This window comes from Zootoca vivipara, chromosome 2, assembly GCF_963506605.1.
Source record: "Zootoca vivipara chromosome 2, rZooViv1.1, whole genome shotgun sequence".
NCBI classification, from domain to species: domain Eukaryota; kingdom Metazoa; phylum Chordata; class Lepidosauria; order Squamata; family Lacertidae; genus Zootoca; species Zootoca vivipara.
Genome location: NC_083277.1, coordinates 102,001,709 through 102,062,656, shown reverse-complemented (window position 1 = coordinate 102,062,656; position 60,948 = coordinate 102,001,709). Strand labels below are relative to the sequence as shown.

Here is a 60,948-nt window from a genome sequence, read left to right as displayed (position 1 = left end):
TGTCCACAGCAACTCAAGAGTGTGGCTGCCACCGCTCTGTGGAATAGCATTCCTGCTGAGATACGGCAAGCATAACTATCAGCACTTTGTAGAAGCACCTGGTTTTTGTTTCCACAAGGTTTTCCAGCTGGAGGAGCAGGTCTCTCTGCCTTGGGTGTTCATTTTGTTTGCTTTGCATTTAAAAGCCAACTTTGATTATTTATTGGTATTGTTTTCAAAAATATTTTTTACCTGTTTCTAAAAGGTGATTCATAAATTAATAATAATGCAGATTATATGGCATGCTCGGGTTCTCTGCTTGCTGTCATCTTTGGGAAAGAGCTGCAGGAACAGTTGGAGAATTAGCAAGGGCATGTGCAGAATGTAGCAAGTGCACATTTTACAGCCAGTCCTTGTAATGCCATCTGTGCATACCTTTGGACTAAAACCTTAAGCCAGTTTTAACTGTCATGGATTGTCCATGGGAACGAGACAATTATGATTAAACTAGTGTCATTGAGCCCGTTAAATAAATGGACGCTAGAACATATGTTGTCAAACATTTGTAAAAACCCTTGTGAGCGGAGCCGCGCACGCGCCTGTCGCTTGCTGGCTTGCGCGGGAGGGGGTGGACGCATGCGCGCGTTCCCTCCCCGAAGCCCCAGCCTCTCTTCATCCCCTCACTGGCTTTTAACACACCCACCACAGGCAACCCGCCCCCACCCCCTAACCCACCCGCCAGCGCCGCAGCTTCCCTCTTTCTCACCTCTCCTCAGCGGCAGCAGCAGCGCTGCCTGCGCCCATAGAGTCCTCGCTCTCACTCAGCAGCCACCCCCCCCCAGTACATTCCAGAGAGAGCAGGTGAGGTGGACGGGACCCTCCATCCAACACCGACCGACCAACTGGCCAGAGCAGACCGTCCCGTCCTGCTCCGCCGCCGCCGCCAACGAACAACACATGACTCTCAAGCACTGACGGACTGATTGACTGAACTGAGGGAGGGAGGGAGCCGAATGCCTCGTGTCTCTGTGCTCCAAGTCCCAACGGCTGCCCATGGGGCACATGCGCAGTAGCGCAAACCCACGGACACAGGGACTGGACGCAGAGACACTTGGACTTTATTATATAGGATGTTTCCCGATGAAAAGGTTTTGTTAGATTGCGGAAAATCTTGGACCAAAAGAGCGCTTGCCCACCTAACTAGAAACCCTTTAGGGCAAATCTGTTTCGGGCTGTCCTAAGAATGAGATGTAGACAATATCAAGCTTCTTCACAAGTTAAATTGCTTTTAATTTTTCCCAAGTCTGTAATTCAAAAATATAACACATTAGTTAGCATTTATATCCTTAACCCCCCACCCTACTCTCTTCTGTTTTGTATCCGTCCTGGACAACATTCACAAGTGCCAAATTCAGACTAAAAGGTGCACCCCTAGAGAAACACCCTTGCTTTACCCTGGTAGCTCATGCAACAGATTAAAATGGTTTCACTTTTGCCCACCAAAGAGGCCCACGGCACTTTCTTTAATTGAACATTTAGATTCCCCCCCCCTCCACTGGTGATTCGATATATAAAAAGATTATTTCCCTGCAATGTTCATGTACCAAAGAAGTGCTTGGCTTCAGAATGTCTGAACCTTTGTGGTCTGTACCAGATACCGAGACCAGAACATTAGGGCATGCTTTGGAGGAATCCATGTCAGCAGCCTTAAAAAGTTATTAAAACTTTCCCCACTTTAGTGATGCAGATGCAATTACAGCAGGAACCGAGGGAAGACGGCAACCTGAAGTCTTCTTGTTTTCAGAGAGGCGAGATCTCGAAGGGTTAACCAAGGGGGGCAGCTTAGCCTTTTTGGTTTGATCCGGGGGTTTCTTCCTGTCACTCGCCTTGGGCTCTTCTGCAGACACTTCATCCAGCTCTGGGAATGTCAGCTGCATGGACTGCAAGTCAGACTCTGAGGTGCAAACGAGTCCCTTGCTCACCATCCGTGCCGTCATGGGTAAGTTGCTGGGCAAGGTGAAAGTCTCCATCTCCTACAAAGGATCACAGAGGCCATATCTGAAGGGAGGATCATAGAGTGCAAATCCCTATTCTGAACTGCTTTACAGCCAGCCGGAGTAGACATGCAGCTAGGCACACTTGCTTTGCTAATAGCCTAACATGCAAAGCACCAAAGATTCATGAGACTAATCATATGATAACATGATGCTAGGAGTTTTGACCTGCTCAGGTTAACAAACTGTAATGGTTATGTATGTAATGAAATTCACATGTCAACTCAAGAGCCAGCTGTAAACGGCCAGCAAAGGATTGGAGGCAAGCCAGTCAGAAAAGCAGGTAAGCGAAGGGGCTCTACAAGCTCTAGAAGCATGTGCTACATACCGTAGTTGCTAGTGCATGGAAAGGTGAACAGCCTGCCCCAAACCGGTTGACTTTGTGGGGATTGATTTCTCCAAACAGTTGCCGGCGGACTGTCCTCCTAGCTATTCTTTGCAGGAATTCTTCTTCCAGATTGTGTTTGAAAAAGCTCTAGTGTCAAAATCGGACAAGTAAAGAAAGAAAGAAACAAAGAGCTGTCATATCTGTCAGCCAAAGCAGGCAGAGTGAGGCCTGCTTCACAAATATAGCAGAAGGAGCAGGCAGAGTCCCGAGGATTGTATCGCTTCAGGTGGCGCCATTTCTGAATGCTCACTCCATGTTAAAAAAACCAAACACACCAGAACAAGCTGCACACCAGCAAGAATGGTTCTAGCTTTTCTGTGCTCATATTCTTCTTAAGGGGAGATGTTTGGTTGTTCTTGTTTTTTTAAAAAACAAAAACAACACAAATCATGGGGGGCAGGGCAGGGCTGGGCAAGAGGTGTGCCTGCCCCCTTGGAATCCTAAATGCATTTATTTGTTTTAATGTACACACACACACACACACACACACACAACCCTAGCTGGTCAAAAAGAGATTTAGAGTGAGCCTTGAGATCACCCCCACTGACATTATCTGCATTGTTCTGGATCAGTAGGCAGATATGAATGCTGCTGGTTCTGATCTAGTGAGAATCTCAATCCCATAACCCCAAAACCACTCCTCAATCCCATAACCACAGCACCTATCTCTCCGAGATTCTGCAGGTTACTTACCTAAGGACAAGTCTAGGCTTTTAGCCCATTTTCATACAAATGCCCCCCCCATGTGTGGGGTGGGGAGAGTGAAACTACTTGCAGAAAAACCATTGACTCCTTTTGTACAGCTCCCCGCCCCCACACCTATCTGTCAGAAATTTGGCAGGCTTCACCTCCTCAGAAAGGGCTATATGCCTGCAAGATTCACCCACTGCTATCAAAAAGTAAAAATGAGATACTATTTATTTATCTCCCTGTGTTAGTTAATGGGGGAGAGGGACATACAAAAACCTCACATTTCCAAAGTGAGGTTCTGCTTTTTTTGACCCAAGCTGAAGACACCCAAAGCAATATGAGATGAAGTGGTCTAGTTTTTGAAGTGCTGAAGCAGACTCTGCTTCATCCCTGTATACCGTATTATGTACAGCAACGCCATATCACAATTGGCTTTTGAGGTTTCTTTCACTTTCAAAAGAGGATTCAGGAGAGGGGTTGGCACTCAAGAAACACAAACCCCAAACCTCACTTTGGCACATGGAATGAGTTGTGCAGTTCTCTGGATCAAGGCTGGCTTACTCTCAGTAAAATTTCACTATCACGTGGAGCCCCTTTGATTAACCAGTGCTTACATTAGAAGCCCTTAACCTTGACCCGAATTCTAACCTACACTGGGGGAGGAGGGTGTGTGTGTGAGCCAGATCATGCAGGAAGTGCAAATGCTATCGTCAATGCTGTTACCTCATGCTTCCTTTGCCCTAGGATGCTGCTTAGCGGGGGTGTTTTCAGCCGGCTTTGCGCCGTGTCCTCTGAAGGAGCCTGATTGGGAGACGCTTGTAGAGGACGGTCAATTCTGGGTAACTGAGGCTCTGAGGAAAGAAAGCAGCCTGGGATGTAGTAGGAGGCACACAAATATATTTTGCTACTAATGTGCCATCAAGCTTTGATGAGCGAGTTTGTTTATGGACATCGGTTTATTGTAAATGGCTTACAGGTTTTTATTATAGTAAGTGGTATATAAATTTTATTAAAATCAATCAGGCAAGCAAGCAGCTTGGGGGAGGAGGGAAGTCCTGTACCAAGCAACTCATGGCTGCCTTCTTTACCCTTCAAGTCTCTAAGCCTGTACAGTGGTGCCTCGCTAGACGAATTTAATTCGTTCCACGGGTCTATTCTTATAACGAAAAATTTGTCTAGCGAATCCCATAGGAATGCATTGAATTTTTTTTGATATTTTTTTTTGCCCATAGGAACGCATTAATTGAATTTCAATGCATTCCTATGGGAAACCGTGACTCACTAGACTAATTTTTCATAAAACGAATTTGTCTAGCGAGGCAACCTCCACTCGAAAAATCCTTTCTTTAAGCGAAAATTTTGTCTTATGGGGCGTTTGTTAAGCGAGGCACCACTGTACTTGCAACTGCCCCTCGCTCTCCTCCTGAGTTAGTGGCAGAGGTGGGATCTCAGTGTGCTTAGTTATGGTGCCTGCTCATCACACTCTGATGCTCTTACTGCCTGGGTTTGGATAAAGTGTCTTTCCCCCAGCCTCTGTGCTTGGGCTCCTTGTAATATTGGTGTGTGTGTGTGCATGCGTGCACGGGCATGGAAAAAGAACACCTCCAATTTGGCGAGAAAATCAGGAATGTCGGAGCTAGTTAGAAAAAGGCAAGGATGCTCATGTTGGTGGTGAGGGACTTGTAGGACCTGCACACCTACTTGCGTCCCACCTTCTCCACCTAAATAAGTCAGAAGTGTCCAGCAGAAAGATTTGCCCAGCGTCCTCACAAAGATATTGACCACATATCTTGGGGTAGGGCCATAGCTGAATGGGAGAGCATCAGCCTTGTCTGCAGAAGGTCACTGGTTCATTACCCAGGAACTCCAGATAGGGCTGAGAGAGAACACCATCTGAAATCCTGCCAATGTTGACAAGACTGAGCTAGAGGGGCAATGGTCTGATTCAGTAGAGGGCAGCTGCCTGTCTTTTTATATTGTTGCCCTGAAGTTGGTGGACATGGGATGCATAAAGCACTAAAGCAGAAAGGCCCAGAGACTTTAGTTCCTCAAGGCGGACGAAGCTCTGAGCAACATTACCTGGCTGGCACTAAACAGTGGAATGCAGCTCACAGCAGCACATTCTGTGGCTTATGAAGAAACACACACACACACACACACACACACACACACACACACACACACACACCACCTCTTATTATATTGATTAATCTTTCTGACCGCTGTGAAACATTCCTCATGCCAGTTGTCATGTTGACTTTGGGGACATCATTATATTTGCTGCAGGTGGGAAATTATTCGCCAGTCTCTGCATGTGTTAATATTGATTCAAGCTGTTACCAGCCTAATTAAGGAAAGAAAATATCATCTGTGTCCAGCATTTGGAGATGTTCAGCTTGGCAAATTCAAGATCCTCCTTTTTGTGTATTCACTGCAAATGCTGGGCACTCTCTCTTGTGTCTACTGTCCATCATCTGTATATTGCCCTTCACTTCTGTTAACTGGCATTAACTTACAGTTGAGTGAAGGGATCTTTTTTCTTCACCTTGTCCTTTACCCCCAATTTGTCCTCCTAATTAGAGCCTGAGAAATGTCCTATTCAGGTGTTCTTGTGCTGCATCCTGGATCTATAAAGCTAAGCAGTGGCACTGAAACTTATTTTGGAGAGTGATTTGAGATATTAATTCCAGTAACTCAACACTCCTGTGAGCTGATACTGAATCAAATCTTAATTTTAGGTGAGCCTGGTAGGGCATTGCTTTAATCTAAAGATCTGGTGAGGTTTTGCCATTGCTGCCTTTCCCCTGACTTACACTTACTAGTCAGTGGTGGGTACTTGCCATACCTGCCAAGTCCGGGTCGTAAATATCCGGGATCGGCAGCGCGCGCATGACCGGAAGTTGCGTGACGCAACTTCCGGTGGTGCTTCGCCCTTCTATGGGCACCAGAAAATGGCAGCGGCAGCGCCGGAAGTCGCTTCCGCGCATGACCGGAAACACGTAAAGCGACTTCCGGCGCCGGTGCCGCCATTTTCTGGTGCCCATCGAAGGGCAAGCGGCACCAGAAAAATGGCCGGGTAACAATTGCATTCTCCTCCACAGTCATAGCTGCCAAGTATCCCGATTTAAGGGAAAATACCGGGATTTTCCGCTAAACGGGAGACCGCCGGGAAACGGTAAGAAAAAAGGGGTTTTCCCGGCGGATACGGGATACTTGGCAGCTATGGTACTTGCATCAGGACTCTTCAGTAGGAGTCAATTCGTCCCCTTGATTCTCAGTAGCTCTTTGCAGCACATAGAGTCTAGCAGAGGCTCCAACTGTGAGCCCCTCAATGCAGCTAGACAAAGATGGTTCAGAAAAAGGGAGAGGGTGTTGTTGGCAGAGGATTTGGTGTGGGGAGCTTTATCGATCCCATGATGCTTCAGATAACACCATCAGGAACATGGTGGACCTGAACTTCAGCCTGGGACATCATTTGATCTACTCGCCCATGACTGCTTGACAGCAAAGGAGCTGACACACCCCACATGCTTTCAAGGGATACAAGCAGAATGCCTGTGAGACAATGAAAGCAAATAGTCTACCAACAATAGCTTCAAACTCATGCATAATTCCCCTAATTTTCTCGACTTGTTCCAGGCATACCAATTAGTTGAGAAATAAGATAGCGTGCCTGGCTGAGTTATTGACAAGGTCACGAAGATCTCAGCCCAGGCGATCTGAAGATGCTGCAGGTAATATATATCCATGTTTACTTCCATCAGTGCCTGGTGGCAGTAATTGGCGGGATGAGGAGTATAAGCCAATAAACTGAAGTTGAATCCCGACGAGATGGCGGTGCTGTTGGTGGGCTATTCTTGAGTCTGGAAATTGTGGGGAGACAACCTGTTCTGGAAGGACTCACACCGCCCCTGAAGGAGCAGGTATGTAGCTTGGGTATGCAGTCCTGGATCCAGCTTTGCCACCTGTGACCGGTGCCAGATCTACAAATTTAGCGTCCCCCTGACTGTGAGCTTCAAGTGACAAATTTTATCGAATGTTATGCAATAAATTCCATTACAAATCATGAAGAGGGGCAGACTCAAGGCCTGCCCATCACTTTTCTTTAAAACACACACACACACAACAAAAGGTGCTTGGGGTGTGTGTGCGCTAGAGAACAAATCCTCTCCTCCTCCCTCAAGCAACAAATCCCTCTGCCGGTGACTCTGTACAACAGCAGATGGTGCTGCAGTAATTTTAAAAATCCAGACTCACCCCCCTTGACGCTTAGCAAGGTAAGTGCAGCATGGGGAAGGAGGGGAGAATTCTTCTGCACCATGGGAGCATCCCCCCCGCCCCTCCTCTGAAGCAAGTACCCCGTTTTCCCCAGGAAAACCCTGTATTTTCTTACCGTTTCCCACAGGTGTCCCGAATGGCAAAATACCCCGTATTCCCCCGGATTACGGAGCTCCTGCTGGCGGCCATGTTCTTCTGGTGTCGCTTCTTGTGACAAACCCAAGGACTTTGCCACCAATTAATATGCGACAAACCCAGGCCCGGCGTTGTCACTAAACTTTCAAGGATCCGCTGCCACCAATTATATGACGAAATGTCCTCCCTCTCTATTACTAAAAATGCGACACAGGAATCTAGGGGTGATACCACCCTCCCTCTTTTCCTGCCGCCTTAAGATAAACCCCTTTTACTTGTGGGTTTCTTAGTAAAGAGAGTCTTCCAGCTTAAGTGGCCTGGTATCTTAAGAAACTCTAGACTGTTTGACGGAATAACCTCCTGCCTACAGTAAAGGGTCTCACTCAGTTTGATTCCCCACTGCAGAAGTTTGCCCTTTCCACTCTGGCAACTTTGTAGCACCCCAGGTTATCCTCCTAAGCCTCCTCAGTGTAACTCTAGGACACAAACTGTCGCCTCTATTCCCGAGGTAAGTTTTGTCCTCTATTGAGCCACCACTTCAGTGAGTTTTGATACCCAGCTGGAATAACTAGGCACACCCACTTTTTAATATAACATTCAAGAAAGCTTTATTCAAACTAGAGGTCTTTTAAACGCGTAATGGTTTCACGTGTACAGGCTCTTAGATCATATTCTTAGTTTCCTTTGACAATGGCTAGATAATATAATTCAAATAAACTCCTCAGAACACTTTAAGATCTCCTACTCCTACCCACACGCTCCCTCACTCCCACAACCCTCTCCACCGAATTAACTGCCTCCCATTCCTTTTAAACTCCTGGCAGTCCCGCCCCTCAGGAATGGAATGCGTCATTTATCCAGGAGGTTGGGGTTTAACTCTTTGCACCCTGGAGTTCTTTTGCCCACCAGGCCAATCCGTCACACTTCTACGCACTTCCGGACATGTGTAGAAGCGACTTCCGATGCCACTGTGCCCATTTCCAAAATGTCTGCAGTGCCAGAAGTCGCTTCTATGCACTTCTGGACATGCGTAGAAGTGACTTCTGATGCCACTGTGCCCATTTCCAAAATGTCCACACACAGCACCAGAAGTCGCTTCTACGCATGTACGGAAGTGCGTAGAAGCGACTTCCGGTACCGCGGCACTGCTGATCCCAGATTTTTCAATCCGGAACTTGGCACCTATGCTTTGAAGTTACACTGGATTTCCAAGACTTCCCATGTGTTGCAAAGCACACCCAGTGGTGATCCTTTCACCTTCTGGATCAGAGATGGAAAGGATCAGCACCAGGCAGGCTTTGCAAGACATGGGCACCCTTGGAATTCCAGCAGAGCTTCAAAGGACGGGGAGCAGAGATGCTCTTGTAAAACTCACCCGGTGCTGATTCCCTTCAACACAGATCAGCACAGGGTGGGTTTTCCAGGCCTCCTTGCACCTCTTGTACATGTACATACAGTACTTCTTTCACAGGTTTGCTGCATACAGCAGGTCTGAATCTTGATATGGTCACCAAGATTTTCATGCAGTTGTTTACTTGTTGGTTATACTTCCATACCGCCGCTTATACTTTCAAAAAGCTTTTGATAAAGGGCATTCATTATGAGTAAGCTTAGCAGACATGGGATAAGAAGACAAGTCCTCTTATGGATCAGAAACCAGTGAAGGAACAGGAAGCAGAGAGGAGGGATAAAGGGACAGTTTTCACCACGGAGGGGTATAAGATGTAGGGTCCGCTAGGGAACTGTTTTGGGTTTTAACTCATTGTTAGGAGCAGTATGTATGTGTGTGTAGGGGGTGGGTAATCTGGATCATACCCTGTGCCCCTTCTAATCCTGTGACATGGCAGAGGGAACCAGCCAAAGCAGTTCATTTGTGAAGGTGATGACTTTGGCTGCCAAGTTAAGTACCGCAGTTTACATATCCAAAGAAGTTGCTCTGTGCCATAGAGCAAATGGGTGTCCATTCCTCTCCACCCCCCTCACCCTGCTGCCACATAGGAGAACAAAAGGCAGAGTTGTGTGTGAGTGATCTGGAAGCAGGCTGGAAACTGGGGACAAAGAGACATGTTTGCTCTGTGCAGTTTGCAATGGCTTATCGGGAAACAAATATTGGAGTCTTGGTGCATAGCGTGATTAAACTGTCGATCCAGTGTGTGGCTGCTTTGGAAAAGCCAGATTCCATGCTAGGGAATATTAGGGAAAGGGGATTGAAATTAAAACTGCAGATGCAACCACACTTGGAATACTGTGTGCAGTTGTGGCCACTGCATAATAGTAGTAGTAGTAATAATAATAATAATAATAATAATAATAATAATAATAATATCGCAGTTGTAGGAAAGGGCAACTGAAATAATCCAGGGATCGGAGCAGCTCTCCTGTGAAGAAAGGTTGCATTATATGAGGCTTTTTTTTTTTACTTCAGAAGAAAGCAAGTACAGTAAGATGAAAATGCTACAGTTGATAATTACGGTATGCATGCTGTGTACAAAAACGCTCTCTCATAACAATAGAATCTGGGGCCATCCAACAAAGATGAATGTTGAAAGATCCAGGACAGTTCTTTAAACTTAAACATTAAATTTCCTAGTAAAATTATGGGATTCTCTAGCAGAAGATGTAATTACTGATACCCACCAGCTTGGATGGCTTTAAAATGGCATTAGACAAATTTATGCTATCTGTGATGCTAATCATGATGATTATGTACTTATCAGAAGTGGTATGTCTCTCTGTAGCAGTTGATAGAGATCAAGAGGGGGGTAGAATCCTGTTGTGTTCATGTAGTACTTGCAGGCTTCCTGCAGGCACCTGGTTGGCCACTGTGAGAATAGGATGCTGGACTAGATGGGCCTGTGGTCTGACAACACCTTCCTTGTCCCTGCCATAATGGGCCAATGACTATTCAAGGATGCTCAGCAAATATATTCTGTTCCAAGAGGACTGAGCATTTTTACAACATTCAGGTTGTTTTCTCAGAGAAAAGCAGATGAAGGTGATTGACGGCAAAAGATAGACTGAGTGTCAATAGATTAATCATGTTATGATTTGTGTGAAAGACAGGCAGCGGCTGATCTCCAAGGCGATGTTTGAAGATGGGATTTTGAAAGAGAAAATTATGCACTGTATCTGTTTGAACAAGGGAATTAGATATCCCCCCTTTTCATTTCTCATTTCAGATGCTTCTGATATGAAATGAGTTTGAAACAATGGGCTATGCAGAGGTAACACCCCCCTCACCCGTCTAGACTTCATAAACCAACAGTTCACAACACTCTTCATTTAATATCTGCCATGATATTTTTCACTGTTTCCTCTGAATAGCAGTTGAGAATGCCTGCTTTTTGCTAAAGTTTCAATTGAGATAACATTGTCCTAGCTCCTGTCATGGTTGGCAGATTGTTTTGTTAAGCCATTGAACTTACAAGCAGTAAGTAACATTCACTTGCAAAACTACATACCATCATATTTTACAGCTGGGGGGAAGAGATCGTAGGCTTTCACTTGCAGTTTTAAACAAAACACAGTTGCTAGTGGGGGAACTGTAGTTTGTGGAGTTGAGCAAACCACTGTTCTCTGAGCTTGGACAACACAGGAAACTGTGTCTTGTTTAAAACTGGAAGTACAAACTTTTACTCCCCTCATCACAGCTGCTCCTGCAGGCCAGATTAAGAAGTGCTGCATAGCTGTTGCAGTCAAGGTCGTTTTGTTGGTGTCTCATTACACAATTAGATCAACTACCGTGTTTCCCCTTTTTTAATACGTAGCCATAAAGTAAGCCATGGCAGCATTTTTTAGGAGTTGCTATATCTAAGACACCCCCTGAAAATAAGACATACCTCTCATACCGTGTACAGCGAGACCGCCGAGCGCCCCAGCCAACCAGCGGGGTCTGGAACCAGCTGCTGCAGCGGCAAGCCACCTGCCGGAACAGGCGGCTGCAGAGTGGAGCGCTCCGCAGCGCCGAGCACTCAGAGCACACAGCAGCGCCGGGCGGAGCGCCCAGCCACCCGCCTGGCCTCTTCCTGGCCCGGCCGAGGAGGCCTGCCGCCCCGCCGCCGTAACAGGCGGCTGCAGAGTGGAGCGTTCCGCAGCGCCGAGCGCTCGGAACGTCCAGCAGCACCGGGCGGAGTGCCGAGCCAGAGCGGCGAGGCAGAGCGCATGGCCCAAGGCAGAGCGGCGGTGGGAGCCCCGCTGGCCCTGCCAGGGTGACAGGCGGCGGTGGGAGCCCTGCTGGCCCCTTCCGCACCGCCGGAACGTTGTGGGCTGCATGGCCCAAGGCAGAGCGGCGGCGGGAGCCCCGCTGGCCCTGCTAGGGTGACGGGCGGCGGCGGGAGCCCTGCTGGCCCCTTCCGCACCGCCGGAATGTTGTGGGCTGCATGGCCCAAGGCAGAGTGGCGGCGGGAGCCCCGCTGGCCCTGCTAGGGTGACGGGCGGCGGCGGGAGCCCTGCTGGCCCCTTCCGCGCCGCCGGAACGTTGTGGGCCGCATGGCCCAAGGCAGAGTGGCGGCGGGAGCCCCGCTGGCCCTGCTAGGGTGACGGGCGGCGGCGGGAGCCCTGCTGGCCCCTTCCGCGCCGCCGGAACGTTGTGGGCCGCATGGCCCAAGGCAGAGCGGCGGCGGGAGGCCCGCGGGTAATTCCGCGGCGCCAGGGCACGGACGGCAGCAGAAGCGCTGCTGGCCCCTTCCGCCCCGCCAGAGTGGCGTGGGCTGCATGGCCCGCCGCCGGAATTTTGTGGGCAGGGAAGCGGGAGGCAGGCAGGCAGGCTGGGCGATGGGCCCGTGGCTGCGCTCGGCGGGGCCGGTAGTGAGCTCAACGCTGGCCTGCGCCGGCCTGCGCCAGGGGCTCCGGCTCAGTCCGTTGCCGGCGCATGGCGCCTCGTCGTGGCCAGGATCTGGGTCATGGTTAGGTGAGTGCCCTCCCCTCCCATAGCGGCACCCGGGACGAGGCTGCCTCTGAGCATGCACAGAGAGACACCCCCTTCACATCCCCCCCGCCAGTCCAGTGCCGGGGAAAAGGCGTCTTGGAAAGCCGGGGTGGGTTTATAGCTGGGGATGGGGTGGTCTCTAAGCATGCACAAAGTGCCTCCCTCACCGCTGCCTTTGCTCTTTTTCCTTGTCTCTTTTTAAAAGAAGTTGCTCCCCAGGGTGGGTCCATAATAAAAATCGTAATAAAAAATTAAGACATCCCCTGAAAATAAGACACCTTTTGTTTTTTTGAGGAAAAAAAGTTATAAGACGGTGTCTTAAAAAGGGGGAAACACGGTAGCTTTCTAGCTTGTGGCCAAGCAACATTCTTATCACACTATTGGCTCCAATGAGCAGGGGAAGCACTCTTAAGGGTGTACTTTCTCTCAGTTGTGAGATGCAGCTATTGAGTTTGCCTTGGCAAGTGGGGGAAGGTGGAAGAAGAGCCAACAGGCAGCTGGGGTTCTAACTGCAAAGTGAAGACTGGGAGGGGGGGACATAGACCCATTACATGGGAGTGGGCGGCCTTGTCTGACTAAATTTCATAGAGAGACAAGATAGCTGCTGGAGAGCCATCACAGGCTCCCCTTTCAAGCCTGACAAACAAGAACAGGCAGTTTTCTTGAATTGTATTTCTCCATCCTCAGGTTCCCTGCCGAGTGAGGAGCCTCTGTCCTTCAGTTTATAATGTGAGAGACTCACATGCCCTATGCAATTGTTTCAAGTTACAAAACAGTAATGTTTAATTACTTATTTGCATCTATTTTTATAAGTATTTACCGGTATATTCTGCCCTCATAAGGTATCAGGGCAGAGCTGTTGCAACCCTCCATTCACTACAACCTGGTAAACAACAAACATCTCAGCTGGTTTATCACAACAAAAAACCTTGAGGTTACACATTTCATAAATTACCCACTGCCTGCCACTTATATATCTTTTCCAGTTTCTTAAGTATATGTTAAGGGATTCTTGACTTTGCTAAGCTGTTTATATACTTAAGTGAGTCTGGATTTCCGCATGCACCGAGGCCAGTTGTTTTGGGCTGAGTTCCTTCTCTTAATTGTTATCCTTTCACCACAGTGGGTTTTGCATTGATGGCCACAAAGTAAAATGCTTAAGCTTCCCCACCCTAACTGGTCCAGCCCCAGGACAGAGAGCTTACAGCAGGCGGCCTGCAAAATGATCTAAATAGCTGCATGAAATAAAGTTAGGGCTGACAGACTGAATGGAGTAGTGAGGGGAAACTTGGATTTGATCAAATCTTACATACCTTAATGTTCAATTTCCTTGTGCACATCCAAAGCTTAAGGTCAAACAAGAATTGACACCAGATATGTGTGACTAGAATCTTTCACAGGCCAACTTCTGCTAGTACAACTACTAGTACAACTACCGCCCTGTGGAACGCCCTCCCAGCAGATGTCAAGGCAATAAGCAACTACAGTGGTGCCTCGCTAGACGAAATTAATTCGTTCCACGGGTCTTTTCTTATAGCGAAAAATTCGTCTAGCGAATCCCATAGGAATGCATTGAATTTTTATTTTGCCCATAGGAATGCATTAATTGAATTTCAATGCATTCCTATGGAAAACCGCGATTCGCTAGACGAATTTTTCGCAAAACACATTCGTCTAGCGAGGTAACCTCCGCTCGAAAAATCCTTTCGTTAAGCGGAAATTTCGTTAAGCAGGGCATTTGTTAAGCGAGGCACCACTGTATTTTACTTTTAGAAGACAACTGAAGGCGGCCCTGTTTAGGGAAGTTTTTAATGTTTGATGCTGTACTGTTTTTAATATTCGGTTTGAAGCCGCCCAGAGTGGCTGGGGAAACACAGCCAGATGGGTGGGGTATAAATAATAAATTATTATTATTATTATTTGTGAGGGACAGGGGATATCGCGAAGTCCCTCCCCTCCTGAGTTCAAGCCAATCACCGAGCACAGGGGAAAGCAGAGAGAGTTCCGATTCCAGTGGGGAAGCAGGAAGTCGTGTCCGAGACTCAGGCAAGGTAGAGGAGCCAGGGTCCCAGGTGGGACAGGAAGGGGCGAATAAGGGGGGGAGACCCATCCCCCCAACGCCAGAACTACGCAGAAAGAGGAGGGGAAAGAGGATGGGTCTGCCAAAGCTTTTGTGTTGGAGAAAGACGCGCCAAAAGCCATTAGGAGGTTCTGAAACCGACTGATCACATCACTCCGTGTAAATAGCATGACTTCAGCACTGTAAATACGCAGCACCAATAAAAGAATAAAATGCAGAGCTGCGTAGCGTCGTTACTCTGAAGTAGTCCACTCCGGCCACTGTGACAGCAACCTCCTAATCCTTTTTGGGCTACTTTGGAGTTGCCGGGATGAGCGTGTCAGAGGCGGAGAGATGGCGGCAGATCGCGGAGCAAGCCCAGCAAGAACTGCAGCAGCTGTCGCTGCAGGCGCAGGGGGAATTGAAGGCAGCTAAAGAAGAGACTAAGAAGGTCCAGGACGACCGGCTACAACTTGCGGAACAGGTGAGAGCGCTACAGGAAAGAGAGCAGGAATTAAGGGCGGTGGCGGTAGACCTCCAAAACAAGCTGGATGCAGAGAAAAACAAGGCGGGAGGGGCACCCCAAGTCCAAGTGCTGCCAGGAAGGAGAGCCGGGACGCTAGTAAGCAAGTTCAATGGAGACCCGAGGGAATATCAGGGCTTTGAGACTGAGATTGTGTATGCTCTTGAGCTGCACCACGCTGAGTTCCCTGATGATGAGCACAGGGTAGCGTTTATTGTGGAGCACCTTACCGGGGCAGCCAGGGAGTGGCTAAGACCGTTAATCGCAACAAAGAATCCTTGCATGAAGAATGTCAAACTATTTCTAGAAGGTTTGAAAACGATGTATTCGTCCGATAGTCATATGGACCAGACTAAGGAGGAACTTCATAATTTACGCCAAGGAAATATGACAGTTCGCGCGTATTGGGCGAAATTCACCATGCTGGTGCACAGATTGGGGTGGGAACTAGAGTCACCCCCAATGCAAGCAGCGTTCTACTTGGGGTTGCATGAGGAGGTGAAGGATGAGCTCTCGAGAGGTCCAAAGCCCAGTAATATGGATCAGCTGAGCAAAGCGGCTCTGGCGGTGGGGGTGAGACAGGAATCCCGGTGGAGCGACAAGCAAGCAACGCGCGCAAAGCGGGCTTGGTTCCCACGGTCGCAGGAGAAGCCACTCCCCCAACAACCCTTTCAAGCCACGCCTGGGGCCAGTCAGGACCAGGAACCCATGCAGATTGATAGCGCGCGCGCGCGGGCTTTTCAAACCCCAGCGGCGCCAAGACGCAAGGAGGGAAGGGGTGGGAATTGCTTTCTCTGCAACTCCCCCCAGCATCTCGTCAGAGACTGCCCACATCGCAGGGAGTGGCAAGGAAAGGCGGGAAAGGTTGTGCCCTCCCCCACTGACGCAGCACCACAACAGGGAAACGGGAAAGCCTGGCTGCAGGAGACAAGGGGCAGCAGCCAGGCACAGTCAGCAGACATCAGCCCCAGCCCACCCACCCGCACAGAGAGGAGCAGAGCCAGCCCACCCCTCCCAGAGCAGGAGTGGTTCTAGAAGTGACGCTCACGCTCCCAAATGGCTATCCCCTGACGGTCCTCGCCCTAATTGACAGTGGTGCCTCAGCCAACTTCTTCTCGAGAAACTTTGCAGAAGAGCACCAGATCCAGCTTCTGCAGCTGGATTTTCCCCTGCACGTGGCAACCATTGACGGCAGAGAGCTGCTGGGAGGGGCCATCACTCATCAAACCCCCCCCATGAGAATGACGGTGGGAAGGCACTCAGAGACACTGGCATTCAACGTCACAACCATCTCAGACCCCCCCCCATCGTCTTGGGCATGAGCTGGCTGGCGCGCCACGACCCCTCCATCAGTTGGCACCAGAGATGCATCACGTTTGGATCGGACTTTTGCCTGGAACATTGCATGCAGCACCAACCAGGGGAGGGGCCTCCGATAGCCACGGTGGCCACCATGCACATCAAAGGGGGTGAGGCGATACCCAAGCCGTACTGGGACCTGCAGGAGGTCTTCAGCGAAGCGGAGTCCGACCACCTACCCCCACACAGGCCTTTTGACTGCCAGATCAACCTGGTGCCAGGGGCAACTATACCCCCAGCCAAGCTGTACGCCATGTCAGACCAGGAACTGGAGGATCTGCGCGCTTTCATCGACAAGAACCTCAAGCGGGGGTTCATCAGAGAAAGCAAGGCAGCAGGGGGCAGCCCAGTCTTCTGGGTGGACAAGAAAGACACGCAACAGCGCCGTCTTGTGGTGGATTTTAGACGGCTGAATTCAGTAACAGAGCCAGTGGCTTTCCCCATGCCCAGAGTGGATGATCTCCTGACAGCGGCACGCAGGGGCAAGATTTTCACCAAGCTAGACCTGAGGGGGGCGTACAACTTGATCAGGATCCGGGAAGGCGATGAATGGAAAACCACGATGTTCACGCCTCTGGGCTCTTTTGAATATCTGGTGATGCCCTTCGGGTTGCAAGGGGGCTCAGCATGCTTCCAGGCCTTCATGCACCACGTCCTGGGGTCCCTCCTCTTCAGGAAATGCTTGGTCTTCCTGGATGACATCCTTATCTATTCCGATGACCCAGTGCAGCATGTGAAAGATGTCAGGGAGGTGTTGCAGCGCCTGAAGGAGAACCACCTGTATGTGAAGCTGGAGAAGTGCAAGTTTCACACCAAGGAGGTGGACTTCCTGGGCTACAAGCTGTCAGACAAGGGGCTGGCGATGGACAAGGACAAGGTGCAGGCCATCCTGGACTGGCACAGCCCCAGGACGCGCAAAGATGCCCAACGCCTACTAGGCTTCGCCAACTTCTACAGGAAGTTCATCAAAAACTTCTCTCGCGTTACGGCTCCCATCACTGACTGCCTGAGAGGCAAGCAGAAGTTCAGGTGGACGCCAGAGGCGCAAGCAGCGTTCGAAAGCCTCAAGAGGGTGTTCGCCTCAGACCAGAACCTGTTCCACGTGGTTCAGGACGCGCCCCTACGCGTGGAGACAGATGCTTCTGATAAAGCTGTGGGCGCCATTTTGTTGCAACTGGATGCCAACAGAGAGTGGAGACCCTGTGCCTTCTTCTCCAGGAAGTTGACCCAGCCAGAGCGAAACTACACGGTGTTTGATCGGGAACTTCTTGCGATCCACGCTGCGTTCCAGCACTGGAGACACTTCCTGGTGGGCGCCAAGCACCCCATCCAGGTGTGCACAGACCACAAGAACCTGGAGTTCTGGAGAACTGCCAGGGTGCTCAACCAGCGGCAGATACGGTGGGCAGAGTTCTTCTCGAACTTCAACTTCTCCATACACTACATCCCGGGAGAGCAGAATGTCAGGGCGGATGCCCTCTCCCGCAAGCCAGAGTACATGGAGGAGGAGGCGCCACCGGCACCCAGGCACATTTCCCCCCCGTCAGCATGGTCCTGCGGAGCAGCAGTGGTGAGCGTGGCGGAACTCACAGCACTGACGGCAGCGGATGAATTTGCCAACCGCATCTTCAGAGAACTGAGAAGGGGGGGGGAGCAGGCAAAAGACTTTGCAGAACGCAGGGGGCTGCTTTTCTACAAGGGTGCACTGTACCTGCCCACCACCCAGCTTAGACGTACGGTCCTCAAGCAGATGCACGACAACCCAACGGCGGGTCATTTTGGGAGGGACAAAACCGCTCACCTAGTCATGAGACACTTCTGGTGGCCAGGGGTGCGGGAGGATGTGAGGGATTATGTAAGGGGCTGTGACACCTGCCAGCGGGCAAAGGTGGTCAGAGCGCCACCAGCAGGTTTGCTGGAGCCCTTAGCCACACCGCACAGGCCGTGGGAAGTAGTGTCCATGGACTTCATCACAGACCTGCCGTCGTCCAGGGGCAAGACCGCAGTGTTGGTGGTGGTGGACCTCATGTCCAAAATGTGCCACTTTATACCGTGTGCCAGGGCGGTCTCTGCAGAAGAGACAGCCAAACTGTTTGTGGATCACGTATTCAGACTGCATGGATTACCTTTAAGGGTTATTTCGGATCGTGGCCGCCAATTTGTCTCCAGGTTCTGGCGGCGGCTCATGAACCTCCTGCAGGTGGAGGTCAGCTTGTCGACGGCTAGACACCCGCAGACCAATGGACAGGCGGAGAGGGTCAACGCCATTCTGCAGCAGTACCTGAGATGCTACGTCAGCCAGCGGCAAACGGACTGGGTGGATCGCCTGCCACTGGCAGAATTTGCCTACAACAATGCGGTGCACGTCTCCACAGGGGTGTCGCCCTTTAAGGCCAATTACGGGCGTGACCTCAGATCTTTCCCAGAGAGGGAGGGGGAGGAGGAGGAGGAGGGCCCACAGGCTGAGGATTGGGCAGAGGAACTGGAGACGGTGCACCAGCAGCTTAGAGAACACTTGGAGAGAGCCAAGGAAGCGTACAAGAAGGGGGCAGATCGCCACAGGCGACAAGGGGAGGTCATTAGGGTGGGGGACAAAGTTTGGTTGTCCTCGGAGGGCCTTCCCATCAGAGGGCGATGCAAAAAGCTGGCGCCCAGAAGGTTGGGCCCCTTCACGGTCACGCAACAGGTCAACCCGGTGGCATACAGGCTGGCACTGCCAGAGGACATGAGGGTGCACCCTGTGTTTCATAGATCGCTGCTGTCGCCGTACAGGGAAAGCAGCAGGCTCCGAGACAGCGAACAAACCCCTGAGGGAGGGGGGGAGAGGGAAGGCAGGGAGCAACTCAATGAGGCCACGGCCATCCTGGATTCAAGGTGGGGGGTGGGGGGACTGGAGTACCTCATGGCATGGGAGGATGCTCCACCGTCCCAGAATGAATGGGTCCCAGCCACTCAGATACAGGAGGAATTCCTGGTAGAAGAATTTCACGCCCTCTTTCCCCATAGACCCAAGCCCTGGCACATGGAAAGGGAGGGGGAGGGGGAGGGAGCACGGGAGAGCAGTTCACCATGGCGCTGGGAAGCGGAGTTTGAGGAACCAGAGGATGAGGTATGGGTGTCACCGAGATCCACCCAGTCAGAGGAAGGAGCAGATTGGCAGAACATTTTTACCCCCACCAGCTCTGACGCCACGGACTTTTTGGGATTCCAATCCTCCCAGGCGGAAGGGGGGGCGTGCAGGACTGGGGGGAGGTGTTCACACCAACGGGCTCGGAAAGCACTGAGTTCTTAGGCTTCCAGTCGTCACCGACACCTGGGGGGGACCTGGGGAGGGGTGAAGGAGAGCTTGGGAGGGGGGTGGATGTGAGGGACAGGGGATATCGCGAAGTCCCTCCCCTCCTGAGTTCAAGCCAATCACCGAGCACAGGGGAAAGCAGAGAGAGTTCCGATTCCAGTGGGGAAGCAGGAAGTCGTGTCCGAGGCTCAGGCAAGGTAGAGGAGCCAGGGTCCCAGGTGGGACAGGAAGGGGCGAATAAGGGGGGGAGACCCATCCCCCCAACGCCAGAACTACGCAGAAAGAGGAGGGGAAAGAGGATGGGTCTGCCAAAGCTTTTGTGTTGGAGAAAGACGCGCCAAAAGCCATTAGGAGGTTCTGAAACCGACTGATCACATCACTCCGTGTAAATAGCATGACTTCAGCACTGTAAATACGCAGCACCAATAAAAGAATAAAATGCAGAGCTGCGTAGCGTCGTTACTCTGAAGTAGTCCACTCCGGCCACTGTGACATTATTATTATTATTATTATTACTAATTAGCAGCCTGTCAGAGATGCTGATGCGGCTACTCTAGAGTAACGACTCCTCACAGCATAGTCCTTTTAGGCTTTTATTAAGTGCTGATTATTTACAGTGCTCAGAGCGATCTATATACATGTTGTCAGTCAGGTGTCAGTACCTCCGAATGGAGGTTGGCGCGTTTTCCTCCAGCAAAGAAGCTTGGGGAGACCCAACCTCTTCCCACGACGTTTCTTGCGCAATTCCGGGGTCGGCGGGATCGGCCTTCCCCCCTTCCCCCCCCCTTCCTGTCCCACCTTGGGCCGGGGCTCCGCTACCTTGCCTGAGCCTCGGACACCCCTTCCTGATTCTCCGCTTGAGGCGGAACTCTCCCTGCTTTCCCCAGCGCTTGGGGATGGGCTGGAGCTTAAGATGGGAGGGGCCTCCCGGTATCCCCTGTCCCTCACACAGCCCCACATGGCTGCCTTGAAGATGGCACAGAGAGAGAGCAAGCCTTTCCTCTTTCGCCCTTTAAAAGATCTGAATAGCCTTCCTGCAGAAACTGCATCTTAATTGCAGAGCAGAAAAAGTAGAGAAAATCTCCTCCCCTTGATGCTAGTAATAGCAGTATGGGCCGCCTGCATGATGTTTTATTTGGCCCCAATTATTAGTTTTACCAGTACGATATTTGTATAAAAGTAAAATAATCCAACAGATATAAGAAAGTCCTCTCCCAACACTTTCTCCCACTGATAGTTCTCTTCGGAAAAACACAAACCCAGGCTTAAAAGCTAGCCGCTTTTTTGTTTTCATGAAAGTAGGAAGAAATGTCCGACCAACTCTAACATTCAGGAACACGAAGCATTGCAAAAATAACAAGGAATATTTTTGTCTGAATGCTTTGAAATCATTTCCTTTGCAAAGAAAAAAAATCCCTAAATGTTGATGAGCAGCAGCCTTTCTTCCCAATTTTCCAGTAACAGCCTCTGCACTTGAATTAAGTGTAATTGCCCAGGATTACAGCCTCCCTTGGCATGGGCGTAGGCAAGGGGGGGCAGGAGGGGGCAGCTGCCCCCCCCTAGAAGCAAAAAATTATTGTATTTTACAGACCATAACCAGCACTTTTCCCCTCCAAAAACTGAAGTGGAAAGGGCTTTGCTTTAGCGAGAGCAGCTCTCCACTTGCTGGGGGGGGGGCGGGAACACAGCTGTAACAAAAACACATCAAATAAATAAAGCAAAGTGGCTACCGGTACTTAAGCAGTTAAGACAATGGAGCAGAAAATCTCTTCAGGCAAGGTTTGATAGCTGACCAATTCACCCTATTGTTCTTCAGTGGTAGTTGTTAATGAGCATTCAGGGATCACATTAAGAGTTCTATTGGCGATTTAATGAGGGTGCATTGACTAAGGTGGCTCTGCAAGGCTAAAAGGAAATGAATAAGAAAAGGGGGGGGGTCTGTAGCTTTTGATAGACGCAGTGATGTTTATAAAAAGCAGAGGTGTTCCAGTCTGCCCCTCCTCCTGCATCTGTATACTGTAAATCAGGGGTGGCCACCTCCCAAGAGACTCTGATCTACTCACAGAGTTAAAAACTGGGAGTGATCTACCCCCTTTTGGGGGGTTCAGGTCAAAGCTGTTGAGTTTTTTTAAGGAAGGGAAGCCCTGTTTTTTTTAGTTTAGGTCAAACTTGTTGAGCTTCTTTTAGGAGGAAGGGAGGCCCATTTTTGTTTAGGGCTTCAGGTCATAGTTCAGCTTTTTTTAGGGAGGAGGAAAATTTTGGGTGAGCTTTTTTTAGGGGTGCCAGTGATCTAGCAGTGATCTACCACAGACATCCAGTGATCTACTGGTAGATCACAATCTACCTGTTGGACGTGCCTGCTGTAAATCAAGCAGAGAGAAAGCTGCTTGCAAGGCTCCTGTACAGGCGTACCAGTATCTTTCTCTTGCTGCAGAGCTCCAGCATCACAGCGTCACCCAGAGGCACCCACAAATGTGAGTTATCCCTCTCTCTATTTCTTCCTTCCTTCCCTCCCTCTTCCGTCCTTAATAAAATACGGGGGGGGCAGATAAGCCCCACATAGAAAGCCCATCAACATGGGGGGAGGTGACTCTTTAAAATACAGTATTTACCAGTAATTGGGGGGGGGGGCGGCACCTAGGCCTCTAGGAGTTGGCTGCTATGTCTAGGACAATTCAAGAAAGCAGATTGATGCATATGCTATGGTAATATATCAATAGAATCATGGAATTGTAGTCGGAAGGGACCACAAGGGTCATCTAGTCCAACCCCCTGCAATGCAGGATCTTTTTCCCAAGGTGGGGCTTGAACCCACGACATGGTTGAAATATTATGCTGATATGCAGCAACACCTCGGAGCTGTCGTGACTGCGGCCGTGCCTTCCCTCGCCCTCGTCCGCCCTGCCACCCCCTCTCGCCTGCCCAACCCTCCCGTCCTCTTACTGCAGAGTTCCAGCATCACAGCATCACCCAGAGGCACCCACAAATATGAGTTATCCCTCTCTCTATTTCTTCCTTCCTTCCCTCTTCCATCCTTAATAAAATACGGGGGGGGCAGAAAAGCCCCACATAGAAAGCCCATCAACATGGGGGGGGTGGCTCTTTAAAATACAGTACAGTTGTACCTCGGGTTGCGAACACCTCGGGTTACGAACAACCCGGGTTACGAACTTCGCAAACCAGGAAGTATTTTCGCCGTGCGTGCGTGCGCAGAAGCGCCGCACGCCTTTGCGCATGCGCAAAGCGCAAAAATAGCGGAAATAGCGCTTTGCGCATGCGCAAAGCGGCGGTTCGGGCCCTTTTCGGGTTACGAACTTTTCAGGTTACGAACTGCGACCCGGAACAGATCGCGTTCGTAAACCGAGGTACCACTGTATTTACCAGTAATTGGGGGGGGGGAGATGCACCTAGGCCTCTAGGAGTTGGCTGCTATGCCTAGGAGTAGGACAATTCAAGAAAGCAGAATGATGCATATGCTATGGCTATATATCAATAGAATCATAGAATTGTAGTCGGAAGGGACCACAAGGGTCATCTAGTCCAACCCCCTGCAATGCAGGAATTTTTTCCTAAGGTGGGGCTTGAACCCACAACATGGTTGAAATATTATGCTGATATGCAGCAACGCCTTGGAGCCGTCGTGTCTGCGGCCGTGCCTTGCCTCGCCCTCGCCCGCCCTGCCACCCCCTCTCGCCTGCCCAACCCTCCCGTCCTCTTACTGCAGAGTTCCAGCATCACAGCATCACCCAGAGGCACCCACAAATATGAGTTATCCCTCTCTCTATTTCTTCCTTCCTTCCCTCTTCCATCCTTAATAAAATACGGGGGGGCAGAAAAGCCCCACATAGAAAGCCCATCAACATGGGGGGGGTGGCTCTTTAAAATACAGTACAGTTGTACCTCGGGTTGCGAACACCTCGGGTTACGAACAACCCGGGTTACGAACTTCGCAAACCCGGAAGTATTTTCGCCGTGCGTGCGTGCGCAGAAGCGCCGCACGCCTTTGCGCATGCGCAAAGCGCAAAAATAGCGGAAATAGCGCTTTGCGCATGCGCAAAGCGGCGGTTCGGGCCCTTTTCGGGTTACGAACTTTTCAGGTTACGAACTGCGACCCGGAACAGATCGCGTTCGTAAACCGAGGTACCACTGTATTTACCAGTAATTGGGGGGGGGGGGAGATGCACCTAGGCCTCTAGGAGTTGGCTGCTATGCCTAGGAGTAGGACAATTCAAGAAAGCAGAATGATGCATATGCTATGGCTATATATCAATAGAATCATAGAATTGTAGTCGGAAGGGACCACAAGGGTCATCTAGTCCAACCCCCTGCAATGCAGGAATTTTTTCCTAAGGTGGGGCTTGAACCCACAACATGGTTGAAATATTATGCTGATATGCAGCAACGCCTTGGAGCCGTCGTGTCTGCGGCCGTGCCTTGCCTCGCCCTCGCCCGCCCTGTCACCCCCTCTCGCCTGCCCGACCCTCCCGTCCTCTCCAGCCAAGCAGGGTAGCCGCCGATGCTGCCTGCCCCAGAAGCACAAGGTGGCCGCTGCCGCTGCCGCCGCCACGATATCATCAGGCCAGCTGGCCCTGTAGCCCCGCCCACGTTCCCACTTCGGGGCCCCGCCCCTGAACGACCATGGCTTGCCCCCCCCCTAGTTTTGATCCTGGCTACGCCCCTGTCCCTTGGCTCAGAAGACAGAAGAATCTCCAGGTAACAGTCTCCTGAAGTGCACAGTGCAAAGGAGGGGCGTTGCATAGCTTTCCCTCCCTGTTAAACAGCTGTCACAGACTTTGCCTTTCACTGTTGAGATAAGGCCTGCTATATATCCATCCAAATAGCCGTGTGGATGCAGCACTCATCTTGTGTTTTAACACACACATTCACAAAGGTTGTGTTTTTGGCCAGCCCACTAAATATAGGATAAAGTCAGGTGACTCATAGACCTAGAAAGCAGTATTTAAGGCAATCTGTGCCAATGTTTCACTAGGCGGGAAGTGGATAGAGGAACTTTGGTTCTGCTTTTATGTAAAGGTATGGAAATTGGTTTGTTTGTTTTTTAAAGGCTTTTCTCTCCATTGCCTAGCACTTAGATGGTGCTTAAAAATGCTTGGGATGCCAGGTAAGCGGTGACTTTAAGACTGGCCAATAGCAGGAGTCTCATAAGGAGGGAATGTTTTGGCCTAGCGGGCCCCCGCAAACTCTTTATTTGTATTTACAATGGCAGTTTCTCCCCATGTACTACAATCGTTTCGCTTACAAGTTTAAAGCTGCTGCATTGCCTCTTGGGAATGGGGGGAAGCATACTTCCACATTTATCAAGTGCGCACCCCTATTTGAGCTGCTCAATCCATATCAATCATCCGTGGCAACCGTCCTTCCTTACTCTTCCCTACTCTCACCAAGATCTCTCTGAACTCAGTTCCCCTCACACTAAGAACTCCACCTGTTCACAGTGAGCACTGGCTATACTAGTAGCAAGAACATTATGACCTTGTGAGAGCATTTTCAGAATGCGCTCGGCACTGTTCACGGCCCTCATTATGGCCCCATCAGCACCATACATTCAAAGAATTTCATACTGCTTTTTAAACAGCTGTGGCTTCACACTAAGAATCACAGGAACTATAGTTTCTTAAGGGTGCTAAAAGTTGTTTAGAGACCCCCATTCCCTTTGCGGAGCTACAATTCCCGGAGTAGTTGAATAGTCAATCCCTCTTGCATGTTCAGACCTTTTAACCTCCCCCTTAAATAAATTCAGACAAGACTCAAATTTTAGTTTGGTTTTTGGCAGAATTTAGGCCACCACTTTATTGATTACAGCAAGTGAGTGGTTGCATAGGCTCTGGTTCGACTAGCTCCCTGCACTGCTGCAGGTAGCACTGACCCAGAGCTCCATCGTAGGTCAGCCAAGGGTGAACACCTGGAATGGGCGAAAGCTGGGGACATGCTATGTCCACCACCCAGATGTCCCCCTGGACTCAGGCATGGGCACAACCACTCGCAGGGTTGACCAAACCATTGAGTCCCTGGATTCCTTTAATGGAATACCCCTTCACATAGGGATGGCGAGAGCGTTCCCCCATCCCTTTCACCTGAACCAGAGCCTATCTGCAACCTTACAAGTTGTGATGATTTGCTACGCGGCATGCAAAACCCAAATGGCACCAGCCAATCAGCCAAGTGGGGGAAATACCTGTCGTGCCCCTGTCCCAACAACAGGCGACACATGACAGCATAGCAAGGTCAAGTGCGCAAGCCCTAAATATAGGGAGAGGTGGGTGGGTGTTCCGATGCACTGACTAAGAGAGAAAGCTCAGGGTCACGTGCATTGGCATATATAGGTCCCTTATTTGGCTAGCGTCCCATTGGTCAGATTAAACCCAGCATCAAGGGACCTACCAACCGGGTGTTGTGGCTATCCAATCATACCCACTAACAACACAAGGGTTTGGTTCATAGCTGCCAAGTTATCCCTTATTTTAAGGGATTTTCTCTTATGCTGAATAGGCTTCCTCGCGAGAAAAGGGAAAACTTGGCAGCTATGGTTTGGTAGGCAGGTCTCACTGCAACACTTGCCCTCTTTGAGGGAGGACACGATTTCCCAGAGAAGTCTGGGAAGTGTAGCTCTCTGCAGCCTGAACAAATCAGGGCTCTTTGTGGAGGGCGGACCACAAACTGTTTAAAGTGGTATGATACTGCTTTAAATGTACAGTGCAAATGTGGCCTTATTAGTTATAATTTGTGGGAGCACCAAGAAAGGCAAGCTGTGTGATAAGGAGGCAGATGAGATACTAGTTAGGACTAAAGAAGAGGAAATGCATGTTATGGCCAGAGCCTACTGCCTGTAACAATTCTTAATTAAGAAAAATAATAAGTATTTTTTAAAGATTTCATACAGTCAGCATCCTCTCCATTAGCCCATTAAATGATTAAGAATAGGATGCAGGGAGTGGTGAGTTTCCTAGGACAACTACAAACACTAACATGTGTTTATGCAAATCCATGTAACTAATTTACACATTCTCTCAGGAGGGGGCTTGCAAGCATTTGAGAATTGCAGAGCTCCTTGTCTGGCTAATGGCTAGGAGCTGAGTTTAATGCAAGTATGTGTATATCCTTCCTCTGCATTCCCCAGGTAAGAATTTCACCAGGCAGTGTTCCTTTATTCCTTGGTATGTATTTAATTAGATTGCTTGTATGTGCCCAGAGGACTTTGGCAGCACGCATAAAGGAGAAAAATCATGTGTGTGTGTATTATTTATGATGAATATTAGCGGGATTCTTCATACTGCTTGGCCATGGAGGCTAATATGAAATTCATATTGTACAAAACGCATTGTACAAAATGAACCCAAACCTCCCTTTCTACAGCTGTGCATTCCTCGCATGAAAAGGGCAGTGTGGTCCCTGTCTGCTTCTTAGCAATATGTCAGGCCTTTGCAATCTATTGAATAGCTTGGCAGTTGCAGGAGGCTGTCTGCCTGTTAGAACCATCTGTTGCTAACTCCATCCTGGTGTGAAATCCTACCGTTTCATATGTCTAATATTTCAGATATTTGCCTGCTGGCTGCCACGAGAGTTCTGAATGAACAAGGACTTGAGATCTGGACAGAGACTCTACATTCCTTTCTCTCAAAGGCTTTGGGAACCGTGACTTCCTGGGTTGCTGTTGTTCTTAAAAAAACAACCATGCCGGCAGACTGTACTCTGGTGGAACGAACTGAACAACCCACTGGGTGTTGGCTGGTGTGTGTGTGTGCCTAAGACAATTTTCTTTCTGGAATTTGATTAGCTTGGCTGCATGTCGTGGAGACTGTGTGTTACGGAGAGTTACCGCTGAAAGCAGCAGCTCCTTTACAGTCTTGTCTCCCCTTTGTTTGTAATGCCCCATGTCATTGGCTACAGCTTACCGAGGACAGGGAGACTCAAGGCATGATGATGGCATGGTGCATGTTTTGTAGTGCTACATGGGAAATGTGAACTGAGGGCTCACCCACACTTACATTTGCCCCGCATTTCTAGGTGCCAGTCCATAGAATCATAGAATTGTAGAGTTGGAAGGGACTACGAGGAAAATCTAGTCCAGGGTTCCCCAAACTTGGGTCTCCAGCTGTTTTTGGACTACAATCCCCCTCATCCCTGACCACTAGTCCTGCTAGCTAGGGATGATAGAAATTGTAGTTTAAAATCAGCTAGAGACCCAAGTTTGGGAAACCCTGATCTGGTCCAACCCCCTGCAATGCAGGAATCCTTTTGCCCAATGTGGGACTTGAACCCACAACCCTGAGATTAAGACTCTCATGCTCTACCAATTGTCTGGGTGCTTTTTCTTTTTTTGCCCAGGCACTTTCCCTGTGAAAACCTGCTCTTTACAGCTGGGTCGGAACAAATGACAATCTTGCAAAAACCCAAATTGCCATTTGTTCCGATTCAGCGTTAAAGAGTGGGTTTTGCCGAAGGAAACCCTGTTGGGGTAGGGGGGCGGGCTGCACATCTCTCCATGCAATGGCCAACAGAGGAGGAAACTTTCATACCTGATAATAAAAGTATGGAGGTTGGGTATGAGTGATCCCCCTTTCCTCTCATAGAATTATAGAGTTAGAAGGGACCTTGCCTTTCTGCACATTACTATAACAGCTGCAAGCAGAGCTCCTGTTGCTCTGTCCCAGCTCCTGCCAACCTAGCAGTTGCCAGTGCAAGTAGATAAATAGGTACCACTGCGTCAGGAAGCTAAACAGCATTTCTGTGTGCTCTGGCACTTATCACAGTGTTCTGTGCGCCAGAAGCGGTTTAGTCATGCTGGCCACATGACCCAGAAAGCTGTCTGTGGACAAACGCCGGCTCCCTCAGCCAGAAAAGCGAGATGAGCACCACAACCCCATAGTCGCCTTTGACTGGACTTAACCATACAGGGGTCATTTACTATTCTCCTACAGTAGCTATATAGGGACACGGGTGGAGCTGTGGGTTAAACCACTGAGCCTAGGGCTTGCCGATCAGAAGGTCCGAGGTTCGAATCCCCGTGACGGGGTGAGCTCCCGTTGCTCGGTCTCAGCTCCTGCCAACCTAGCAATTCGAAAGCACGTCAAGTGCAAGTAGACAAATAGGTACTGCGGCAGTGGGAAGGTAAACGGCGTTTCCATGTGATGCTCTGGTTCGCCAGAAGCGGCTTAGTCATGCTGGCCACATGACCCGGAAGCTGTACGCCGGCTCCCTCGGCCAATAACGCGAGTTGAGCGCCGCAACCCCAGAGTCGGTCATGACTGGACCTAATGGTCAGGGGTCCCTTTACCTTTACAGTAGCTATACATGCCAGTTCTGTGAGGAAGTTTCTAGGCACAACAAACTCTTGCTTACCTGGCTCCTGCTGCCCCTTGGCCTCCAGCTTGCTGTCCTTTGCCGCATCCCTGCCGCTGCTCCCATGCTGTGCTGGCTCAACGGTCTCTTGCTCTGTACTTTTGAGAGGCTCGTTTACACTGAAGAGTTGTCCCTCCTCAAGGATCGGCAGCGTGGCAAAAGCCCTTTTCTTTTTATTCTCTTTTCTCTCACCTCGGATGTGACTCCATGGGTTTCTAATCCAAAGGGGGTGGGGATTTAATGTGTTTTATATAATAATAATAATAATTATTATTATTATTATTATTATTATTATTATTATTATTATTATTATTTATACCCCGCCCTCCCCAGTCAGAACCGGGCTCAGGACGGCTCACACCAATAAAATTACAATAAAGCATAAAAAGCAATTAATTAAAATACAGATTAAAATACAGTATTAAAATTTAAAATGCAGCCTCATTTTGAGTAGTCAAATTCAAGCCATGAGGGAGGAAAAACGCAGGGGTCAGACTAAGTCCAACCCAAAGGCCAGGCGGAACAGCTCTGTCTTGCAGGCCCTGCGGAAAGATGACAAATCCCGCAGGGCCCTGGTCGCCTGTGAAAGAGCGTTCCATCAAGTTGGGGCCAATACTGAAAAAGCCCTGGCCCTAGTAGAGGCCAATCTAGCCACCTTATGGCTCGGGATCTCCAGAATATTGTTGTTTGTGGACCTTAAGGTCCTCCGCGGGGCATACCAGGAGAGGCGGTCCCGTAGGTACGAGGGTCCCAAGCCGCATAGGGCTTTAAAGGTCAAAACCAGCACCTTAAACCTGATCCTGTACTCCACCGGGAGCCAGTGCAGCTGGTAAAGCACTGGGTGAATGTGATCCCGCGGCCGGGACCCCGTTAGGAGCCCCGCCGCGGCATTCTGCACCCGCTGGAGTTTCTGGGTCAGCTTCAAGGGCAGCCCCGCGTAGAGCGAGTTACAATAATCAAGCCTGGAGGTGAACGTCGCATGGATCACTGTGGCCAGATCAGGGCGAGAGAGGTATGTACACACACACACACACACACACACACACACACACACACACACTCCTCTCTCTCTCTCTCTCTCTCTCTCTCTCTCTCTCTCTCTCTCTCTCTCTCTTATGCTTATATCCCGTTTCATGCAAACAAACAAAATATTGTTTACTTTAACATCTACATATTGTAGACTCTTGTTTTGCCATTTACAAAGAACACATCTCATACAGTCATTCAAAAGATTAACGAAAGCCAACGTGGAACACAAGCTGAGAGACCGTTTAACCGAAATATAAATAAAATAAGCAATTTAAAAATAACTGCACGTTAAAAAAAAGTACAGTATGTGTAAATGTGCACAACTGTACGACTCACTTGCAAGTAGTATTGTCAGGTACCCTTGTAGGGATTCTGTACAAGTATTATACCTGGTGTTCCTTAACGAAGAGATGCTTAATGGTGGCCAGTTATTCACCAGGCAGACGGTTGGGCTGTGTTTTATGCCCCTGTCCCTGCCTTGCGGAGCCACAAGGGCTAAGTGGGTATGCTATAGTGCAGGCATCCCCAAACTGCAGCCCTCCAGATGGGAAAAGAATGACTATTAAAGTAGTTTACGCCTGTATGGCTGAACTGCAAGGGTAGGTCCCTCAGAGGGTCTCCTTCTCCCTTGCTGCACTGCTTAGAGCAGGCACCCCCAACCTGCGGCCCTCCAGATGTTTTGGCCTACAACTCCCATGATCCCTAGCTAACAGGACCAGTGGTCGGGGAAGATGGGAACTGTGGTCCAAAACATCTGGAGGGCCGAAGTTTGGGGGTGCCTGCTATAGTGCATTCACAGGGTATCATAGAGGTGGAGGTCCATGCATGGAAGCCCAGATCTGGAGGGCATAAGCAGAGCCCTGCTGGACCAGAACAAAGGCCTGTCTGGTCCAGCACCCACTTCTCACAGTGGCCACAGACCACAGATGGCTGTGGGAAACCTGTAAGTGGGACCTGAGCACAAGAGAACTCTTCCTCACCTGCAAATCCCAAGAGGCTAAGGTGAGTTTGCATTTCGACTAAAGAGCAATTTCTGACGTTTCCCCCCTCTCCAGCCACCCTCTCATTTCAATGCTGTCATCAGCACAGTGCACACACTTCTATAAATAACTACTACATAATAATTGCTTTCCAAAAAAAGTTTAGTTCAGATTTTGGAGCATAGCAAATAAGGATCCTACGTATATATAGAGAACATACCCAGCTACACCTACTGCCATAGTATAAAAGTGTCACTTGTGTGTGTGTGTGTGTGTGTGTGTGTGTGAGTGTGTGTGTGTGTGTGTGTGTGTGTGTGAGTGTGTGTGATTTAACAAATTCATTTATCCCCCACAGCCCAGACTTGATAATGAGGAAGACTGCAGAAGAAATAGCTTTCACGTTATAACTAATTGCAGCTGTTTTCAGTGTAACATATTCTGCGGGGAGAAGGTTGTGGGCCAGTTGATAAATGTGCTAGACTTCGGAGACTTGAGATCAAACCCCAGTTCAATTACAGAGTCACCTGATAACTTTGGACAAGTCACAATTGTATGGACAAGTCTATGATTCTATGATTCTATAGGCAGGTGGAGGCCGCTTGGGGGCAGACCGGTGGGGCAATGACCCATTGGTCCTCATGGAGTAGCCTCCACTGGTTTGAAGTCACTTATATCCTCTTCAGAAATGTGTGCATCAGTTAGGAGCATAAATAATAACCTCTCTTGAAGTGCAGAGCCTACGTGACTTGGCAAAGTTCACCCACAGATAAAACAATGCTACAGGACATACAGTTAAGAGGGAAATGCCAGCTTAGTAAGATCACCGTACCACTACGTGTCTGCTTTTCTTATTCCTGGGAAGCCCTCCAGTGCTTTTCTTGAGCAAAATGGCAGAGAGAGCAACATGTTTAAATGCCAGTTTGGAACAAGAACTTGGGGAGGGGGGAGAAAAGCTCTGCAGGGCCATTTTGCACATAAAACCCACCCGGCAACAACTGCCTCGGGAGCAGAATGTCTGTGGGATCCCTGGCTAGGCTGTGCTCTTGAGGAAGTGCTGTAAATTTGCTTTCTGCAAGGTTGCCAGCTTGGAAACATTCTTACTGTCAGAGAAATCTCATCAGCTGCTGCATGTGGAATTCCAGGTCCCAAGGTCAGCAGCACGTTCAGAGCCGAAATGCAAGTTTACAAAAGGTTGAGAATTTTTCAGATTTCGCTGTTTGGGATTTGTTGAATCCCCTTGACCGACCTCAAGGTTCATCACTGAAATGTCAGAATCAAAATCTCACCGCAGAACTCAGAACGCCTCTTTGTGCATAAACAACCCACAGTTAGATATACAGTGGTACTTTGACTTATGAACGACTCGACAACCGAATTTTTCGACTTACGAGTGGGGCAAATGGCCGCACGCTTACGAATTTCTCAACATCCGAACGGATACCGCGGCGGATTTAGATAGGGTTTTTTTCGACTTATGAATTTTTAGATGGGGTTGCTTCGACTTACAAATGTTTCCGTTTCCAATGCATTCCTATGGGAAATCGCGTTTCCAATGGCGCTTTTCGACTTACGAATTTTTTGACCTACGAAGGTGCCTTTAGAACGGATTAAATTCGTAATTCGAGGCACCACTGTAGAACATTGTCTCAGGGTTTTTTTTTTATAAATAATAATAATCTATGAGCTGTGCAATAACATTCAACTTTATATGTGTTTTTTTAAAACACTTTTTAAAATAAAAAAACCTTAATGCTGTGCTGTCTGCCCACTGAGCCCACTGAAAAAGTTCCATTGGTTTCTTGTGGGCACAGCATGCATGGTACAACATATGCTTGAACTGCTTTCCTGAACAAAGAATTTACACAACCTGGTTGGGTAACAGTGGCGGACTTTGGGCTGCAGTGTGCTGCCCAGTGTGGCTGAACCAGTCACGCTACCCTAAAACCGCCTCTTTTGGTGGCAACATCAACTTGAAAACCTGATGATTTTCAAAGGTTGTGCTATAAAATTTACCAATGGCTTTCGTAACATCGCAGTCTACTGTCATATATCCTGTACAACGGTTATAGGCAATGCAGTGTTTTGTCCATTATGTGGCCCGTTCAGTGGGAGGTCATTTGGGCTGAAACGCAAAGGATTTCCCCTCTCAGTTCACTATTCCCCTGTGTACACAGCAGGGGTCAGCAAACTTTTTCAGCAGGGGGGCGGTCCACTGCCCCCTCAGACCTTGTGGGGGCCGGACTATATATATATATATATTTTGGGGGGAAATGAGCGAATTCCAATGCCCCACAAATAACCCAGAGGTGCAAATAAAAGGACACATTCTACTCATGTAAAAACACGTTGATTCCCGGACCGGATTTAGACCGGATCCGGCCCCTGGGCTTTAGTTTGCCTACCCATGGTACACTGCATATATTTAAAACACATTTCCCCCTCAAAAAATCCCTGGAACTATAGTTTCTCAAGAGTGCTGGGAACTGTAGCTTTGTGAGGGGTGAACTATCCCAGGATTCTTGTGATGGGAAGTGGGGCTGTGCTTTAAATATATGGTGTTTATTCACCTCTTCCTTGCAGGAAAGATGGACCCATAAGGTTTTTTGTTTGTCCCTTGCTGGATATACCTTCCTCTTATCTCCATGCTAGGGAGAATATGTGGGGGAGTAACAGCAGCAAACCTTTGGGGAAATGGGGCCTCCTAGGGGGAGGGGGAGGGGAGAAACTTCATGGACTCTTCTGAGTCTCTGAATGAAAATCATATTTGTATGTCTGTTCATGGACTTAATTCAAACTTCTCAGACCACATTTGTTGGCATCATTTCCTTAAACTGACCTTTTCCTTTGTAAACATATGAAGCTGATTTTCCCTTGATGCAACTGAATCTAGCGAGAAAGAACACAAAGGACTCAGGACGATAGGGCTCCATTTGTTGACACTGCATGGGCACACACAGCCTCGGTTGTTTTCATAGAGAGGACACCCTCTCAAAATGATAAACCAGGCGCCTTATGAAACCTGGGTTAAACCTTTGGCACAATAAAGAAGTCTGAACCATGTCAGATCTATAAAGCATTTTGATAGCCTGCCTGGGTCAAATTAATCTTGTATATTGATTTTGCCCCTAGTGATGTAGGTTAGTACATTATCTGTTCTCTTTAAAAGGATATCTATGGCCTTAATTAATATATTCTTTACACAAATGCTCTATTTAAAAAAAAATCACAGGGTCTGCAAATATGTATTGATTCAACGTATTCTTTATCAGCTCCAGATTTGTAGAGCAGTTCTTCAAGACACTTGAACAAAGTGAAAGGGTTTGCAGCTGAAATGTGGTTTGCATATATGCTAATATGGATACAGAAGCATGCATAACATTTGCGTAGTGTTTGTAGGCATCTGGGGCACAGTGGAGGGCAGAATACGTTGATTCCATACCCGCAGTATTCCTCTACAGCAGACACCCCCAAACTGCGGCCCTCCAGATGTTTTGGCCTACAACTCCCATGATGCCTAGCTAACAGGACCAGTGGTCAGGGATGATGGGGATTGTAGTCCAAAACATCTGGAGGGCCGAAGTTTGGGGGTGCCTGTTCTACAGCACTGTTCTTCAGTCTTAGATCCTTAGATGTTGTTAGACTACAATTCCCAGTACCCCCAACCAGTTTAGCAAATAGTCATGGGTGATGGGAACTGGAGTGCAACATCTGGGAAGCCAAGATGGAAGATTGTGGCTCTAGAGGATTCTTCCAGGATACCACAGACATTGCGACAGACATGTTCAGGCATTGGCTGAACACATGAATATTCAATCCATGATTGAGGACCAGCCCTGCCCCTCAAAATTCCCAGGTGGGAAGACTGCTGTTTCGATCCTTGTGCTCAACACAACTCTACAGAGTGGAAGGAATGCGAAGTGATATGGACACGCCGCAAGAGAAGATGATTGAAACTGTAGCAAAGAAATACTTACCTGGAATGGGCATATATTGATGGTTTTTTCAGGCTCCATCTCTTTTGATGGGCAGGACCCTGGACCAATTTTCCTTCTGGGGTCCAGAGCCTGGCATTTCTGTCAGAGGAGCCACGGAGGATGACGGATCCTGAACCAAACATGAGGTCTTCAGTGCTCATCACACTCTTGCGATGGACTCTCCAGGAACCAGAGTGAAAATGGCGTCAGCAGTATCTGCTAGGGAGCTGAGCAACAGGAGACAGAGACAGATATTTTGTAGAACACCTCCTCTTCCCCCCTCTCTTCCTCCCTCCTCTGATCACAAAAAGAGACTTTGCATTCTGTCCTCAGGATGATTTGCCAAGACCTCTCCATGCTCCTGTTTCACTTACAAGCAAAGTCGTTTCTTTTTATAAGAACTTCTAACTATGAACATTGTTACTGTCCCCATGCTATATTTTAACTGTAGCTTAATTGGTCAGACATTTAGTATTGTTGAGGTTGTTTTTAGCTGTTTTAAGTATGCTATGGGGGAAGCAGGTGGTGCTGTGGTCTAAACCACTGAGCCTCTTGGGCTTACCGATTGGAAGGTTGGCGGTTTGAATCCCCACAACAGGTGAGCTCCCATTGCTCGGTCCCAGCTCCTGCCAACCTAGCAGTTCGAAGGCACATCAAAGTGCAAGTAAATAAATAGGTACCGCTCCGGCGGGAAGGTAAATGGTGTTTCCATGCGCTGCTCTGGGGTCGGTGTTCCGTTGCGCCAGAAGCGGCTTAGTCATGCTGGCCACATGACCTAGAAAAACTGTCTGCGGATAAACACCAGCTCTCTCAGCCCGTAAAGCGAGATGAGTGTCGCAACTTTCAGGGGTCCCTTACCTTTACCTTTTAAGTATGCTATTGATTTACTTGAATTGCTTTATTTGCTTATTTATTAATAGAAGTGGTTCACAATTTTCTGTAATAAAATCGTATCTAGTAAATCCCGTTATTTGTTTATTTATGGTCATGTAGATTCTTCAACTTACCCCATCTTAAATGATGGCAATCTTGTAACAATACTGTACTTTCAAGTAAAACCCAAATATATGTATTTAGATAACCAAATGACTTGGGTTCAGGCTGCCTAAATGATTGCCTCATTCCATATAATCTTTCCCATATCCTAAAATCCGATGGAGAGGCCCTTAGGAACACCTTATGCCTTTGGCCCTAGGCAATACAAGTCTGACCTGTCCTGAAAATTTTCAGTGCTGGAAAGGTTGCTACTAGCTGTAGTGGATGAGGCATCTATGTGTTTACATATTAGACATATGTAAGGAGATGGCAGTATCAGCTGGTCAATTACAGCTGAAATTCAAGTTGCCTTTGCATTCCAGTCTTATTCAATTCATACTATACACCCTGTGTCCAAACAGGGTACTATAAATAGGAACACAGGAAGCTTATAAGACTTTCTAAGAAACAGTAGTAGTAGTAGTAGTAGTAGTAGTAGTAGTAGTAATTTTGTTTATACCCCACCCCTCTGGTTGGGTTTCCCCAGCCACTCTGGGCAGCTCTCAACAGAATGTTAAAAACACAATAAAACATAAAACATTAAAAAAACTTCCCTAAATAGGGCTGCCTTCAGATGTCTTCTAAAAGTCAGATAGTTGTTTGTTTCCTTGACATCTGATGGGAGGGCGTTCCATAGGGCGGGTGCCACAACCGAGAAGGCCCTCTGCCTGGTTCCCTGCAACCTCACTTCTTGCAGGGGCGGGGGGACTGCCAGAAGGCCCTCAGTGCTGGACCTCAGTGTCTGGGCTGAATGATGGGGGTTGGGACACTTCTACAGGTATAGTGGTATCATTGGTCCATTTGGTCCAGTTTTGGTTATACTGATTGGCAGTGGCTCCTCAGAGTTTCAAACATTTCCAGCCCTACCTGGAGATGCTGGGAATAAAACCTGGGACGTGGATATGTTGTTAAATGGAGGAGCTTTGTGACCCATGGAGCAGAGATACAGACTTAGCATCTTACAGTAGGCAAGAGCAAAGGGAACTAAACTTGGAGCACCTTTGGAAAAGTATTGCTTGTCATGTTGGTTGGCTGTTAAATCTTCCAAATGCAACTATTGATTGGGTTCCAGATACAACACGTTGAAAACATCTCATCCTAAAAGATTCAAAACTGTAAGCCAATTGCAGCACCTACCTTCAGCCTGTGACAGAAAATGGTTTCCCAATCCTGTGCTAGGCCTTTGGTCTCCCAAGTTTAATTTTAAAACTATATTTATTTTTGAGGGAGGGAGGGAGAAATACTGTTCCTCTTTCCTTCCTTGCATCCTGCATTTCTTCTGTTTCTCACAGGATCTATTGATTTTGAAAACCAGGTATTTAGCCCAAGTATCATTGAGCCAACCTAGCAGTTCGAAAGCACATCAAAGTGCAAGTAGATAAATAGGGACCGCTCTGGCAGGAAGATAAACGGCGTTTCTGTGCGCTGCTCTGGTTCGCCAGAAGTAGCTTTGTCATGTTGGCCACATGACCCGGAAGCTGTCTGCGGACAAACGCCGGCTCCCTCGGCCTATAGAGCGAGATGAGCGCCGCAACCCCAGAGTCGGGCACGACTGGACCTGATGGTCAGGGGGCCCTTTACCTTTACCTTTATCATTGAGCCTATTTCTTACCAGACCATTTTTTTTGGGGGGGGGGAGATGGCAAGATTCAGTTCAAAATCTCTGTGGCAGTAAGCAAGGTGACATGATGGCTAATCATTAGCCCTCAGTGTCTTATGGAAATACCTGGAAATCCTTCCTCCTTACTCATATGGATTTGCGACTCTGAACCAACTGCCGCTTCCTAGAATGCCAAATCAGACCACTTACCAGAACCTTCCAGAATCTTTCGTTCAAGCTTCTGTGATGCAGCCTGCTACCAAGTCCCCACAATATCCCAGCAGATTGAACATATTAAATAAGATGAAGCACATAATGTCCTTATTTATAATGAGTTGAAGAAAATGTTTAAGACTTTATTCCCCCCCAAAAAACTGGAGGCATTCTTATTTGGACTCATGACACGAGAAATCCAAAAGAAACAGACCACTATTCATGTATGCCTCAACTGCAGAAAGGATTTTAATAGCAAGAAAATGGAAAAGCAAAACCGTCCCCTCATAGATCGAATGGTAAGCAAAACTAATAGAGTACTTACAATTAGCTAGGAGAACGGGGGGCAGTGAGAGGAAATTCAACACATGAAGTAAACAAGGAATTGTCAATAATTAAGGAATATCTCAAAGGGTACTGCGATAATAAATGCTTTCTGGCAGATGTTGAATGAGCCATGCAATATAAAGTATTTGTTAGATAAAGTTAACAAAAAACAACTTCACACAACTGTGTAAGTAATAGTTTAATTGTAAATTAGTACAGTGGGTATAGTCGGAAGTTTCTTTTCTTTCCTGATTCAAACAGTGGATAACATTATGTCTTTATTCACACTTTCATTCTTCTTCTTTCTCTTAGTTTTTTTCTTTCTTCTGTTCTTTTCCGTTCTTTTCTTTTTATATTTATATTCTTTAAAATTTTATAACATAATAATGTTATTTTGTTGGCATTGCATGTATTTTAAGAATCTCTTTGTCTAATAAAATCTTCAATAAATTAAAAAGAAGAAGAGGAGGAGGAGGAGGAGGAGGAGGAAGCAGCAGCAGCAGCAGCAGCAGAAGAAGAAGCACAAGATGTCCAGCTGTGTATGAAACATATACTAATATTTTACAAACAGAAGCATCAACATTTATTCCTATTCTTTCTTTACGGGCTTTTATGAATCTAGGAGCTAAGGCTACTTTCACACCTAAAGATGGATTAAGTTTCTATGTACACCTGGAAATGATATATAATGATTTGAAAAGGAGGTTCAAAATAACTTTTATAAAAAATAAAAAAAACCAGGAGCTTTTCTTTTGGGAATTATAGGGACAGAACTACCTAAATTGTATGGAAATTTATTTATGTATGCTACCACAGCAGCAAGAATGCTACTTGACCAAAAGTGGGGAAAAAGCAGAAGTCCCAGGAAAGTAAGAATGGATACAAAAACTTATAGAATATGCAGAAATGGCGAAACTTACAGGAAGAATAAGAAATCAAGATAACAAACTTTTTATAAAAGAATGGAAATGGTTTATTGAATATTTACAGATAGATTGCAAACAGATAAGAACATTAGCAGGATTATTTTAATAACCTGCAGTGGATATGCAGAAGATATTTTTAAAAATAAAATTAAGGAACAGCAGAAAGAGAGGGAAGGAAGTCAAATTTTGAAATGTTAAATTGATTGCGAAACTATTGAAATTTATAAACTTGAAAAGTATAAATAAATACTTTTTTAAAAAGTTTCTATGTACTCCTCCTCCTTCCCAAGTTGCTGTTGTAATCCATTTCAAATGTTTACTTTATCGGGGGAACATAACTCCAGACAAAAGAATAAGAGTAACCCTGCTGGATCATGTCCAGCATCCTGTTCTCATAGCAGCCAACCAGATGCATACAGGAATCCCACAAAGAGGACCTGATTGCCACTTGTGAAACCCAGAACCTGGTATTCAGAGGCATATTGCCTCTGAGAGAGGACTTTCAGTGTGAAATTGTTTGAAAGCAGCTCTTTCCGGAGCCAGTAAAAAGGGCAAGTGTGAGGGACAGGGGATATCGCGAAGTCCCTCCCCTCCTGAGTTCAAGCCCATCACCGACCACAGGGGGAAGCAGAGGGAGCTCCGATTCCAGTGGGGAAGCAGGAAGTCGGGTCCGAGGCTCAGGCAAGGTAGCGGAGCCAGGGTCCCAGGTGGGACAGGAAGGGGGAAGTAAGGGGGGGAGACCCATCCCCCCAACTCCAGAATTACGCCGGAAGAGGAGGGGAAAGAGGATGGGGCTTCCAAGACTTTTGTGCTGGGGAAAGACGCGCCAAAAGTCACTTGGAGGTTCTGAAACCGACTGACCACATCACTCCGTGTAAATAGCATGACTTCAGCACTGTAAATACGCAGCACCAATAAAAGAATAAAAATGCAGAGCTGCGTAGCGTCGTTACTCTGAAGTAGTCCACTCCGGCCACTGTGACAGCAACCTCCAAGTCTTTTTTGGGCTACTTTGGAGTTGCCGGGATGAGCGTGTCAGAGGCGGAGAGATGGCGGCAGATCGCGGAGCAAGCCCAGCAAGAACTGCAGCAGCTGTCGCTGCAGGCGCAGGGGGAATTGAAGGCAGCTAAAGAAGAGACTAAGAAGGTCCAGGACGACCGGCTACAACTGGCGGAACAGGTGAGAGCACTACAGGAAAGAGAGCAGGAATTAAGGGCGGTGGCGGTAGACCTCCAAAACAAGCTGGATGCAGAGAAAAACAAGGCGGGAGGGGCACCCCAAGTCCAAGTGCTGCCAGGAAGGAGAGCCGGGACCCTAGTGAGCAAGTTCAATGGAGACCCGAAGGAATATCAGGGCTTTGAGACTGAGATGGTGTATGCTCTTGAGCTACACCACGCTGAGTTCCCTGATGATGAGCACAGAGTAGCGTTTATTGTGGAGCACCTTACCGGGGCAGCCAGGGAATGGCTAAGACCGTTGATCGCAACAAAGAATCCTTGCATGAAGGATGTCAAACTATTTCTAGAAGGTTTGAGAACGATGTATTCGTCCGATAGTCATATGGACCAGACTAAGGAGGAACTTCATAATTTACGCCAAGGAAATATGACAGTTCGCGCGTACTGGGCGAAATTCACCATGCTGGTGCACAGATTGGGGTGGGAATTAGGGTCACCCCCAATGCAAGCGGCGTTCTACTTGGGGTTGCATGAGGACGTGAAGGATGAGCTCTCGAGAGGTCCAAAGCCCAGTGATATGGATCAGCTGAGCAAAGCGGCTCTGGCGGTGGGGGTGAGACAGGAATCCCGGTGGAGCGACAAACAAGCAACGCGCGCAAAGCGGGCTTGGTTCCCACGGTCGCAGGAGAAACCACTCCCCCAACAACCCTTTCAAGCCACGCCTGGGGCCAGCCAGGACCAGGAACCCATGCAGATTGATAGCGCGCGCGCGCGGGCTTTTCAAACCCCAGCGGCGCCAAGACGCAAGGAGGGAAAGGGCGGGAATTGCTTTCTCTGCAACTCCCCCCAGCATCTCGTCAGAGACTGCCCACATCGCAGGGAGTGGCAAGGAAGGGCGGGAACGGTGGTGCCCTCCCCCACTGACGCAGCACCACAGCAGGGAAACGGGAAAGCCTGGCTGCAGGAGACAAGGGGCAGCAGCCAGGCACAGTCAGCAGAGAACCGCCCCAGCCCGCCCACCCGCACAGAGAGGAGCAGAGCCAGCCCACCCCTCCCAGAGCAGGAGTGGTTCTAGAAGTCACGCTAACGCTCCCAAATGGCTATCCCCTGACAGTCCTTGCCTTAATTGACAGTGGTGCCTCAGCGAACTTCTTCTCGAGAAACTTTGCAGAAGAGCACCAGATCCAGCTTCTGCAGCTGGATTTTCCCCTTCACGTGGCAACCATTGACGGCAGAGAGCTGCTGGGGGGGGCCATCACTCATCAAACCCCCCCCATGAGAATGACGGTGGGAAGGCACTCAGAGACACTGGCATTCAACGTCACCACCATCTCAGACCCCCCCATCGTCTTGGGCATGAGCTGGCTGGCGCGCCACGACCCCTCCATCAGTTGGCACCAGAGATGCATCACTTTTGGATCGGACTTTTGCCTGGAACATTGCATGCAGCACCAACCAGGGGAGGGGCCTCCGATAGCCACGGTGGCCACCATGCACGTCAAAGGGGGTGAGGCGATACCCAAGCCGTACTGGGACCTGCAGGAGGTCTTCAGCGAAGCGGAGTCCGACCACCTACCCCCACACAGGCCTTTTGACTGCCAGATCAACCTGGTGCCAGGGGCAACTATACCCCCAGCCAAGCTGTACGCCATGTCAGACCAGGAACTGGAGGATCTGCGCGCTTTCATCGACAAGAACCTCAAGCGGGGGTTCATCAGAGAAAGCAAGGCAGCAGGGGGCAGCCCGGTTTTCTGGGTGGACAAGAAAGACACGCAACAGCGCCGCCTGGTGGTGGATTTTAGACGGCTGAATTCGGTGACAGAGCCAGTGGCTTTCCCCATGCCCAGAGTGGATGATCTCCTGACAGCGGCACGCAGGGGCAAGATTTTCACCAAGCTAGACCTGAGGGGGGCGTACAACTTGATCAGGATCCGGGAAGGCGATGAATGGAAGACCACGATGTTCACGCCTCTGGGCTCTTTTGAATATCTGGTGATGCCCTTCGGGTTGCAAGGGGGCTCAGCCTGCTTCCAGGCCTTCATGCACCACGTCCTGGGGTCCCTACTCTTCAAGAACTGCTTGGTCTTCCTAGATGACATCCTTATCTATTCCAATGACCCAGTGCAGCATGTGAAAGATGTCAGGGAAGTGTTGCAGCGCCTGAAGGCGAACCACCTGTATGTGAAGCTGGAGAAGTGCAAGTTTCACACCAAGGAGGTGGACTTCCTGGGCTACAAGCTGTCAGACAAGGGGCTGGCGATGGACAAGGACAAGGTGCAGGCCATCCTGGACTGGCACAGCCCCAGGACGCGCAAAGATGCCCAACGCCTACTAGGCTTCGCCAACTTCTACAGGAAGTTCATCAAGAACTTCTCTCGCGTTACGGCTCCCATCACTGACTGCCTGAGAGGCAAGCAGAAGTTCAGGTGGACACCAGAGGCGCAAGCAGCGTTCGAAAGCCTCAAGAGGGTGTTCGCCTCGGACCAGAACCTGTTCCACGTGGTCCAGGACGCGCCCCTACGCATTGAGACAGATGCTTCTGAGAAAGCTGTGGGCGCCATTTTGTTGCAACTGGACGCCAACAGGGAGTGGAGACCCTGTGCCTTCTTCTCCAGGAAGTTGACACAGCCCGAGCGCAACTACACGGTGTTTGACAAAGAACTTCTTGCGATCCACGCTGCGTTCAAACATTGGAGACACTTCCTGGTGGGCGCCAAGCACCCCATCCAGGTGTGCACAGACCACAAGAACCTGGAGTTCTGGAGAACGGCCAGGGTGCTCAACCAGCGGCAGATACGGTGGGCAGAGTTCTTCTCGAACTTCAACTTCTCCATACACTACATCCCGGGGGAGCAGAATGTCAGGGCGGATGCCCTCTCCCGCAAGCCAGAGTACATGGAGGAGGAGGCGCCACCAGCACCAAGGCACATTTTCCCCCCGTCAGCATGGTCCTGCGGAGCAGCAGTGGTGAGCGAGGCAGAACTCTCAGCACTGACGGCAGCGGATGAATTTGCCAACCGCATCTTCAGAGAACTGAGAGGGGGGAGGGAGCAGGCAAAGGACTTTGCAGAACGCAGGGGGCTGCTTTTCTACAAGGGTGCACTGTACCTGCCCACCACCCAGCTTCGACGTACGGTCCTCAAGCAGATGCACGACAACCCAACGGCGGGTCATTTTGGAAGGGACAAAACCGCTCACCTAGTCATGAGACACTTCTGGTGGCCAGGGGTGAGGGAAGATGTTCGAGACTATGTACGGGGCTGTGACACCTGCCAGCGGGCAAAGGTGGTCAGAGCAGCGCCAGCAGGATTGCTGGAGCCCTTAGCCACACCACACAGGCCGTGGGAAGTGGTGTCCATGGACTTCATCACAGATCTGCCTTCTTCCAGGGGCAAGACCGCAGTGTTGGTGGTGGTGGACCTCATGTCCAAAATGTGCCACTTTATACCGTGTGCCAGGGCGGTCTCTGCAGAAGAGACAGCCAAACTGTTTGTTGATCACGTATTCAGACTGCATGGATTACCTTTAAGGGTTATTTCGGATCGTGGCCGCCAATTTGTTTCCAGGTTCTGGCGGCGGCTCATGAACCTCCTGCAGGTGGAGGTCAGCTTGTCGACGGCTAGACACCCGCAGACCAATGGACAGGCGGAGAGGGTCAACGCCATTCTGCAGCAGTACCTGAGATGCTACGTCAGCCAGCGGCAAACGGACTGGGTGGATCGCCTGCCACTGGCAGAATTTGCCTACAACAATGCAGTGCACGTCTCCACAGGGGTGTCGCCCTTTAAGGCCAATTACGGGCGCGACCTCAGATCTTTCCCAGAGAGGGAGGGGGAGGAGGAGGAGGAGGGCCCACAGGCTGAGGATTGGGCAGAGGAACTGGAGACGGTGCACCAGCAGCTCAGAGAACACTTGGAGAGGGCCAAGGAAGCGTACAAAAAGGGGGCGGATCGCCACAGGCGACTAGGGGAGGTCATCAGGGTGGGGGACAAGGTTTGGTTGTCCTCGGAGGGCCTTCCCACCAGAGGGAGGTGCAAAAAGCTGGCACCCAGACGGCTGGGCCCCTTCACGGTCACGCAACAGGTCAACCCGGTGGCATACAGGCTGGCACTGCCAGAGGATATGAGGGTGCATCCAGTGTTTCATAGATCACTGCTGTCGCCGTACAGGGAAAGCAGCAGGCTCCGAGACAGCGAACAAACCCCCGAGGGAGGGGGGGAGAGGGGAGGCAGGGAGCAACTCAATGAGGCCACGGCCATCCTTGATTCACGGAGAGGGGTGGGGGGCCTGGAGTACCTCATGGCATGGGAGGATGCTCCACCGTCCCAGAATGAATGGGTCCCAGCCACTCAGATACAGGAGGAATTCTTGGTGGAAGAATTTCACGCCCTCTATCCCCACAGACCCAAGCCCTGGCGCATGGAAAGGGAGGGGGAGGAGGAGGAGGCACGGGAGAGCAGCTCACCATGGCGCTGGGAAGCAGAGTTTGAGGACTCGGGAGACGAGATATGGGTGTCACCGAGATCCACACAGTCAGAGGCAGAAGCAGATTGGCAGCACATTTTTACCCCCACCAGCTCGGACGCCACGGAATTTTTGGGATTCCAGTCCTACCAGGCGGAAGGGGGAGCCTCGCAGGACTGGGGGGAGGTGTTCACACCAACGGGCTCGGAAAGCACTGAGTTCTTAGGCTTCCAGTCGTCACCGACACCTGGGGGGGACCTGGGGAGGGGAGAAGGGGAGCTTGGAAGGGGGGTGGATGTGAGGGACAGGGGATATCGCGAAGTCCCTCCCCTCCTGAGTTCAAGCCCATCACCGACCACAGGGGGAAGCAGAGGGAGCTCCGATTCCAGTGGGGAAGCAGGAAGTCGGGTCCGAGGCTCAGGCAAGGTAGCGGAGCCAGGGTCCCAGGTGGGACAGGAAGGGGGAAGTAAGGGGGGGAGACCCATCCCCCCAACTCCAGAATTACGCCGGAAGAGGAGGGGAAAGAGGATGGGGCTTCCAAGACTTTTGTGCTGGGGAAAGACGCGCCAAAAGTCACTTGGAGGTTCTGAAACCGACTGACCACATCACTCCGTGTAAATAGCATGACTTCAGCACTGTAAATACGCAGCACCAATAAAAGAATAAAAATGCAGAGCTGCGTAGCGTCGTTACTCTGAAGTAGTCCACTCCGGCCACTGTGACAGCAAGACTTCTAAAATATATATTCCCTCAAGGACAGGATAAAAGGATGATTGTTGAGCGTGGTGCTTTGCTTGTGCCAAAAGTTCAGCTTCCTGATTCTGAGTGATATGGGGGGGGGAATCCCATAGGAGACTAACCTTTGAGGCCCCTCTATTGTAACCTAGCAATTTTGAAAGCTACACAAGCGAGCCCGTGAAGGCCAATTCTCTATCTATCTATCTATCTATCTATCTATCTATCTATCTATCTATCTATCTATCTGATCTCCCTCACTATTGTACATGTTAGGGTAAAAACAAAAACACCAGCTCTTACACTCTTGAGTGTACAATACACCTTTAGGGTTCTATTTCTTGCTGCTGTAATAAGCCTTTGCTGGTATCTGGGTGTTGTTTATCATGAGGTTTCTGTTGCCTTTTCCCACAGCAGTAGCGGAACTGTCACATTCTGTCACTACCTGACAAATGGAAAATAGCCAGGACTGAAAAGAAGGCCTGCCTGAAAAGGTTCAGCATAAAAGCTGGTGTCAAATATGCTTCACGTTGCTGCTTGTCCCCTCAGGGCTGGTCCAACAATGAATATGACATCAATGGATCTATTGGCACTTGGTGACTCACTGAAGAATGTACAAAGTGACTCCGCTGAAAGCAATGCGTCCGAGGGCTGCTTATCTCTCTGATACAATCAAACGCAGGCTGGCGGAAGCTATTGGCGAATCATCCTTGAGAACATATTTAATTGCTGAAGGGCCTTAGACTGAGTGCTTTACTCCAGTGCAAATGCAATGGGGAGCTTAAAAGTAGTGGAAAGAAAGAAAGAAAGAAAGAAAGAAAGAAAGAAAGAAAGAAAGAAAGAAAGAAAGAAAGAAAGAAAGAATTAAGGAAAGTGCATACAAAAATTAACCCTTTGATCATTGTTGAATGCAATTCACATTAATTGATGGAGAATGGTTTGGGGGAGGGGGAAATGCTGGAGAAATTTTTAGATCACAGTTATAGGACATTCCATTGTGAACCACTCTGATATCTATGGATGAAGGGCAGTATAACAAAACAAACAAACAAACACCATTAGAACCAAATTTTAAAAACTGAAATAGCCATCTATAGGGAGAGCTACTCTTGTACCAAGCACTTTTGTGTGTTTCCTTCTGTTTCACCCTTGCTCTTTCCTCTCCTTGCAACACTTGTCTGACCATCCTTTTCCCCTTTCCATTCCACATCTTACATACCCCGTCTTTCAGAAACAGCTACCCCTTAAACTAGGGAATGCCATGAACTGGCAAGACAACAGGGAGGAGAAGAAGAAGAAGAAGAAGAAGAAGAAGAAGAAGAAGAAGAAGAAGAAGAAGAAGAAGAAGAAGAAGAAGAAGAAGAAGAAGAGTTTGGATTTGATATCCCGCTTTATCATTACTCGAAGGAGTCTCAAAGTGGCTAACATTCTCCTTTCCCTTCCTCCCCCACAACAGACACCCTGTGAGGTGAGTGGGGCTGAGAGACTTCAGAGAAGTGTGACTAGCCCAAGGTCACCCAGCAGCTGCATGTGGAGGAGCGGAGACTCGAACCCGGTTCCCCAGATTAGGAGTCTACCGCTCTTAACCACCACACCACACTGGAGGGAGAAGAGGAAGAGGATCTCAATGAGCGCTGTAGCTGGGACGGGCAAGCTGGGGGTGGGGAAGGAGAGGTTGGTGTAGGAAGTACTCATGGGATGACGGAGGATGGCGAGGGGATGGGGGTCAGTGTACGGGCACCAGAACAGCAGGACCCAACACCAGAGGGGTGTCTCCATGAACATAGCGGGCTCTGATGCATAGGGAGCAGTGGGAGGGACGCTCTAGGACAGTGTTTCCCAAACTTGGCTCTCCAGCTGTTTTTGGACTACATTCCTCATCATCCCTGACCACTGGTCCTGCTAGCTAGGGATGATGGGAGTTGTACTCCCCCCAAAAAACCAGCTGGAGACCCAAGTTTGCAAAAGCCTGCCCTAGAAGGCTGAGGCAAGCAAGGGCTCACAGCCCAGCTTCCTAGGTGGCCAGGTGAGGCTTGCTAGCTCTGGGAGCAGGTGTGTGATTCCTTGGCTGGAGTTGGCTCAGAACAGGTGAGGCTCACATGCCTCGTCAAGCCCAGATGCTGCAATCAGGCAAAAGCCTGTCTGGGAGCTGAGTGCCCGGCGCTGAAGGGAAGCCTTTCTGCCATACAGGCCTGCCGTTGCCCAGTGTTGCCTCCAAGGTGAGCAAGGTGCTGGCCTCACATTCACCTTTGGCCAGTCTCCTTTGGGCCACTAAGGCTGGGGGCATCCTCTTCCCAGGCCCCTGTAGGGCAGTGCTGTAGGGCACCTCTCTTTAGGGCAGGGAGGGGGGTGGCTCAGAAAACAGGGGCAAAGGTGGAGGTTGCCTGAGGGACTCCCAAGTAGAGGGAATACGAGAAGAGGCTGAGGGAACACTCCACAAGGGAGGGTGTTCGAAAAAGGGTGAGGGGCTGCCGGCTCTGCAGGCAAGGGGTGACATAACTGGGCTCCTGAGGCCCACAAGGGTGCCGCAGAAAGAATGTAGTTGGTCAAGGGAGCCGTGGACTCAAAAAGGTTGAAAACCTCCGGCATTTGGTAAAACCTACATGTAAAATGTAGGCTTCATTAAAAAAACAACAACAATACCCCCCACCAAGAATTGAGAAGGTGGGCTTGAAAGAAATCAACCCCCAGCCCTGGGGGGTGCATGGACTATTGGGGAGTTTGAAATTAAAATGTGTTTCCGATTGCTCCTATTATATAGCCTGTAGTTGGTATATTCAATATATGTGTGATTTAATGACTTTACTAATGGAAAGCATGTGTTCAGGCTGGTAAATGAGCTTTTGTTTGGCACTCGAGGTGCTTTCCACGGGTGTGGAAACTGAGCCGCCAAAGGCAGTGGATGTTCCAGCAAGAGAAGGGGAGGTGGATTTTGTTGGTGGGGAGTATTATATGAAGGAAGATTGATCAGCTGTGCTGGAGTAATAGCAGCTGCTTTGGCAAAGCAAAAGGGTGACACACTGAGGTTTGCGTCAAAGGGTAGCTGTGGAAGGGGCTTCATAACAAAACAAAACAAAAAAGATGGTGAAACGATACCAACGGCAGAGGGTTATATATTCTCATCATACAATGACAAGCGCAGCATGGCCTTGGGGGCTGAAAAGAACCAAAACTGCTTCAGGGAAGGTGCTCATAGCCTCAATGCTAAGTCATACTTTCCTTAGCCGATGGGGAAATTCGCTGGGCATTCCATAGTCTCTTCAGTGTTTCCTGGCTCCGGATCACCCAGTCCTCCCAGATCCACAAAAATAAGACCTTAAACTGCCCAACAAGCACGACAGGGCATAAAACCCAAACCACAATATGAACTCAACGGCACAAGCAGATGGGGAAGATGTTAAAAGGGCTTCTGGATTTGATATCCGGATAAAATGGCAGGAAGGTAAAACCCCAGAAACAAAAATAAAAGGATATTTCTAACATTGAATTTCCTGCTTTTTGCCACAAGAACACATCTACCCAAATGTCAATTTTGAAGTGCTTTGCCCTTGTGATGTTGATCTGGTTCAGATTTTAAGGGCAGGGGTATCAAATTCCAGTCAGTTTGGGAGGCGATCAGACCACCTAGGAGTTGTTTACTACCATCAACAAGAGATAAATAAATGCAAACTGTTTTGCTTGTTTGTATCAGGCTTCTTGGAAATGACTGCGTGGTACCTTAAAGATTATAAATACATGTATTTACCTACAATATTTAAAATTACAGACAGGATTATTACAGACTCATTAAGCACTCAGGCTGCAGTATCTGTGTACCTTTGTGTGTGATTCCTTCTTGAAACCAGTGGGGCTTGGGCCTGCAGGCTAACAACAGCTCTTATCTACATAGATAACTTTATTCCAAGCACTCATATCGCAAACCTGAAGAATGAGCACTACCGAGTGTTATGTATAGTGCTTGCCACTAGCATTGTGCGTTGCGTTTTAATTATTCTGAGCTGGTTTGGGAGAGGGAAATGGTTTTTGCCTGGAAAATGGTATAAAATATAATGAAGAAATGTATAAAGAAACCCCAATGGATACTTACTTCTTGGGGCTCATCCACACTTCCACTATTCCCCTGCATATAAAGTGTGGGTCCAACGCCTGTCCTATGGCCTCGGTCCAGTATACCTGAAGGAGCGTTTCCACCCCCATCATTCTGCCCAGACACTGAGGTCCAGTGCCGAGGACCTTCTGGCGGTTCCCTCGTTGCGAGAAGCCAAGTTGCAGGGAACCAGGCAGAGGGCCTTCTCGGTGGTGGCGCCCGCCCTGTGGAACGCCCTCCCATCAGATGTCAAAGAGGAAAACAGCTACCAGATTTTTAGAAGACATCTGAAGGCAGCCCTGTTTAGGAAGGCTTTTAATGTTTAATAGATTTTATTTTATTTTTCTGTTGGAAGCTGCCCAGAGTGGCTGGGGAAACCCAGCCAGATGGGCGGGGTATAAATAATTGTTGTTGTTGTTGTTTAGTCGTTTAGTCGTGTCCGACTCTTCGTGACCCCATGGACCATAGCACGCCAGGCACTCCTGTCTTGCACTGCCTCCCGCAGTTTGGTCAAACTCATGTTCGTAGCTTTGAGAACACTGTCCAACCATCTTGTCCTCTGTCGTCCCCTTCTCCTTGTGCCCTCCATCTTTCCCAGCATCAAGGTCTTTTCCAAGGATTCTTCTCTTCTCATGAGGTGGCCAAAGTATTGGAGCCTCAGCTTCACGATCTGTCCTTCCAGGGAGCACTCAGGGCTGATTTCCTTAAGAATGGATAGGTTTGATCTTCTAGCAGTCCATGGGACTCTCAAGAGTCTCCTCCAGCACCATAATTCAAAAGCATCAATTCTTCGGCGATCAGCCTTCTTTATGGTCCAGCTCTCACTTCCATATATCACTACTGGGAAAACCATAGCTTTAACTATACGGACCTTTGTCGGCAAAGTGATGTCTCTGCTTTTTAAGATGCTGTCTAGGTTTGTCATTGCTTTTCTCCCAAGAAGCAGGCGTCTTTTAATTTCGTGACTGCTGTCACCATCTGCAGTGATCAAGGAGCCCAAGAAAGTAAAATCTCTCACTGCCTCCATTTCTTCCCCTTCTATTTGCCAGGAGGTGATGGGATTATTATATTATTACTATGTTGTCTAGGTGCGTGTTGTCTAGGAGCGGTTTTGCCTTTGCCCCTCTGCATTTCCCCCAGAAAACCTGCCCTTTGTGATAAATCAGAGCAAACTCCAGAAAAGGAGTGGGACAAGAGTTTTAGTGGTCCCCCCCCCCCATTTGCTTGTTTTACAGATATTAAAAAGTGGATACTTCTGCTGGCAGCTGTTACTTGGGGTTTTGTGGGTACAGTATCTGCCATATATAAAGCACGTGCTGCTCATGATCCAAACTTCCTCCCCTCTCCCCTCGGCTGTGCCACATAAGACTTGTTGGAATCTGTTGTAACCTGTAAGATATCAACCAGACTAGAGCTTTGAAAGTAAATGATTCTGTTCTGCACGCAGCACCCGAACGCCCTCTTGTGCGTAAACCAGACAGATCATCTTTCAGACCGAACCACACAGGATCTGCAAGATAGTATTCAATTTCTTTCCAAAATACAGATTTCTTTTTTAAAGAATACTTTTCGGATTAGAAACAGATGCTTGGGGAAGCTGTTTAGAGAAGATTGCACAACTATATACCTGACCTGAGATGCCCCTATTTCCTTGTGAACTGAAGACTGAATTCTGTTGTTTCTTTGTCAGGCTCCACCCCCACCCCCAATGCATAGAATAGAAAAAGGTCAAAATGTTGACCTTTTAAATATCGAAATAATCGGACAGAAAAGACATTTTCTTGCAAGCTCCTTGGTTCCCTTTTCAAATGACTGGCGGGTAAAAGTGTGCCACTGAATACCAGTGAGAATAGGCTAATATTTTCATGCTTGTGGGCAGTGCTGGAGAACCTTTTTCATCCCGAGGGCCACATTCACTTCTGGGTGACCTTGTGAGGGCCATATAACAGTGGTGGGCAGGACCAGAAGCAAATTTCATGAATGCAAAATTTACCTTTGTACAGCAGGGTAGTTTCTACACACACAAATACCCCTTTCCTTCATCCAAGCAAGCAAGAGCCATTATCAAAGAAAGGAAATATCCCCCCCAGGAAAGAACACTCAAACATACCCTCCAACATTTCTCTGATGAAAATAGAGACAACCTTTACTACTGCTACTGAACTACTTTACTACCACTTTGCTGCTACTACTCCACTTTACTACTACCTTACTACCACTTTACTATTGTTTTACCATTACTTAACTGCCACTTCACTACTGGTTTACTATTGCTTTACTGCCACTTTACTACTGCTACTTTATTACTTAATACTATTTTACTATTTATACCCTTATTTATACACTAGACCTTCCTGAACCATGGCATGCCTGTATAGTATTGTTACTGTTTTATTAATTGTATATACTTCATCTGTAGATTTAAGATTGGTTTACAACATAAAAATGCAAGGTAAAAAACACAAAATACACAACAAAAACAAGAACAAGAACAAAAACAAACCAATAACCCTCCTCCTCCCTCACCCTCTCCTTCACTCATGACTTCTCTCTTGTTCCTTGATCTTAACCTCCCCACTTTTGCAAACCCTCCAGGTGTCCCTAATTTTTCCGGGACAGTCCCAGATTTATTGAAGCTGTCCCGGTTTCTGACGTGATCCTGGAATGTCCTGCTTTTCCTTATGTTCATCAGAGAAATGTTGGCTTGTATGCAGCTTTGGGACCACCAAGCCATCCAAAGGCAGCCCTGTATAGGGAAGTTTTTAAATGTTTAATGTTTTATTATGCTTTTATATGTTCTGGAAGCCGTCCACAATGGCTGGAGCAACCCAGGCAGATGGGCGCGGTATGAATACTAGTAAAATTGTTGTCACGGAACAGGCCACCCCTATTTTCATCGGAGATATGTTGGGGGGTAAGATTTTGTCCTGACTTCAGTTGTGACTACTGGCTCCTCGCACAGCTTCTGACTCACGACGGTGTGTTGCCCACTGCTCGGTTCTGACTAAAGGATTTTATGCGGCCACTGCTAGCGAGGACATTTTGGGAGCCAAAATATCCAAGCCACTAAATTCTGGTGTACTTCTTTAACATAACAGTTTAAACGGGGGATCAATATACAAACACCGAGAAGCCACCCCCCCCCTCACTACTTTATATGGAAACAACCGGAAAAACCTCTATGGTTGAGGCAACCAACATGGCGCCTGTTTGTACAATGAACACTTCTGAGGTAAATCTTTGGCCCCACAAAGGCCTCTCAGTTTGCCCACTTGCTGGTGCTTATTCATGTTATTGGTTTCTCTGTTAAAAAAATACAGAGAGCTGAAGGAGGAAGTTGAAAGACCGGTGTTCTTTCTAGTGCTATTTTTCCAGAAAAAGAGGTGTTGGGACTCACAGTGAAGTCCTCTTATAATGGAAATGGCGCCCACCTGAGAGGCAACGGAACTGAGTTCCAGCGAGTTCCATCTGGAAAAAAAGCCCTGGTTCTTTCCCACTTTCTGTGTCAGCACAATGTTGCTTTTGAAGGCGCTGATTAATTCTTTTGGATCTGACTTTTAAACATACTTTCTGTCTGTCTCTTGGGGCGAGAAGTGACCAAAAGGTTTGGAGCTCACAGCACTTCTTGAAAAATCCAATTGAGCCCACTCAGGTCTGGAAAGTTTGGGGAACCTTCTTCTCCGCTCTTCAAAAAGGCGAGCAGGTCCATTTGCCTTCTCGCAACACGAACCATTTCTGCGGCTTTTATGTTTTTCCTTATTGCTGCTTTAGTGATGGTTGTCTTTAGTATTTAATGATTTACTTTGGCATCTTTTTTTACCCAGCCCTTCAAACAAGTTCCCTGGGCAGCTTTCAAGGTCATAAAATACGGTCAGAATGGAAGAATATTGCCAAAGCAGCAACCCACACTAGATAAAAGCAGCAAAATCTAAAAGCTGCATTGAAGTCTCCAGCTGAGCTCCTTTTACAACAGACAAGAGACAACAGCTCTTGTCTGTTTGCTTGCTTTTTGTTTGTTTAGGCTCAGGGACAGCTTCGGGTTTCCAAATGTGTGGGTTCAAATGATCATAGCCTTTTAAGATTTGATATCGATTCTGGGTGTTGATTTGCTTTTGTTTAAATAGGGTGAAGTTAGTACTATATAGATATGCTTCAAAAAAAAAAAAAAAAAAGAGGGCTTATACAAACTCATGAGGGGAACATAGATGGAGCTGTATTATCATGGATGTTGTTTCAGAAATTAATAAATAATGCCCATTATTCTGTGAATCTGTCTTGCTGTTATGTGATGTACCATATATACTCGAGTATAAGCCGACCCGAATATAAGCCGAGGCACCTAATTTTTGACCCGAGAATAAGCCGGTTCACCACACCACAAACCGGCGGAGGAGGAAGGAGCAGCCTGAAAGGGCTGCTTTCAGGCTGCTCGTTCCTCCTTCATGACCAGTGGTGTAGTAATGGGGGGGGGGCGGGGGCGTGCCGCCCCAGACAGCAGGCTGGGCGGGGGGCAGCAGGCTGGACAGCAGGCATATGACACAGCGACACGGCAAACCCCATGAGCAAGCCGCAGAGTGACGCAGTCTCGCTTGCATGGCCGCCATCGAGGAGAAGCCCCGATGCAAGCGGACTGCCTCACTTTGTGGCTTGCTCATGGGGTTTGCCATGATGCTGTGTTGTATGCCTCCTGTGCACACATGCGTCGTGACAGACACCCTGCCCCCTGGCGGGGTGCCTTTGGGTTTGCTGCTCAGGGTGGCCAGACAGCTAGGCAGCTAGCTATGCCGCTGTCCACGACAGCGGCAAAGGTGGAGGAGGAGGAAGGAACAGCCCGAAAACAACCCTTTGGGGCTCTTGGGTCCCCCCCCCGCTGCCTCTGCTGCTTGCAAGAGCAGGCATAGGAGCCGTGGTTGGGAGAGGCGCAGCACGGCGCCTTTGCCAATCGTGACTCCTGTGCCTACCCTAGCGAGAGGCAGGCGGTGGCAGCGGGACCAGTGATGAGAAATGGCTCCTTTCTCACCACTCATAGAATCATAGAATCATAGAGTTGGAAGAGACCACAAGGGCCATCCAGTCCAACCCCCTGCCGAGCAGGAAACACCATCAAAGCATTCTTGACATATGCCTGCCAAGCCTCTGCTTAAAGACCTCCAAAGAAGGAGACTCCACCACACTCCTTGGTAGCAAATTCCACTGCCGAACAGCTCTTACTGTCAGGAAGTTCTTCCTAATGTTTAGGTGGAATCTTCTTTCTTGTAGTTTGAATCCATTGCTCTGTGTCCGCTTCTCTGGAGCAGCAGTCCCTCCGCCGCCGCCCGCCTCACTCAAGTATAAGCCATGGGGGGCTTTTTCAGCACAAAAAATGTGCTGAAAAGGTAGGCTTATACTCGAGTATATAGGTAGTTCTCTGATATGTCAGTTTAGTCATTAGGGCAGCTTTCCGTACCTTCTGTAACCATTCTTTTAATGGCAAAGCTCATTTTTTCTTCCCCAAACTGAGCAATGCGCCTGTTAAAAGACAACAAATTGTACATTGGCATTTCCACTTCTGTTTTCAGCACACACACAAAAGGGTTACACTGAGTGTTTTAGAGATAATGTATCCTAGAATTTCCTGCACTATGCTGAGAATCACACTTTTATTTTATTTTATTTTTTTTACATGGCTCCAGAAAATATGTAGATAATCTGCCCCTCCTCATTGCCTACATCTTGCTTAACTCCTGAGGTGTAAGATGCTACTGACAGATGGATTTCACAGAGTTCTCTTTTAGATTAGTAGTTGTTAATGTTTCAGGTATTTTTTTTTTTGAAATTTCAAGTCTGTTTTGTTTGTATTATACTCAGGTTGCATTTTCTCGGACCCTTCCCCCCCCACTTCTTGTGTAGGCAACGGATCAAACGTGATGTCGGTGAGAAACATATATATTCTGATAATTCATTGCTTTGCATTAGCACTCACCATTATACTTTGGAATTTTGTATTTTGATATGGTAGGTCAATATATAGTTACCATTTATTCTGCAGTGTGTTGAAGCAGCAGGTGTCTTAGGCAAATTAGTGAGAGGATTGCTTGATTGTAAGAGATTGCACACCCACCGTTCAGCCAGCTAGTCAAGTGCAGCATCTTCTGAGCTATTCTATATTATTTTGCCGATTTCCTGCTTAGTTTACCCTGCACACCCCTCAAACACATTGTCATGAAGCTGTCACCGATGTGTAGGCAATGGCTGTCTCAAATGTACACAATTCTTTTTTTATTATTATAAAGCATTTTATTGAGTTTTCCAAACAAACACATTAAAAACAATAAACAAAACAAACATTCAAAAACAAATACAACACACACAATTATCTTTTAAACAATTATTTCCAAATTTCTCCTTTCCAATGCTCTGTCGAGCTTGACTTCCCTCCCTCCACTCATTTGGTTTTCTATTCAGCTCTTATCTCGCAGTTCCTTTATTCCATCTATATAAAGTCATTTCGTAGGATTTATTTCAGTCCCGCAAGCGTCTTTAAACTTCTACAGTTCTTTTCCATATAATCCACAAATTTACTCCAGTCTTTTTGGAACCTTGTTTCCTCCTGGTTCCGGATCCTGCTAGTCAGTCTCGCTAATTCCGCATAGTCTATCATTTTTGTCTGCCACTCTTCGATCGTCGGTAAATCCTGAGTTTTCCATTTTTGGGCTAACAAAGTCCTAGCCGCGGTTGTCGCATACAAAATTATTTATATAGTCCTCCTTTGCAATCTCTTGTCCAATAAGTCCTAATAAAAATGCCTCTGGTTTTTTGGGGAAAGTATACTTAAAAATCTTTTTCAGTTCATTATATATCATTTCCCAAAATCTTTTAACTTTTTCGCATTTCCACCACATATGATAAAAATCTCCCTCCTTCTCATTACATCAAATGTACACAATTCAGCTTAACTGCAACTTGAATACAGCTTACATTTTCAAATCAGATGGAAGCTGGTTGGAGGTGAAAAGGCACCAAACGGCAACATTTCTCAAGAAACTACAGGATATATATGGCTAGTGACATGTGTGTGTCTCTTCAAACACCAGTGGTGAGAGTGCACTGGAGCAAGAATAAATTGTAATGTGTACACAGCCTAATATATATACAGTCATACCTTGGTTTAAGTACGCCTCGGTTTGAGTACTTTCAGTTTAAGTACTCTGCAGACCCGCCTGGAACGGATTAATCCTCTTTCCTATGGGACTTCCAATGGGGAAGTTCGCTTCAGGTTAAGTACGCTTCAGGTTAAGTACGGACTTCCAGAACCAATTACACTCATACTTCGGGTTAAGTACGCTTCAGGTTGAGTACTCTGCGGACCCGTCTGGAACGGATTAATCCACTTTCCATTACTTTCAGTGGGAAGGTTTCTTTACAGGTTAAGTACGCTTCAGTTTAAGTACTCCGTGGACCATCTGGAATGGATTAATCCACTTTCCATTACTTTCAATGGGAAAGTTCACTTCAGGTTAAGTACGCTTCAGGTTAAGTACAGACTTCCGGAACCAATTGTGTACTTAAACTGAGGTACCATGTGGAAATGCAAGCCTTGCAATTTTAACATCTCACCAGTAGGTGGCAGACTATGCGAAGACATTGAAAATGCAGTATTTTGCTGAGGCTTTTATGCAAAATGTGCAACTGGGTTGTAAAAGAGCCAGTCTTACGTATTAAAGATCACTTCTATCCTCCCAGAAACTAAGGAAAGAGAAACATTCCTCTGGGATTTTTCTAGGAATCTGCATTACATTGTGCAACTTTTTTTTTAAAAAAAAGTACAAATGTGGCTACACAATAATGGTTTTCTTGTCATAGGACAATAAACAAAGCCAGAAAAATGCAGGGTTTTTGTGTTTGTGTATGTGGAAGAGAACAAATTAGGTCCCACTGTGGAACATTCCGTTTCCATGGCGTTTTGGTTAGTAGAGGAAAGCTGCCTTCCTGATGACCCCAAAAATATATTTTCCTCCTTTCCTGTATATTCACTACTGTCCTCATTTTCAGAAAGTTCTATTCAATGGAAACTATTGTACAAACTTTTGGTCACTGTAATTCCACCCCCAACTGGACTGGAGTGAGGATTCAATTGTGTGCCAGTAAGGGCCAAATCCAGGAATAATTGGTTGAAGTGATCTGGAAGCAATTGGTTTGGTTTTGGTGTGTGCGCCAGATGAGCGCCGCAACCCCAGAGTTGTTCGTGGCTGGACTTAACTGTCAGGGGTCCTTTACCTTTGGGACATGGGTGGGCACTGTGGTCTAAACCACTGAGCCTAGGGTTTGCCGATTGGAAGGTTGGCGGTTCGAATCCCCGCAACGGGGTGAGCTCCCGTTGGTCGGTCCCAGCTCCTGCCAACCTAGCAGTTCGAAAGTACGTCAAAGTGCAAGTAGATAAATAGGTACTGCTCTGGCGGGAAGGTAAACGGTGTTTCCGTGCACTGCTCTGGTTTCACCAGAAGCGGCTTAGTCATGCTGGCCACATGACCCAGAAAAACTGTCTGCGGACAAACGTCAGCTCCCTTCGGCCAGTAAAGCGAGATGAGCGCCGCAGCCCCAGTGTCGTTCGTGACTGGACTTAACCTTCCAGTCTGAGGCAGAATGTACCTTAGAAGTCGAACGGCTTCCGCTGTGTGTTTTTCAATTTTCTTAATTGAATTTGCACCTCGGTTTTCAAATGTTTCGGAACTCGAACGGTCTTCCGGAACAGATTGCATTTGAGAACCGAGGTACCACTGTATTGTTAGATATTTTTCTGTAAGGTGAGATTCCTTTCTTGCTGCTCCTATTGCTGTTGTTCCATGAAATATCAATCTTCCCTACCCAGGAAGGTCATACTCTCCAACATTCCTTAGATGAAAATACAGACTTTTCTCACTCCCCTGACCCTCCTCGACCCCCAATTTTTGCAGAGCATTTCCTATCAAAAGGTTGTGCCACCACCTCTTCCTTCTTCTTTGGCGATCACTCGTAGCTGAGTAAGTTTGTCTTCCATGAACACGGTTTTAACTGTGAGTCCATAAGTGACTGTGGAGCACAAATCTGGATCCACACGTCCTTCCACAATGGGGACATAGGTTTATGGGTGGGAGTTGATCACGGTGGTTTGTAAAATGTGTCTTCCTCTTAGCGCGTTTCTCCCTTTCGTCCTGAGTTTAAGCGTTTTCAGAGTTCACGACACCTTTGGAAAAGGCTGTTCTCCAACTGGAGCACTTGCAGGCCAGTGTTTCCCAATTGTCGATGTTTATACTACATTCTTTTAGATTTGCCTTGAGAGAGTCTCTAAACCTCTTTTGATGACTGCCAGCATTACACTTTCCGTTTTAAAGTTTGGAATAGAGTAGTTGCTTTGGAGGACGATAATGAGGCATCCACACAACACGACTGGTCCAGCGAAGTTGATGTTGAAGAATCATTGCTTCAACACTGGTGATATTTGCTTCTTCCAGTACATTGGCATTAGTTTGCCTGTCTTCCCAAGTGATGTGTAATTTTTTTTGGAGACACCGTTGACGGAATCTTTCCAGGAGTTGGAGATGGCGTTTATAAGTGGTCCATGTTTCACAAGTATACAGTTAGTTTGGTAGTACAATAGTTTTGTAAACATGCATTTTGTGTGGACATCTATTGTGGAATAGATGGTAAATGCATGTTAAATCTATGCTTTAAATTTTACGCTGAAAGATCCTACCAGAGTTCAGCATTTTTCATGTCCACAAACTCTCCCACATTATTCAATGAAACTGAAACATGCTTAACTTTGGCCGTACAGTACTTCATTTTGTTATTTTGTCTGCAGTTTACAGGGAACAGAAGACAAACCGATAATTCAGCAATTCTTTAGGACTTCATTCATTCCTTTTCAAAGGGCAGCGGCTCCAATCCAGCTACTGTTAGTCTTCAGTGGCTTCAATGGAACTTAATTACATAGTTTTTTTCTTTACACTGCAAAGTAGTCAAAGCTAAATTCCAAGTATGGTTGATACTTGGGCAATAAATTATTCTATTCTAGTTAGCAACATTTAGCTGAATTAACACCAGAGATTTTGTTTAACACCCCCCCCCCCCGGTGATTGTGCACTCTCAAATACCATCAGAAATTGGGTAGATTATTAGTTAAAGAATCCACTTCTCATTTCATTTATTAGACTCATTAGTCACTTGCTACCCAAAGGTCTCCAAGAGACAGCAGAAAAGATAAACAGTACATAATACCTTATGGGGAGGGGAAGTGGGGGCAATAATATAATACACTAATACATTAATATCATACCCTCCAAATTTTATCTGCTGAAAATAGGGATGTCCTATTCAACAACAACCACAATTTATTATTTATACCCCACCCATATGACTGAGTTGCTCCAGCTACTCTGGGTGGCTTCCAACATGTATAAAAACATAATAAAACTTTAAAAAAAACCTTCCCTAGACAGGGCTGCCTTCAGATGTCTTCTAGAGGTTGGATAGCTACTCATCTCCTTGGTTCGGGGGGGGGGGGGTTGCATAACTCCATACCCGCCAACATTTCTCTGATGAAAATAGGGACGTCCTAAGGAAAAGCAGGGCATTCTGGGATCAAACCAGAAACCAAGATGGCTTCTGTAAATCCGGGACTGTCCCTGGAAAATAGGGACACTTGGAGGATCTGTAATATTTTATATAATATAATAACAGTAATTTAAAAACATACTCAAATAATAAATAGAGCAATAATACCCCCCTTTAACCTTCCCAGCCCACCTAGAAGTCCGGTGCTGAGACCAGATGTTGCAAATCAATGGTGGGTGGGCTCTCTCCTCCAGGGATGGCTCAGTATCTCTCCTCTCCCTTCCGGGCGCGGGGGGGGGGGAGCAGTAGCACAACAAAGCAGGGAGGGTGGTCCTCGGCCCATACTAGCAATCGATGAAGGAAACTTTTGTAATGATTCCAAATGATGGAACTACTTCCTATCCAGCTGATGTAAATCAGCAGCGATTTGAGATTCATATCCAGCGTCTGGAGTTGAGGACTGAACATTGGCAGGCAGCACTGTGCATCTCTGAAAACAAAAACAAAAACCAGTCCCCAAACACCTCCAGAATAGATTTATAAATCAAAACAGGAAATACTGCATTCCTGGCCCTCCCACGCTTGCGTAATTTCTCCTGAGCACATGGCAGGTGCCCTTAAATGGACTAGAGGACCGTCCTTGCGTTCTTAAAACTAACATTGTCTTTGACGCACCATTCTCATCTGGGGATAAGGCCAGAGAAACCTAACCATAAAGGAAGTGGAGGTTGGGGAGGGAGGGGGAGAATGCATGAAAAATGCTACTGCCAGGGATAAAACA

General features: G+C 48.1%; 1 protein-coding gene across 1 annotated transcript; it reads right to left on the bottom strand.

Annotated features, from left to right (window-relative positions):
• Positions 1 to 740: 740 nt before the first annotated feature.
• LOC118079656 (uncharacterized) lies at positions 741 to 35,766 on the bottom strand. The gene is made up of 6 exons (XM_060271966.1): positions 35,031 to 35,766; positions 29,070 to 29,262; positions 26,090 to 26,105; positions 3,835 to 3,962; positions 2,362 to 2,508; positions 741 to 2,012 (listed from the first exon to the last, which is right to left on the bottom strand). Exons 1-6 carry the CDS (start codon positions 35,189 to 35,191, stop codon positions 1,698 to 1,700), a joined length of 960 nt encoding a protein of 319 aa, XP_060127949.1. The 5' UTR covers positions 35,192 to 35,766; the 3' UTR covers positions 741 to 1,697.
• Between the last annotated feature and the right edge of the window lie 25,182 nt (positions 35,767 to 60,948).

What these genes read in the sequence shown, in the direction of transcription:
- LOC118079656 (XM_060271966.1), bottom strand. Translation starts at nt 35,191, where the DNA reads ATGAGCACTGAAGACCTCATGTTTGGTTCAGGATCCGTCATCCTCCGT. An exon ending in TAGGGCAAAGGAAGCATGAG is followed by an intron (nt 2,509 to 3,834) that starts GTAACAGCATTG and finishes TTTTGACACTAG; the next exon opens with AGCTTTTTCAAACACAATCT. An exon ending in TCCATGCACTAGCAACTACG is followed by an intron (nt 2,013 to 2,361) that starts GTATGTAGCACA and finishes GATCCTTTGTAG; the next exon opens with GAGATGGAGACTTTCACCTT.